At 43.4% G+C, this 72089-nt stretch overlaps 2 protein-coding genes across 4 annotated transcripts; one reads left to right on the top strand and one right to left on the bottom strand.

Annotated features, from left to right (window-relative positions):
* Nucleotides 1-11981: 11981 nt before the first annotated feature.
* On the top strand, nt 11982-35620 carry LOC144722372 (F-box only protein 32-like). The gene is made up of 9 exons (XM_078600577.1): nt 11982-12385; nt 18050-18147; nt 18327-18376; nt 19280-19372; nt 24204-24297; nt 25109-25293; nt 28801-28983; nt 31133-31276; nt 32593-35620. Exons 1-9 carry the CDS (start codon nt 12276-12278, stop codon nt 32680-32682), a joined length of 1047 nt encoding a protein of 348 aa, XP_078456703.1. The 5' UTR covers nt 11982-12275; the 3' UTR covers nt 32683-35620.
* Nucleotides 35621-49240: 13620 nt separating this feature from the next.
* LOC144722371 (scavenger receptor class A member 5-like) lies at nt 49241-61570 on the bottom strand. 3 transcript variants are annotated; one of them, XM_078600575.1, is made up of 9 exons: nt 61175-61570; nt 60710-60820; nt 59552-59689; nt 56623-57267; nt 55230-55319; nt 54453-54542; nt 52297-52368; nt 51237-51434; nt 49241-50223 (listed from the first exon to the last, which is right to left on the bottom strand). In XM_078600575.1, exons 2-9 carry the CDS (start codon nt 60813-60815, stop codon nt 50087-50089), a joined length of 1476 nt encoding a protein of 491 aa, XP_078456701.1. In that variant the 5' UTR covers nt 60816-60820; nt 61175-61570; the 3' UTR covers nt 49241-50086. The 3 variants fall into 3 exon arrangements, with proteins under 3 accessions (XP_078456701.1, XP_078456702.1, XP_078456700.1); XM_078600576.1 differs by lacking the exon at nt 61175-61570 and adding an exon at nt 60983-61156; XM_078600574.1 differs by lacking the exon at nt 61175-61570 and having other exon boundaries at nt 59552-60796.
* Nucleotides 61571-72089: the final 10519 nt, after the last annotated feature.

The raw sequence follows: 72089 nt of genomic DNA, 5'->3' as shown, positions 1-72089 counted from the left end.
AAAAAAATATTACGTTAATAAATGCATGTGATTGATCAAAATAAAGTAATTGTACTTACCTGTCTGTGCTTAATTTGTGTTTCGATTATTTACCTTCTAGAAAAATCTGGCCACGTCTCGCACCCTCAGAAAGGACATTTCGCACCCCCAGGTTAAGAAGAACCACTGCAGTCTAACACGACGAACAAACATTGGTTGTGCTTTGGCGCACTGCAGTAAGTGGCATCACGGATGACACCCTTATGCCCTATAACATCAAGTCACCATTATCCTCTTGAATTAATTTGTTGTCCACCAAAACTGCACGCAGCACAACAGGTGAAGGTGCTCGCGTGTATTGCGCATTTCAAGTCGCGACAAAATACTACACGCTTGAGTTAAAATACCCGCTGGTCATACTGTGCAGTGGTAATACACCACCCCTCGATATCTTTGACCACATTTTTGGCGAAGCGTACTTCATTTTGCATTGTTGTAAGAGAATGACATATACAAATAAAATCCAAACATGCCAAGAGGATAACACTTAAACTCCACACAGCCACAAACCTTAATAGAGTTTTTTTTTAGTTAGATCGCGTTGATAGAAATGTGTCGTTAAACCCACCATCACGCGACACGGCCAATCAGTAAGGTTTGTCATGATTACAAAACGTCCCACTTCGTTACGAGTACAGCACACCGGTGTGTCGGAGCTTAAACCCGCAACATTTACAATTCAAGTACCACGTTTCGCCGGTAATTACATCCAGCCCAATCGGGCGACAGCCAGAGTTGTAGACAAATCCTCCTGTTTTGATCTTAAATGGATAATTTTGGTCGCGAGAGCCTACGTGTCAAACAGCATCAACCCACTTGCTGTACTTCCCCCTTGGGGAACCTTTTAGCCGACGGCGGAGGCATTTTCATTCATCTGACACCTTCGCTTAGAGATGGCGACGGCTTGGAAAGGCCTTCATCCAACAATGGATTGACCCATGGCTGCTGACCAACCAATCGATCAATAAAAACTGCATATCTTTAAAGGTGCCGTTCTTACACCAAGCCCCCTGTACACGAATCGTTATTCTCCAATAAAACATTGAATTCGTGAAATTATATATTTTTTTAAACTAGGCTATGATTGTGCTGATGGTAATGACTTTCAGATATGATTTCAGCTCAATTCACCAACCCTGCCATCAAATTACCACCACCTACTGAGTATTTATTTCATATCTATAAGATCTTGCCTCTACACAGATATTGACAAATCCCTATTGGTATCTTCTTGGTTCTTTCGGTAAAGTCACGTAGAAGGGAAGTAATAAAATAATAATTCTCACATAATAAAATAATTAGTGAGAATTATTTTATTATGTTTTATTTTTATTATTTTATTACTTCCCTTCTACGTGACTTTACCGAAAGAACCAAGAAGATGAATCCCTGCAGTCACGAAAGCTTTAAACCCTATTGATATTTTCTGGATTTCGTCATTTTTACATGTTTATGAAAGTCATTTTGCGCACCGAGCAATATAAAACACATTCTGCAAAACTATGCGTGAGATTGAAGAAATCTGTAAAAAAAAAATTGGATAACATTTAATGTAATTGTTTCGATTCATTGGAAAGGTATGTTTGGCTCCAACGAACTAAGCGTTTGGCCTTTAAAATGCAATATGCAAAACTATTTTTGGCTTATTTTTTTTTTACTTTCTGATAATTTATCCAAGACTGGATTTTATTGCATTGAAGAAAAACATTGGCTGAACATAACATTCTCCAAAATTTCGAGTTCTTATATAACCTTGGGTGGCCTAGAGATATTTTTTTTTATGTTTCATGATATTTAGTTTACATGCACATCTCAGTACTCTGATGTGTAAAATATCATTTGCAGTCTTTTTCACGAGATGATCATTCTGTTCACGTTATCTCGAAGCAGAATAAAAACCAACAGCTCCTAGTGCCGATTACATTTGGGTTAGTTAATTGGCAATAAAATGCGATGGAGATGAAGGTGCATCACTACAACTAATGCTCATGCCACTGCTAGCAGAAGCGCCTCCAGTTGACAGAGCTCAAAAGATGCCCTCCGAACGGCTATTTTGGCCTACTATTGTATTACTATTTTTAAATCCTTTGTATTAAGTTCGCTTGCTTGCTTACGACCGTGCAAATCTTTCGGTCGTTTTTTAACCCACTTCCCGTGATCCAATCGAGCTGACATTTTCCACACAGACTCGTTGTGTGTGACAATTAATGTTCGTGAAAATTTTTTTCCAAAATTTTACACTTTTTAGGTAAAAAAGAAATTTCATATTTTATTTAAAATACCAATGTGATAAAAATGAAACTCTTACTCAAGAAAAACAGAAATGAATAATAAAATAAAACCGATGCCACGCATATAAAGGATTTATAGTGAAAAACTTTGTTTTTACGGGTTAATTTTTTACTATATTTATTTTACCAAGTAAGGCCCACTGAGCTATATCGATTTTTTTCAGAACTGACCTGGCCACAGATTATAGCTGAATGAAGTGGCCTTAACGCGTGGCAATGCATAACAGCCAAACACTTTAAGCGCATGTTTATAAATGTGGAAGGAACAACCGGATGACCCAGAAAGAAATCCACGCGACGACGGGGGAGAGAAACATGCAAACTCCAAATATACAGCCGGCGTCCGGGTCGAGATTGAACCCACGACATCTTGCATATAAAGCAAGGTAAATTTCGATTTAAAGCTTTCGTGACTGCAGGGATGCATCTCTATCTTCTCGACAGACCTGGTTTTCACCTGAGGACGGCTGCTTGCGTTGTGGCCGAAACGTCGTGAGAATTATTTTATTATGTTTTATTTTTATTATTTTATTACTTCCCTTCTACGTGACATTACCGAAAGAACCAAGAAGATAAAGCGAGGTAGTTAACATCTTGCCACAGTAGCACCCCCTGGGCACATTCTCGAAAAGGGAATCACAAATAGAATGACAGTGCTCGAATCAGCGCTGGGGGAGAAAAAACAACAACAACAAGCACTGAGATACAAGCACGAGTGCTGTAGATAATTATGTTTTAAGAATGTGACTACTTTGTGATAGATGCAAAGGTAAAGGTGCAGCCCTGCAATTGCTTGCCCAGGCCGCTGCTGGCGGAAGCGTTTCCAGTAAAGGGAGCTCAATGGAGCCTCTATGGATGGTCCACTCTTCCATACTAGGCAGATGACTTTGAAGAGATAGGGAGTACCCACACTTGACTCCACCATACACACCTTGACAATGAACTGTGGTCTACACGTGCTGCTGGATGGAAAGAGGATGATTTGAAAAAGCTTTCCCACTGCTGAAACTGCCACGTTGCCACATCGAACCCGATGCACTCTGGATTGAAAGTCCACTATGCTCACCAAAAAAATAAACCGCGGCAGCATCAACTAAATGTCCCGTGAACATTTAACATTTGCAAGAAATTAAATCCGTGTCGAAAAAAAAATTGCACTCCCAGAAGGCTGTGTAGCCGATAGGGTGTGTAAAACAATGCTTGCTTTTTATGTTGAGACAAAAATGTGAAGGGGGTGTATTGTTAGCTTATTGTTACAATATATTCTTCATAGTAATGCTGATTATGCATTGCTATTGTAGGTGATTTGCGTAGATGCTTCTTGCCAAAAATGAGCTTACACCATAAGGGTTGTAGTGCGCTGATGTAAGAACACTTATTTTATCCCCCTTGTAATAAACATAAATTAAATACGTGAATTGTAGCGTGTAGTGCATAATGTGTCCGTTATAGAGGACTCGTTGAAGTGTTTAACACATTCGGTTGGCCTTGGTTGATCAGTGGATTCCTAACATTATTTCAAACCTCATGACCATTAATTCTTGCAGATCGTGCTGCAAAGCTGGAAGATGTTATCAGCATGGAGCCAGCAATTGGCTGTCTCATCAGTGGCAGGCTTTGTGGAGAGATTTGGCAGCACATTAGATGAAAGCAATTGAAGAGCTTAATGGTTTCTGACTGTTGAAGCCAGCCTTTCTTTTAATTACTCTCACCCAGCACGCCAAAATACCATTTTCAATGTGTGTGTGTGCTCCTTTTTTAAAAGGTGGGTATAGCTTTACACACGCACATACCTTGGAACATCAGTCAGCTAACATACAGGCTGTACTTTACATTGAAAAGACCCAACAGCAACAATAAATACAGTTCTGGCTTTATACAACGTGAGATAAATGTTTGTTTTATTTCGCGGGATTACGCGACCTCTTTCAGAGAAGAATTTAACCAGTGGCTTGCGCGCGTGCGCATTTGTGCCGAGTCTGTAGCGAGCGGTAGTTGTGCAACGGTTAGTGGGCCTTGCTACAAACCCGGTGGCCTGAGTTAAATTCCTGCTCGTTCAAGTTCATTTATTAGGTATAGCCCTGTGAGCCATTCGGCTCTTGAATCGGGTGCAACCGCAACAAACAAAAAACATGAACAAGAAAACATCTTAAAGTGAATATGTGACTAAGTGAAAACAGAAAATCCAAGAAAAGACAGCTAAATATTGCAGAAAAAGCACGTACACCAACGATGTGTGCAAAAATCCCAGTGGGATGCAAGTCAAATAACAACAACAACAACCACAAGACAACTTAGAGTAAGGCCATCAGTCTAACTCCGTACTACAACAAACAAACATGGCTAAAGGAATACACTTTTCGAAATCACCAAAATAAAGCAAAGAAACAGTGATCATAGGAACTGTGACGGAATTTTCACAATAAATGACACAAACAACACCGGTGATGAACCCGGCCTGGGCCTCGCCTAGGTCGACTCAGCCTCCAATTAGTACCTAGGACGGTGTGTAAACATCGCCACCAAGGAAAACAAAGGCGGACGGGCGTGGCAATGGGCACCCACCCCCTCGAGCGCCGTGCCTTCATTCAATCTCTCCACTTGCACGAAACGTCCGTTAAGGCTGTACGGGGGGGGGGGTGGAGGGCGGTCTATGTCTTGACTTTGTACATGTAACGTGAAGCTATGCAGACGAAGCACATACACACACACTCTCGCAAGTCACGGTTAGCCTGCGTAACATGACACTATATATTCTTCACAGGTAAAATGAGGTTACACGTCTTTGACTTATTTTTTTCATTCTTCTTCTAAGGCTGATTTTTTTACTTGCATTGTGCTATTTTTACGCCATTATTCTGACAAGTGTAAGCGCGTGACGTGCTCGCGGAATGGCCATTGGTTGAGGTCGGTGCGTCTCCTTGTGACGTCACTAGAAAAAAAACTTGTTTTGATGGGGAATTAAAATCAGTTTTCCTGGAACAGAATTTCAAGTCACTGCTGCTGAAAATGGAGCCTCGTGCTCCGCAATTTTTAGACGCAGAGTTCTCTGAACGACACCACTGGCAGATCGGAATTCTAACACCGTCAAAAACATTTGCTATCTGTAAATATCATGACCACGTGTTTACAGTGATGTCTGGTGCCACGTGTTGTATCATTTTGTATAGATTACAACTTTCCCGCTGTAATAAGCACCTCGAGACCAAAGGGACACGATGTCTTATTCGTGAATGTATTTGCATGGTGCTGTAGGCTTTACAGCACCAACCATTAAAGATACCTTAGAAGCCCATCTAGCTAAACAGTTTTTAAAGTAAAAAAAATAATAGCATTCAGTAGAGGATTATATTTGCGTAATTACCCTGCTGTATTGAATTTGGGATTAATATGTCAACTTGACATCTTAAACATTTGTACATTTGTATTCACCGTTTAATCTGAAAACAAATTTGCGTGCTCCGATGTTGTTCGGTATGAGGTCCGATATTTTGCTATACGTACTGGGAGCTTCTTCAAGAACTGAATGCCAAAACAGGATCAGAATATTTATTTATACTGGAGGAATCCGATGAGCTATAAAGTTTTTTTTTCACAGATGTCCAGTCGACACATTGGCTAGATACACAACTGTGAACACCAACGCAGTGATAATGTCAACATGTATATACGAAAGTTGAAAGCGTGTTTGTACCGTCATGGACATGTTTCTGATTGATCGTATCCTTGTCAGCTGTTACCAGGCTGTGTTAGGTGGAATTGTCTTTCATAAATCCATGCCAAAGGTTTTAGTGTTCGAGTCTGGGTCACGACGTTGTCCGGTACATAGTTTAATAATTGAAATAGCTTTTGTTTACATGTATAATGTTTAAGCGCAATTTGCCATTAATGTATTGCGTGTTTTGTTTCAGTGTTTATAGTTTATGTGCCATTAAACATGTTGGGCTTATGATCTTTAGTTTATCGACTCACAAATGAGAGAGGAAAAAAATCCCCCAATAATAAAATAAATGCCATTATTGTTGCCGTAATACGTTTGCGATTCAATATAATTTCACGAAAAGAAATTCGTGAACTTCACCATCATTATTTGTTTTGAAGAGGGGCCAGATAGACTGCATACAGTGCGAGCAAGAGGAATGCTGTGTGAAAATGTGGCCACGGGCCTTGGATTAATAGGTTGTAAGTCAAAGGATTGGCAATTTCAATCTGCATCCACACACAGCCAAGAACACGACCTCGTAGAAGTAGCTGCTTGCGGCTTCGAGTAAGGTGGCTTGGTGATAGAAGCATTTGGTTACACATTTTCAGCACATGGGCTTTCTGGCAGTGCTCCAAATAATGTTAGATAACATTTTCTTTTATAAATTCATATCATGCAGCACATCACCTCATGTTTGGTTATTCAGTCAAAGAAATATGTATCTTCTTGGTTCTTTCGGTAAAGTCACGTAGAATGGAAATAATAAAAATAAAACATAGTAAAATTATTCTCACGACGTTTCGGCCACAACGCAAGCAGCCGTCCTCAGGTGAAGAACAGGTCTGTCGAGAAGACAGAGTCTGACTCTGAGACAGAGTCTAACGCTGCTTGCGTTGTGGCCGAAACGTCGTGAGAATAATTTTATTATGTTTTATTTTTATCATTTTATTATTTCCATTCTACGTGACTTTACCGAAAGAACCAAGAAGATGAATCCCCGCAGTCACGAAAGCTTTAAATCGAGAAATATGTATATTATCTCAAGGCACCACCAGTAAGGTGTTATTGGTGCGTGTATTTCACCAACATATTTTGAGATTGTGGCAAATGCTGGCCATCAATGATCTAGATTGTACAAGATCCAGCGGCATGCTGTGAAATTAAGTGAATTTGCCCATGTCCATCATTCTCCAAGATGGGCACACGGTTTGCAGATTGGAATGCAGCCCAGACTTTTCTACAATACAAGGCACATCTAATTCAACATGACCTACAGTAAAATTAAATAGCATACAGTTAAGGTCATCTCTAACTCAACGGGGCCACATTTTATTCCCCCTGTGAATGCTTTTAAGCTAATGAACGAAATGACATGCCTGTTCAATGCAAACTGCCTCCTGCTGTTTATCGAACAGATTTACGCAATTTTCCATTGACAACTCCTCCGAATAGTTTGGGATGTTGCCTCGGACTCCACCACGGGACTTAATCTGTAAACAAAATGTGCCCCTCAAATGTTCTGTACACAGGAGTGTCAGCTTAACAGACGCATGACGTGAAACACTATACCTCTTCTTGAACCATTTTTAGCTAAGGGGCGATTTCGTAACACACACATATAATAATAATAAAAATAATAGCCTGCCATAGAGTTATATACCGTACAGTGTATGGGGGTTTATAAACACAAAATAAATGATCAATAGCAATCAGATTGTGTAAATTGACAACTAAACAAGGGGCTGTAAACGATAAAATAATATATTTTAGCATGTTTACTTTAAGAAAGGGTTGGAGCTGCGATGCATGGGGTTCATGCACTGCGCTAAGCTCGATTCCTGACCATGACTAACACCGGTGGTCAGTGATATCTGATTTGGCCTAGGCTGCGCCCGCCTGACCAAAGGGCACTGACCAGTGTGGTGACGTATGGTTAAACACCTCTCATGATAACATGGGACAAGGGGATATGCAATATAATTGTCGAAAATAAATATATGGACTCTTGTAAATGTTTGACGATAAAAAAGTCCCTCCTGATAACATAATGGTGACTCATTGAGGCTTTGCGAGGGTGAAGAATTATTACTCGACTATGTTTTACAATTTCGCAGGTTGGTCTGTGGTTCTCGAAAATGCCTCACAGTTGGCAAGTTTAACTCCCAGTCACATGTCACTAGAATGAGTACCACTCAATACTGCTTGTCCGACTCAAGGGTAGCGAGTTGATGGACTTAGCATGGGTGCCAAATGACTACAACACATTGCATCAATAAATTAGTTCTCCTCGAACTTAATTTGGCTTATTTCAAGCTCGAAGAATTACAAATTTTGGTGGCATTGACATGCGACGAACACTGTTTGGTGGGCATAAAAAGACGTCAATAAAAAAGTCCTGCTCAAATGAGCCTAGAGGCAACCACTTATACTGGTAGGAACCTCCTGGTTCCACCAGCCCACAGGGGATTATTGTGTCCGTCCGTCGTGCATCCAAAAATTGGAGGGGTGGGGCTGGGTGTAGAGGGGCTGGGTGGGGAGGGGAGGGTTGGGATGGGTGAGGGGTGGGAGGGGTGGGGCTGGTTCGGGAGGGGCTGGTCACCCCGTGGTGCCCTTATAAAACTCAACGTTTAACCTGCTCACGCCGGCTTGTGCTCGCCCTCACAGTCGGCCATATTTGCGGAATACACCACGCCGCCGTTGACCCTGGCCATTGACCGAGCAACCCAACGTTCCTACCAGCTCCCTCCGCAGGAAAGTGTTTAAGGTGCAGAACAAAATAGTGGGATACATGTATCATGGGAGACAAGCAGGCGTATACAGTGTAGAGGTTTCTATATTAAAAAAAAATAAACTAAGCGATACATAATTGTTTTCATTTTACCAGGTAAGGCTCACTGAGCTATACAGCTCTTTTTCAGAAGCGACCTGGCCACAAATGATAGCTAAACGAAGTGGCTTATCACGTGGAAATGTAATAGCAGCCAAATACTCCAAACGCATGATTCTAAATGTGGAGGGAAATACCGGAGGACCCGGAGTAAAATCCATGCAAACTCCAATTACACAAGTGTAGTGACATAAATGGAGCCACTATGGCGTTTAGAAATGTATAACAGCCACATACTCAAAGCACATGGGCATTCTAGATGTGGAGGTAAAAACTAGAGGACCCAGAGAGAAATTCACGCGCGACAGGGAGAAGATGCAGACTCCAAATATACCCACAACCCTCCTGTATGCCAGGCGAGGCAGTTAACATCTCGCCAGCGCGGCTTCCCCTATAAAACCTTTGAAGAGACAGACGTAAGTGGAGGAGAAGGCCATGAGCAGGAAGTTGACAGCACGAATGATCAGAGGGAGAGGTTCCAAACTGCATTGGCAGCAGTAGAGGAGTGACCTCCTGCTAAGGGAATGCTGGCTGGGGGCTTCAATAGAAGGCGTTGTTTGCTGGAGCAGAGAGCACATTCATGGGAGGGATATGATGAGAAACGGGAAGGGTTATCGTGTAGTTAGTCCAAGGACCCGACAATTGAGGGAGCCAGCTGAAGCATCTGAGGATTTGGGTGTTGTGGTCGTGTTTACGTGCGTTGGTGGAAGAACGTGTAACAAGAGTAGTATTGCTTGCTGCCAACATTCCCAATAGAAATGCAATTCTCAAGGCACGATGCTGACATTACAACGTAAATGATGGGGGGGGGGGGGGTAACGAACAAATGGAAAAAGAGAACAAAAAACGGGATTGTCTCATGCACTAACTCATCCCTTTCACAGGAATGTCTAATTTCGTACACTGGCCCAGGGCTGTAAATAATGTTTGCATGCACGAGTGGAAAAAACACGCCTGCAAGAGCCTCCTCTGCTGATGAGACTTCCCATCAGTTATCATAACAAATAGAGTACATGTGGTAGCCAGAACGTTGTGTCGAGGAAGGGATGCGTGCAGAGGGAGGGATACGTGTACATTATATTTTAGGACAATAGATTGTCTAATTTCCAATTTTAAGATTACCCATGCTAGTTTAATTGGGACATTTTACACTCCATTCTTTCTAGTTTTTTTGTAGTATCATCTTCCCACAGGTAGCCACACACTTTACTCAATATTTCACTTTTCCATCCGCTTGTTATGCCTATTCTAACTAAAGCCAACTTCATGAACAATGTGGTTATTGTGGGTTATCCTATGTCTTCAGGGACATCCTTCGTATCGTCTAATTTTCCTCATGTTATATTTGTTATTAGTTATAAACTAGAACCCGTATCTGCGGCCTTAAGACCCATGCTTCCTCTTATCCACACATTTTTTTGTTCCATGAAGAGTTAATCATAAAATGTATCCTATCATTTGTTATTCTGGTGTTATCAGTGGGGTAAATTTGCGGATACCATTGCAGACAAGATGCGATGCCCATTCTCCATCACTGTCATTGGCAACTCAGTGATTGTTGTGGGTTTTTACCTTTGAGAGCTTGATGAAGGCTTGTTTCTGTAACCCTCAACACACTTCGCCGTTTAAAAATGTGTCGAATTAGTGGGAGCCGGTAAGTAACATTTGGCACATCTGTGGCAGCATGATCTTGTTTAAATGGGGAGGGGTTATAACTCAGAAACTCGGGGGGGGGGCACAACACAGTCAATGTTAAACAAACTTTAAACAAATGTTAGAATGAGTAGATTTTATTGTCCAATGCATTCTGCTCAAGCTCTCACCCATTGTGTACGAGGCAAGGATGTACCAACATCCCACCCCCCCACGGGGTTGATTTGACACGAGCAGTACACGAGTTTGTGTGGTATTGCTTTCTGTGTTGAACGAGGTCCCCCCATTTGAGGAGGAGTGTTCTCGCAAATGACATCTGGTAATACAGCAGCAGTAGCATGATGAGACCCAGAATGTCGAAAGCGGTCCACAATCTGCTTGCTTCAACGCATGCGTGCTGGTTATATTTCGATGTAAAGCTTTCGTGACTGCAGGGATTCATCTTCTTGGTTCTTTCGATAAAGTCACGTAGAAGGGAAGTAATAAAATAATAAAAATAAAACATAATAAAATAATTCTCACTTATGTTTTCTTTTTATTATTTTATTACTTCCCTTCTACGTGACTTTATCGAAAGAACCAAGAAGACGTGCTGGTAATGTTGGGTTTTCAAATATAGGCAGATTAAGAACCAGGCTACAGTCTACATTAGTTTTTATTTTAATTCACTTCATTTTTATATCTACGTGACTTTACCGAAAAAACCAAAGATTATAGGCAGATGTACTAAAACATTGCTTGTACATGTACAGGAACATGTGGATATAACACATTTTGTTTGTTTTGCCTTCATTTAAATGCAACCGTAAATTGTTCTTTCAAATTAACCGTTAACAGATACGAAAATCCTACCGCCGTCCCAACCACCATCACCTACCTCCACCATCACCTACCATCACCATCACTGCCACCATCCCTCACTACCACCACCAACAACAACAACCGCCGTTCACCACTAACTGGCGGCAACGTCATCAAGGCGCTTGTGCCATGCTAGGTGCACTTTGAGGCCAGGTGAAGTGTCGAAGGCTCCCTGGCAGGAGATCACGGGACAGAACCCCAGGTGCCGTGGGTTGACTCCTACCACCACCATTCCCACCATCACCCCCACCACCATCCACCCAGCTCCACTACCCCCCTCTCCCCCACACACCCACCACTCGCTCACCCAACCCCCAACAACCACCACTAATTCCCCCAGCAACTATCATCAACCACCTTCCGCTCCCCCCCACCACCACGTGCTGTAGAGAGAGAGAGAGCGGAGCGAGATCGGGCGCACGGTTGTATGGGGTTATGGTGTAGCATTGGAGGGGGGGGGGGTGGAAGGGGAGTAGGGGAGGAATGTGGTTGACCCAATGGCAAGGCGGCACCGAAACACTCATCACAACAAAGAGCGCGTCACCGCCACGTGTGTTATTCCGGCAACTGAGTGGCCCTCTCTCTCGCTCGCTCGCCTCCTTCAAAAGGCGCAGAGGAGCGAGCGTCAGCCCAGGGGGCACAACGCATTCAATTGTGACCGAGAGCGCCAACGAACGCGAACGATATTCCGCGTGTCACTTTTTGCGGTTCGGTTTAAACCGCCTTTATTTTTTTTTTGTTATTTCTCTCTCGCTATCTCTATCTCGCGCTCTCTCGCTGTTGCTGTTTGACTTGTGCGGGTGGTTTTGTTGAGTTTTTTTTTTTGAGAAAAGGGGAAAAGATGCCTTTCTTGGGTCAGGACTGGCGTTCTCCTGGCGGAAGCTGGGTCAAGACTGGCAGTGGATGGAAGAGGGGCAGCCACGACAAAGTCAACGACATCATTAAATTCATGTGAGTTTGGTTGTTATTTGTGTTGCTTAATAATGTAAAATTCATTCACAGCGCTTAACACTCTGTAGCCCCCCCCCCTATCCTGTGTGGTAGATGCGTCACGCCAGGCCCTGGATCATCGCCCCGGTACGCTGGTTTAAACTCGAGGCATGCAGCTTCGTGAATGAAGGACAACAACAGTCTATGAAGTAACGCCACTAAGAGCCATCTATTGTGTGTTTTTTTACCTTGTGTAGAATATCTGACAAGCTCACCTGCATAGGTCTTTGACCAGCTTTCGAGACGGGATTTGCGTGTGTTTGAACCAATCATAAATGAGTGCGCTTCTCGAAGGCCGTGTGGCTGACGGTATGTGTAAAACATACTTTTGGGGTGTGTGTGCGTGCGTGTGTCTGCGAAGGGACAAGATGTGTGTGCTTTTTTTCTTTCCGATTTTAGAATTGTGTTGAACCCAATGCGGGTGACGTCATAGTCGTACGAGCCCTCTAACGGTGACTTTAATGACTAATTTTTCTCCTGTTTCCGCCTGGTCATGGACGCGCGAAACTACAATGGACTTCAATTACGATATCATCAGTAATGATGGACAACTGATAAAGGCTCTCAATGTCCATTTAAATCCCTGTACATTTAACATTCTTCGCAAGTAAAAACTACTTTTGTCCGTTGAACAGCACGTGCTCGGCACCATTAAATACGGACAGTGTACTCTACATCACACACGTGCATCTGATGTAGATTACAGGTGGTAACCTCCAGCTAAAGCTTAGGTGCAGTATAGGTGGCGTGTTGCATTTGGAATCTTGTTGGTAAGTTAACCTACATGCAAACTACAGATCCAATATTAGTAGCATGGACGCGGGTAGCTTGTTCAGCTAACATGCACAAGTAATCTTGGGTGCAGGTAACATTCAGGTAAAGGCAACCTGCAAAGGTAACCTGTGGTATAGGGACATTGTATAGGTAACCTTGGGGGTATACGTTACCATTAGGAACTGTGTAACCTCTAACCAGGGTTAATTGGTAATCTATAGGTAAGCGTAACCTCCGAGTAGACTGGAGATCTAAATTACATGCAGGAAATGTCATTTGCAAAGATAACCTGTGGTGGTGTAAGTTGTATAAGTAATCTTGCATGTATAGGTAAGTGGCAGGTATTGTGCGGTTAACCTCTACGTAGCCTGGGGATTTAGATAACCTATCGGTAAAGGTAACCTCAAGTAGTTCGAGTTAAGTTTGTTAAACTCGGTGAGAACGAGGCAAAGTAGCCTTGGGTGATAGATAAACTGCCAATGTAGGTCATCAGTATAAGTAACCTGGAGTTATATGAGGGTATAAATAGCTTAAATGGACAATACAAGACAGTACAACAATTTCTAAGTTTAAAAAAAACGTGTTTACTATCATTGATAACACAAAATAAATTGTTTACAAATTTAATGGTTGTAATATGAGGGTATAATGGTTGTAATATGAGGGTTGTAATATGAGGGTATAAATAGCTTAAATGGACAATACAAGACAGTACAACAATTTCTAAGTTAAAAAAAAAGTGTTTACCATCATTGAGAACACAAAATAAATTGTTTACAAATTTAATGGAAAGTATGTGACACCAACACTGTACACTATAAACAGTATTCCACAAATGTGAACTACCAGTTCGTGGGAATGCCACAACTAGAGTTATATTAAGGTCTCCGAGACTAGGCATGCAGATGTAATCAGCATATGCCGTGCATTAATCAGTGTGTGCGTCATGAACTATAATATAGTAATTGGCCCACGATGTATTCATATTGTCTCATCGCATCAGTGTTGCTGTAAATCAACGGGTCGTTACTCTCAGTTTCGCCATTTGCCAGGTGTACGCAGTACAGTTAAATAGGAGCATGCTATTCTTCAACTTTGTTTATGAGCAAAAATGTCTAAGTGGCATGTACGATTTTAGACCACTGTGGAAAAATAACATGTTGTTGCCAATGCATGTGTGCTAAACATAAAATGGTGGTAATTTGATAGGTATTCCAGATTTAAGTCAACTGCTCTTTAGCCAATGTGCTTCTGGTTTGATCCCATCAACAAATGCAATTTTTGCGACTGTACTGTGTCTACGATTGCTTCACAACACGTAGCAAGTACTGTGTTATTTCCCAATCCAGAGGAGGCAATGTGGGCTAAGTAAATACTGTAGGAACTGCGAATGATTAATGAAACACTGACTATGCGTGTGTGAGGAACTGGTAGAATTACAGCTCAGCACAATGTTTGGTTTGTTATTAACCTGTTATAGTTCATTATGGGTTTAGCTGAAGAAAAATAACACACAATCCCACCCCACCTTCCCACACCTGTGTATATAGGGAATGTTGAGCAATACGCTGCATTTTAAATGTATACCACATTCCAGTACCATTCGATGATCAGCTAGCCTGAGGGCATAATACTGCCACATCAACTGCAGATGGTTCACGGATGGAATTCATGCTTTCAGACCGACTACAGGTCATTGTAAGAATGTGGCCACCAGGATAATGCCATTCAAATGACTTGCATTGAGTAAGATCCCACCTTTTAAAAAGACAACATGCCTGCAAGTCAATTTTATCCACACTCATTTTTTTCCTCGTCGAATAAATGTACCCCGATACGAATGCAAATATTTATTCAACGCGAAGACCCCCAATTGCCGCCTTGTAATTGCAAATGCAAAAAAGCCGTAACAATAACAAGCGGTGTTAACGTTTTAGAGTTACCTCTCATTGAACTCGGGAGGGGTTTTTTTTTTGTCCTTCGTATATATACGGGCAGGCCTGTGACAGGTCTGCCCTCCCCCCACCCCCACCACCACCAGTGATGGTATACAGATTGTGTGCGGCTTGCAGCCACTTCGCGACTAGGCGCCACGTGAGGATAGGCAGAGACGCCGGTGCAGCCACCAAAGCGAATCAGACGCTTGGTTTATTGGCGATGAGATTAGGCCTTTTGCTCTGGGTTCCATTGCGAGAGAATAACACTTGTCATTCGTCAGCATGAGGACGAGTCCCTCCTGAGTTGTGTTGAACGTCAGCAGAGTAAACTTTGTGTTCAGTTGAAATGGGAAAGTTTTTTTTTTGGGCCGGCATGATTAATGGCTTACAACGTATAAGTGTTTACTGTATGTGTGATGGACTGGAAAACACAATATTTCCCTCCCAAGGCAGCAATGCCAGGAGAATAAGAAAAATGATGAAGAAAACAAACGTAAAGCAGATCCAATGTGTTGGCAAAGAGAGTGTTAATAATGACAATTCGTTTGCATAAGGTTGTCCAATATTATATATTGAGCATCGATGGCACTGGCTTCCTGTTTACAGCCCTGAAACAGTCATGGAAATTCCACATTCCTGTGGCGGGGATGAGTCTTCAGGACGAGGTGCCTTTTATCGACCCATGACGGGCGAAGGGGCCTGAGTCGACTTCCAATGTGTGGATACGAACTCGCGAACCACCCCATTGAGAGCCATTGCATTTTTAAATCCTTTATATTAAGTTCACTTGCTTGCTTGCTTGCGCGCTTATGACCGTGCAAATCTTTCGGTCGTCTTTTTAACCCACTTCCCGTGATCCAATCGAGCTGACATTTTGCACACAGACTCGTTGTGCGTGACAATTTCTTTTCGTGAATTTTTTTTCCAAAATGTTACACTTTTTAGGTAAAAATTTTTTATATTAAATTACCAATTGCTTAATGGTGGCAGGCAATCATCTGACCCATAGGTGGCAGCCATCTCAAGCCAGAGGACGAGAGGACTCTTGCCGCTCGATTCAAAGACCAATGTGGGCTGGGTTGTGGCCCATTGAACACGCATATAAAGGATTTATAGTGAAGAACTTTGTTTTTACGGGTTAAATTTTTTACCGCTGAACCTTCCCATGGGTAGCAAGTTGCGTACAGCATTCAAAAAAACACACACACACAAGAGTTGAATACGGTGCTGTACGTTAGCTTCATCGGACCTGCATTTGCATGGTCACTCGTATCGATGTTCTTACCTTCACCTTTTTTTAGTGGATAAATTAAACGATGGTATAATTGATCACTCAAACATCTGGCCACGAATCCGAGGTAAGTTGGTGACAACTCCTTGTCCATCCACTGTCGGAGGATGACGCTGCGGGTTGAGGTTTCAAACTCTGTTCAAGTTCCTCGCAGCGGAAGTGCGCTAACCATTGCGCCACCGCTCCACCCCACAAACATTCAAAACTGCGGGGAAAATAGCGGAGTCATGATTCACCGTTTCACGAGTCTCAAATACGTAAATAACTTTGGACTGTAACTCGCCTTCAGTTTATCCTGACCACTTTGCTTGCCTTGAAATAGCCCCTGGTAACAAGCCTGAGGAGTGGTGGGTGGGGGGGGCGTGCCATTCATGCGATTGGTTTGACTTCTCCCCAAGGAGAGGGGTGGCCGGAGATAGAGCGGGGGGGGGCCTTGAATGTCCCGGTTTCATTGACCAATACGTGCTTAACCCTCGATTTAAAGCTTTCGTGACTGCAGGGATTCATCTTTTTGGTTCTTTCGGTAAAGTCACGTAGAATTATTATATTATTTGACTATGTTGAATTTTTATTATTTTATTATTTCCATTCTACGTGACTTTACCGAAAAATAATAAAAAGTAAAACATAGTAAAATAATATAATTATTTTATTATTTTGTATTTTTATTATTTTATTATTTCCATTCTACGTGACTTTACCAAAAAATAATAAAAATAAAACATAGAAAAATAATATAATTATTTTATTATGTTTTATTTTTATTATTTTATTATTTCCATTCTACATGACTTTACCGAAAGAACCAAGAAGAAGGTGCCTAACCCTGTTTCCTAGCGTTGAGGCGTGACGGTGAAAGTTTTTTGTTGTTGTGTGGCATCGTTGGGCGCTCAATGTTGAAATACATAAATGTTTTGGTTTAATGTTTTTTTTGCTTTCTGCCAAAGGCGTCTTAACAGCTTTTGAGGGATTTGCAATGTTACGATTTTATTTAGTCGCAATAAAAAAAACTAAAAAATCTCTGTTTAGCTAATTGATGAGGAATAACATGATGAAGGCAATAACGAATAGAGTCTTAAAACACTTAATTCCAAATACAGCACAGTATTTTAGAGTACTATGTATTCAGTGTGATTTGTTTTCGGTTATGGTTTTATAGTCGCAAATTCCTGGCTCCTCTTGAACAACAACAAAGTTAAGCCCTTTTTAAACAACGCAAATCATAAATGCACTAGTGTTTACAATTTGTACATGTAACAATGTATTCCCTCAATCCCAATTCCAACGATTGACCATTCAGTTTATTATAATATCGCATTCAATATTGCGACATCCATCATTGCACCGTTAATTATTGGATGGCTTTTAAATACGCTCACAACGAAAATGTAATTAATTCGAAAACCTTGTGGATGTATTGTATAAATATATAGTAAATAAAAGCATGGTTTCTGTTAAAAGTGGACAGTTTTTGGATCAAACAGCTGGTCGTAGTATAAATATTTAACACTCTTTAAGGTAATAAACGGTTCACGTCTGAATTTCCATGCATAAATACAAAGGGACATTGCCAAAAATGTCTGGCCTAACGTGATCACAGAATTGCTCTGCTTGTTTTGACAGGTCTCAAGAAAACAAGGAAAACTCTGGACAAGAACAGGACTTTGAAGTTGTCGTGAAAAAAAGGCGGAAGGACATGCTTAATACTGCCAAGACACAATGTACGGAATATTTGCCTGCTGCTATGAATGCATCGAATTGTAATGCATTTGATAGTGGAAGCGCTCTCGAATGTGTACACATTTCACGTGTTTTCATAATTCATAGATGTCCTCAATGTGTGCTTTCAACAATTGGTTGTTGAATACGTACGAATTTGCATTTTCTTCCCACCAAACAGATTTCCATAAGGATAAATGGATATACGTTCACAAGGGGAGCACTAAGGAGGTGAGCATTGTCTGCAAGATCTAAACACGTTTAAAACATTGGATCAACTTGTACTTAACTGTTATACAATAATGGTGGAGTGATTTCGATTTAAAGCTTTCGTGACTGCAGGGATTCATCTTCTTGGTTCTTTTGGTAAAGTCACGTAGAAGGGAAATAATAAAATAATAATAAATAAAACATGATAAAATAATTCGCACGACGTTTCGGCCACAACGCAAGCAGCCGTCTGAATGGGTTCAGACGCTGTCTTTCCGGCAGACCTGTTCTTCACCTGAGGACGGCTGCTTGCGTTGTGGCCGAAACGTCGTGAGAATAATTTTATTATGTTTTATTTTTTATTATTTTATTATTTCCCTTCTACGTGACTTTACCGAAATAACCAAAAAAATGGTGGAGTGGTTAGCGCATTTGCCACTTGTTAGAAAGGTCTATTCGTCTGGCTGCAGAGCAGGTTAATATTGCGGGTGTAGTAACCATGCCCCCTGCTGGTATACAGTATACATTAGTTCATCTGTCATAGCCGTGCACTATAAGCATTGCAATCATACCGAATTTACTAATTATAATAACACGTGTGGACCATTTAAATCCCTCCGTACATCCATTGCTAGATGACGGGCTCCGATGGCTCTTGGTCACGGGAGTTGTTTGACTGTGCTTGCCACGCAAGGCAGTGTGGGTTGTTGGAAGGGTGGGAGGGAGGGCCCACCAGGTCAGATATCGCTCGTCTGTGATGTTGTCTGTGGCCGGGAATCAAACTCGGGTTGCCAAGTGCACGAATCACTTCGCCACCACTCCGGCCACCCAACAGTTACATAAGCAATCATAATTGGGCTGTGAACGATGACCAAATAACCGACTTGTCAATTAATGTGACCGTGAAATCTGTTTACGTTTCAGCGTCACGGCTACTGCACCCTGGGAGAGGCGTTTAATCGACTCGACTTTTCTGCTGCAATCCATGACAGACGGCGCTTCACCTACGTTGTACGAGTAAGTGCAAAAACAAGCTGTCAATGATTCATCCAGTATGGAGATGGCCAATGTTCAGCTACAAATTTAGACGCAAAAAGTGGCCACGGCACTATGCATGAAAAAAATCCCAGTACATGTTCGCATAAACTGAGAACCTTCCAAAACATGAACATCGATGATTTTATGAATAGAGTATAGCCAGAAATGTCTATACTCTTTTCGATTTAAAGCTTTCGTGACTGCAGGGATTCATATTCTTGGTTTTTTCGGTAAAGTCACGTAGAAGGGAAGTAATAAAATAATAAAAATAAAACATAAAAATAAAACATAATAAAATAATTCTCACGACGTTTCGGCCACAACGCAAGCAGCCGTCCTCACCTGAGGACGGCCTCACCTGAGGACGGCTGCTCATCTGAGGACGGCTGCTTGCGTTGTGGCCGAAACGTCGTGATAATTATTTTTTTATTTTTTATTTTTCTTATTTTATTACTTCCCTTCTATGTGACTTTACCGAAAGAACCAAGAATATGTCCATACTCTTGTTTGACTTTGATATCGGCCTTCCAGCACTTGGGCTGTGGAAAAAAAAAAGTGGTCAAAACAGCTGTTGCTTTTGCTTGCTTGGATAGCAGTGTTGATTTCACAAGGTTCACCTTACCATCACGTGGAGTTGTGTAGCCTGTCACCCAAGGCCAACTCACTGCAGATGTAGGCGTTGTTGGTGATTTGCGGTCGCCCTGCCACATGCTCCACATGGCGTGTACATGGCTTTCAGGGCGATGGGGTTTTCTTTTGCTGGATATAAGCACACCTCGTACAAAGCGCAGTTCTAATATAAATAAGCACGTTCTTACTGGTTGGGCAAGTCGAAGGGCAACTTCTGATTTTGAAACTGCTTTGGTTGTAAGCAAGGGGTGAACGCACACGCAGCTTCTACTGTATTAGATGTTTTGAAACTTTGTGATGTTCATAAACCTCGCTACACATTTAATCACCTAGTTTTGCAAATAAGTATAACCCGTAAAAACAAAGTTTTTCACTATAAATCCTTTATATGCGTGGCAGCGAACTTAATATAAAGGATTTTCAAATATATTCGCCTGTGGAGGACGCGGGGATCGATCCCGCGACCTTTGGCATGGGAAGCGAGGACGCTACCAAATGCGCTACTCCGCCACGGCCTGTGGAGGGGTTACGCTCTGGGCTCCTACACTGTGACGTTCAGCCAAAGCCATGAATGCGTTCTATTTGAATATATGTAAAATATTTTTTTTTTGCCTAAAAAGTGTAAAATTTTGGGAATTTTTTTTTCACGAACATTAATTGTCTCGCACAACGAGTCTGTGTGGAAATTGTCAGCTCGATTGGATCACGGGAAGTGGGTTAAAAAACGACCGAAAGATTTGCACGCAAGCAAGCAAGCAAGCGAACTTAATATAAAGGATTTTAAAAAAACACGAGAGGCACATTACTTTTGGCAGAACATCACAATCCTGATTGGCTGAATTCGCACTGCATTAGCGAGTGGGCACAGTAATGTATCTGTTGCATATTTGTCGTGCTTACATTGCCACGCACACACTAATCTATTGGAATTCAGTAGGGGAACCGTCATACATATTGCAAGAGTCAGTATTAACGTCCTTGCATGAAACGTTACACAAGTGAATGTTTACATTGTAAACTTACTGTGATGTGCAAAAACAAAACTTGTCCGGTGGTATTTTGCAATTAGGAGATTACACACACACCGCTTCGGCCACCTGGAAACACTTTCATTGTCGGTGGTTAAAACGACACTTCGAGCTGGACAACGTTGAGTAAACGTCGAGTGGACGGCATGGCGAAAATCACACTGCTGTCCCCATGTCTTCCGTTGCATTACTCCTGGCAACAGCTGACAGACAGAGGGATATACCAGTCCAATTCTATTTTTGTGCTCCGCATGACTGTCTGTAATGACTCGAAATTGACCAGCAAGTAAACACTTTCAGAACCATGTGACTCACCCAGCAGTGCATGTTGCTACGTGCTCAACGAATTTATTCAATATACTCTTCGTTTTTTTTCGGTAAAGTCACGTAGGTAAAATAATAATAATAAAAATATAATAAATTAAAAATAACTACATTAAATCACGACGTTTCAGAGGCAACACAAGTCTTCTTCTTCAGATGGGACTGTCACAGCTAAATTTACTGTATCAACTGTGGCTGTGACGGTCCCACCTGAAGACGGAGACTTGTGTTTCCTCCGAAATGCCGTGATTTAATTTAGTTATTTTTCATTTATTATTATGTTACTTTATTATTATTATTTTTACCTACGTGACTTTACCGAAAAAAACCTAAGAGTATGAATCCTTGCAGTCACGAAAGCTTCAAATCTAGAATTATTCAATATATATGCGAGCAGGAGTATGCAATTTCTACATTTCACAACAGTCGAAAGCAATGTAGCTCTCGTGTAGTATGTAACATATTACAGAAGAACTATTGTCCGCAACCTTAATGCCCACGAGTTTACCCATGACTCTGCGGTTATATGAATAATTTTATCTGCCACACTTTCGCACAGATACAGTGGAGTGAATTCGCACGTAATAATGTGGTGGATAATGTGATGCATGAGGTTTGTCCCTCAGATCACCACAGAGGTTTTGGTCAAGGACCTCTTTCCACAAGGGGATGTGTTGATGTTGAACTTCTTCGTTCTTGGTTAGCATGTATAGGCTTAGTTGGAGAATTAACGTGTGGTCATTTCGCACGCTGAACAATTATAATATTTTCTAAAATTATTTATGTGCAGTACTTGTTTTTCCATTTCACGGCTATCTGCCTGTTGTCATGGAATGTTTTTTTATGGGCTCGTATTTTCCATCTAAAATCTAGGTGATTATTTTGAGGTTATGGTGGGCTGTAGGAAACCTAAGCCTCCCACCGATTAAAAAAAAAAGTGAGTGTCATATTCAGTGGTCTTATATATTATCACTCCCATGTGTCGTGCTATAGTAGGCCAAGATATTATAATGATAAGCTATACTGGAAAATAAAAACGTTATTATCAGAATTCTGCATTGGTATTTTTGGCCAAGTCCATGAATTAATGTTTGCCATGTGAGATGAAACCACATTACCAGAGAAACCCCATGCACAAGAGGGGCTACAACTTAAAGCTCTGTAAAGATAGAAAGAAGATGTTGTTGTCTTAATTATCAGTGCACTGCCATCTCCTGGCCAACTTTTATCCCTAATCCAAAGTAAGATTACATTATGCTGGAGGATTATATTTTGGTGATTGTACCAGTTTATTATTTATAGTGTATGATGCAAAATATAACTGTCAAACTTCAGGATGAACTTATATCACATGCGTAACTTAAAATAAAACCGTAGAACGGTTTCAAAAAAATTATTTAAATTGCCTAGTGACAAATGCGTCCCCCACTTAGTGTTTAATATATTTAACCGTGGCTTTAAGCTTGAACTATTCGTTCATAATTAACTGCATTTATAACAAGTGTTTACTGCTTAGGACGAGCCTACTCAACCTATTGCACGCTCTTTTATTCTTTGAACGCACTATGGCTTGTGAAATATATCAAGAACATTATTTTACCAAACACGCGAAATATCAACAATTATAACTGCAATTAAAAAGAAAGCTAGCTCCCTTTTAAAAAAAAAAGTATTTCTCACAATTGCCACTCAATCCTTACGGATATGTTTTCTCAATCGTTGAGCGATCGTAACAGCTGCAGAACCTACAGAGGTTGGTGGTGATGGTGGGGGCGTAGGAAAAGCCTTGAGTGTTGTTAAAGAAGGATACGGGAGACGCGGTCGGTGCTGTGTGTGTGTATATGTGTGCATTCACTGCTACGAGACCACCAGCGGTGGGCTGCAGTAGTGATTTTCCACGTGGCATCGTGGGGCTAATTTTGTCCTGGCAGGTGACCCGTTAGTTACTGCTGTTTGGCTTTCGCCATGTGATGCAGCGGGCGCGTGCCACACCAACACTCGTGGTCAGACGTGGGGGGGAGGGAGGTCGGACTGGGTGGGGGGAAGGGGGGGGATGCGAGGACTCTCTCTTGTCCAGGCTGAGGCTCTGTTGACATTTTCGTTTGGCCATGTGCAACTGGAATGACATCGTGCAGCAAACAGGGCTCGCAGCAATGCCATAAATATATCGCGTTTCAGTGCCAGTGGACCTGTGCAAAGTCGGGTTTTATAACCGATGTTTTGTCGTGGCAGAGGTGCTTAACACTTTTGTTTTTTTTGCCAGCGAACATGTTGATAATTTACGGGCTGATAAATTGCATACTTGGTACAAACATTTATACGGCGTACTTCCCTTGACACAGAAACATAAAATGCACTGTTTCACCAACACCGCATCGCATACACAACAGTAATGCGATTGTAAAAGCATGAAGTGACGTAACATATTCACTGCAGGAAACTTTCGCTGCGGTGTTTATACAGGATAGCAACTGCCTGCGGAATTCTCTTCTGCGTAGCTTGGTCACGTTGCTCGCGTAGAACGAATGCGCAACATATATGAGCGTACATTTTTAGATGTGCCATACATCTTCTTGGTTCTTTCGGTAAAGTCACGTAGAAGGGAAATAAAAAATAAAAAAAAATAATAAAACATTAAATAATATAGTAATATAATAATATGTAAAAAAAACTTTTACTATTTTATTATTTCCCTTCTACGTGACTTTACCGAAAGAACCAAGAAGGTGAATCCCTGCAGTCACGAAAGCTTTAAATCGAAATGTGCCATACAGTTGTTAAAAAAATAACCATCGCAACGGAGTGCCGCATTTCTTTTCTTTTCTCAGCTTCTGCAGCTCATCGCGCAGAGCCAACTGACCTCTTTAAGTGGGGCCGCGCAGAAAAACTATTTCAACATTCTGGAAAAGATTGTTAACAAAGGTGAGTGAGCGTGTGTGGCCTTTAACCCGTGAAGCGCACAGTTCGGGGGGCACATTGTTTAAAGGGTGACTTGGCAGATTGTTCTGATGAGGGGGGGTAGAGAGGGGGGAATGAGGCCATCGGTGCTTACCAGAATTCTTTGGCAGTCCACTGCAATCTGCATTTGGTCAACAAATGGTATCTGTTACCGTGGCTGTCCCTAATGTTTGGCCAATAAAAATTATATATATGCGGCCAATGTGAGAACAACAACTGGATTTCACTTTTTGAGAATTTAAAACACCCATTGCAGATTCATACGGCAGTTATATATATATATGTTATTTGCTGTATTGCAATTTGTACTGAGATATGTTATTGTACCTCTATTTTCAGGTTAGTTATAAGGCCATTGGTCAGTCATTCTCTTGGACTCACGTTGCTAGCGGTATTACCCTCCTCTTAATGTTCAGCTTAAAGTACGCTCCGGATTTGGCCAACTAACTTGGCCAACGAAAAAGATCGTGAAATACTCAAATCAAATATTTTTACAGATACAGCGCATGGATTTCAGTATCCTCTAAAGATCTAACGGCTACAGTTTTGAAAACATCAAATTTACCGCTCCGTTGGGTGCACAATAAAGTTTGTTTAAACTATCATTAAATTGTGCTTCGCCAAATAATCATGGCCATTCCTTGCCTAGGATTTTGTCCAAAGTATTCAACAAAGTTGTTTTAATAAAAACATAATATTGCGTTTTAGCCGCTGTCGGAGGACAAAGATGCAAGCGCTTGCCAACTGCCTGCGTGTTGCGTTCCGTGCGATGCAGTGCTCAAGGACCAGGAGAACATCCGCTTGATCAAAGAGCTCCTGCAGGGTCTGCACACGTCTCTGTGCCAGCTGGTGGAAGGCGTGGGGAAGTCTGTGCTTGTGGGCAATATTAACTTGTGGTACCTGCGCATGGAGAGCATCCTGCAGTGGCACTACCAGCTCAAGCATATTCAAATCACAGCCGTGAGTAATCCTCCCGTCTCAAAACGAGTGTTCCCTTATGAGTGCTTTGAACAGTGTAAACATATCCTTGGTTCTTTCGGTAAAGTCACGTGGAAGGGAAACCATGAAATAATAAAAATGTAAAACAATAGTGAGAATTTCTATTTAAAGCATTCGTGACTGCAGGGATTCATCTTCTTGGTTCTTTCGGTAAAGTCACGTAGAAGGGAAATAATAAAATAATAAAAATAAAACATAATAAAATATTTTATTATGTTTATTTTTATTATTAAGTTTTATTTTTATTATTTTAATAATAAAAATAAAACATTATAAAATATTTTATTATGTTTTATTTTTATTATTTCCCTTCTACGTGACTTTACCGAAAGAACCAAGAATAGTGAGAATTGTATTGTTTTATATTTGTATTATTTTATTGTTTCCCTTCTACGTGACTTTACCGAAAGAACCAAGAATATGAATCCCTGCAGTCACGAAAGCTTTAAATCAGAAGTGTAAATATAATCAGAATATTTATCAAAATATTTATGCTGGAGGAATCCGATGAGCTAAAATGCTCTTTCACAGATGTCCAGTAGTTTCACAGATGTCCAGGAGAACAATGCTGTGTGGGTATTAGAGCAACATTTACACTACTTCTCATGCCCATCAACCCTTCAGGGTCGAAAGAATAAGCATTAATTAGTCAGGAAGTCAACCGTTGTTTGCTTGTCAATAGACTCGCCCCATCATAGGATAGTGGAATTTCCACCACTGGCTCAGGGCTGTATCAGAATCTGTTTTTATAGTGGAGGAATCTGATGAGCTATAAAGCGGTTTTCAGACGTCCAGGAGGGGCGGATCAGAGAGCTACAATAACGAACTATTCGAAAACACGATAGAAGTGAAAAAATTAACCCGTAAAAACAAAGTTTTTCACTATAAATCCTTTATATGCGTGGCGGCTAGAGTCTTCTCGTCCTCTGGCTTGATATGGCTGCCACCTATGGGTCAGTTGATTGCCTGCCACCATTAAGCAATTGGTAATTAAATATAATTAATTTTTTCCTAAAAAGTGTAAAAAAATGTGAAGAAAAATTTCACGAAAATAAATTGTCACGCACAACGAGTTTGTGTGCAAAATGTCAGCTCGATTGGATCACGGGAAGTGGGTTTAAAAACGACCGAAAGATTTGCACGGTCGTAAGCGGTCAAGCAAGCAAGCAAGTGAACTTAATATAAAGGATTTAAAATTATAGGAAAGGTAAGTAAATCAATAATAATAATATATTCATGATTATTTTACCAGCTAAAGCCCACTGACCTATTTACTTCGTTTTTAGAAGCAGCCTGGCCACAAATGATAGCTCAACGGAGTACATTACGTGGAAGTTTACAGTAGCCAAATAAGTTAAACGCAATGCTGAGATTATCAGTGCTCATTTGAGCAGGAAATCACTGACACGTTGGCTTCACACTACTAACAGCTCTCTCTGATGGTGCATATACCGCATGTTGTCCGACTTCGTGTCCTGCATTCCGCTCCACGTTCTGGGAGCTTCTTCACGAACTTAATTGAAATGGCTCGCTTGATCCGCGCGCACGTCAGGACAGCTATATAAAGCACAGCCACGGAAGCCTACGCAATAGAATTAATCTCTCTGTGGAAGACAACATTGCACGGCCTTCTTAGTGCCCTCTTTACGTACATGGCCCAATTATTGATATGCTCGCGCTCCGCGATTGGTGTTTTATTATGCCGACATTCGTATGTTGGTAAATGTGGCCCGATTCAAGTACAAATGCACTTTTTTTTTTAAACAAATGCGAATAAATCAAGCACAGATTTTGACTTATTTAAAATAAATATCCACGACGGTTATGTTTTACAAAGCCACAATTCCTGGCAGTGAAAGAACATGGGAGTGGGGTGGCTTTTTTTTTCTTTCTTAAAGTGGAAACAGATTTTGTACAAAGGTAAGCAATTGAAAACATGCTAAAATAGCATTAATTAGAGATACCTTTCTTTATTCTTTTTTTCTGGAAGGGGATAAAGCGTACAATTGTTTAAATAGTTTTCATTAGTGAAAGTCTATCATCAATGAAAAATTATGCGGTTGAAACCAATATGGGCTGAAAATGAGAACAATCTGCAGGTTGATGTGCTGCCCAAATATAGTCATGCGGAGTTCAATGCAGAAGCATTGGCTATTACATTTGCAGGTTATAACAGCAAAGATTTTTTTCTTTTTTCAATACCCATTGAATGCAGAAACGTGAAATGCCAAATCTGCATTGTTTCCTCATGTCAGGTTTGGAACCCATTATCGTAAACCAAGACTGATCTCGCTCGTCCGAGCTGCCACGTGTATTACGATTCTAGATTTGAAGCTTTCGTGACTGCAAGGATTCATATTCTTAGGTTTTTTCGGTAAAGTCACGTAGGTAAAACATTAAAATTAATAAAAGTAAAATAAAAAAACACGACGTTTCGGAGGCAACACAAGCTTCCGTCTTCAGGTGGAACCGTCACAGCCACGACAGCTGTATCAAGTAAAGTTACTTGACGGTTCCACCTGAAGACGGAAGCTTGTGTTGCCTCCGAAACGTGCCTCCGAAACGTCGTGATTTTTATTTTATTTAACTTTTATTAATTTTAATGTTTTACCTACGTGACTTTACCGAAAAAACCTAAGAATATGTATTACGATTTCAGTAATTCGGGACAGCTTTTTTGCAAAACAATGTATATATGGGATATTCAGTGGTTTGCAAAGTGAATATATGAAATATTCCTGTGATGTGAGCAACACAAAATGAAAGCTTTATAAACAGTTGTCCAGAGATAATTTATTCCAGAAAATCGGCACGCTTATTTTTCCACATTGACTTGAACTGCGCATTTTTGCCATATTTTTTTCATTGAAGTAATTTCTTCCTTTTGCAATTGTTCGCTTCCAAGTGAGCACCAATTATTTAGCCTGGAACTCAATGTCAGGCTCGTGTTATTGCTACATTTTTTTCTTTCCACAAAAAGTCCTCTTCACCTCATATCTAGGTACAAATACTGCTTGACTTTTGAAGCATAGGGGCACTTTTGCACGTCTAGAATTTCAAGGGCAAGTTTCTCAAATCCTCGCACCTCTGCCCACCCATAAGTTTACATGGAACGACTCCAAGTTAGTCGATTGGCAGGTTGCGTCTAGTGGGTTAAAGTGTGGGTACCGCCACTTCTTCCAATATCTGGTCAGCATTTGAAGAATAGGCCAAACTACTCCCCAAAAACGGGGATTTCCAGAGCTTCCTCGAGTAGAAACCCTTCTGTTAGCTACGTGCCCATGAGCAAGGAATTGCAGGGCTGCACATTTACCCTTGTGCCTATCTCAAGGCAGTTAAAGACTGAACAATGCAACATGCAATATTTGTGCCTTGGTAAAACAATTCTCCTCGCAATGCTTGTCTGTTGCATATTTAGCCCCGACGCTGATCAGAGCACTGCCATTCTGTTTGTGTTCCCTGGACCAGAGAGAAGATGAAGGCCTGACTCTAGTTGACCTCCCGACGGACATGCAGCTCAACATTCTGCGGCGCCTGGCTGACGGGCGCGACATCCTGAGCGTGGGCCGCGTGTCGGCTCGCCTCAGCGGGCTCTGCGAGGACCGCCTGCTGTGGAAACGTCTCTGCCAGTACCACTTCACAGAACGCCAGGTACAGAAGCCACCTTCGAGAGGGGGTAGTTGTAACTGCACAAAATGGTGGTCCCGCGAGCTTGGTTTTAAGGGCCTAGTATAGTTCAGCGAGACGTTGTCATCCCCCGCAAGCGGCTTTTGGCTGCGAGCCATCGAACAAAGACGGGTCACCGCATCGCCCTGCGCTTTCAGATGCGCTTCTGCGGCCGTCTGGAACGCTCTTCCTTCCCAGAAGCATCCGTCACCCCTTTCCCACCTGATGACGGACGCTTGTGTTGCGCCCGAAGCGTCGTGATTTATTTTATTTTATACCCACGTGACTTTACCGAAAGAACCAAAGAGTATGGATTCCTGCAGTCACGAAAGCTTCAAATCAGTTTTTATCCAGTCTTGAAGTGTGGCCTGCAACACGTAGTCAGGGCAAGGTGTTTTATTAACCAGCACTCCATTGAAATCCACATTGGTTATAGCTTCCTTTAGAATGCTCGCAGAGGTCGGCCGTTGATTGTTTGGTTCATTAGTGTTTACTTTTGATGTAAACTCTACGTGAGCTTGGGGAGGGGGGGGGCTTTCAATTTGGACAAACAGGTGCGCAGTGGGTATTTTTTTTCGTCGTGTTTTCTGGAAGCCCGGTTAAATCGGTCCAAAAATAAAACAAAAGAATGTCCAATGAGCGTGCGTTGCTCAATGTAGTGGACTTCAGTGTTGTAGCTGGACACGATGTCCTTGTCATGCCAGTGAGGTTTTTTTTTCCTCCATTTTTTTTTCCACGGTTAAAATTACACAGCTGTATATGTCACTGCTAGTGCCTCGTGCGAATGTGCTGCTATTACCTTGTCTGCCACATGTGATGTTGTAAAGGTTAGCTGCGTTTGATTAGGACTGCATAATTGCATACATACTATACATAATGTCTATACTATATCGGTAGCTATCTGACAAGCATGGCAAGGATTTGTTAACGTCTGGAATCGAAGCCACATTAAAATACGTCTTAATGGGGTTGGATTTTTTTTTTTAAGACTGCTTTGCAACCCTTAAACTCAGAACATGTTTAGCTTGTTGCTTACTCGCATGTGATAATGATTAACTGGTCTGAGATAAAAGAAAATATACCTTTGGTAGCAGAAAACAATGAAGTACAGAATTCAAAGTATAAGGTCTTCAAGTGGGCATCTTCACAGAAATCATTCTAAAGTTCCCTAGCAGCGTCGCTGCTTTTATTCTAACGGTGGGTGAGCAGGTATCCGCATGGTTCATTACGCTTGTCATACAGCCAGTTTGCACAGTCGGTGATTTGAATTCTACAGGGAAATAATTAAGCATGGCATCTCTTGTATGAAGTAAAAAAAAACCTGAATAATTGTTCACACGTGTGGGTCATTGTATGTAAAGCCATACTTCACATCCCCACATTTAAAAATTACCTGCGATTAAATAACAATATGTTAATACATTTCAATGCATCACGGTAAGGGGATGGAGTGGTGGCGCAACGGTTAGTGCATTGTGCTGTGAACCCGGCAAGGCGAGTTCAAATCCCTGCCATGGCTAACGTCATTGGCAAGTGATGTCGAAACCGGTCGTGGGTGTTCCCCCTCTGAGTCATTCCGCACTGACCAGCGTAGTGAAGTATAGTCAAAACAACCCCATGAACAAAAACGTGCAAATTATTACATATCTTAACAGCAAAAAAGTTGTATTTTTACAAACTTTTTTAAAAACACGCTTTCATAAAATGTACCGTACTCGTAATGGCAGAACTCAACGACTCCAGGAAGTGGCCCCGTAGCTTGCCACAACGTAAGGGGCCGTGGTAATTTACAGCCAACGTCAGTTGAGCGTGGACAATTAGACCCAAGCCGAAAAATAAAATAAAAAATAATGTATAAAAATATAAAAATATATATTTTTTATTATAGAATATAGTATTGTCATCAGTATGACATAAATATACCAAGATTGCAGTCCATACCACATTGGGAAGTGAGTTAAAATTGAGTTACAAGATTTAAGGATACGACAACGACAGACAGTGAGTTAATAAAAAGCGTGTATTAGAAAAGGCAGCTCCCCCATTGCCAGAGGCGCGGTGAACCTCAAAATCCCAGCTCACGCTTCGCGTAATCGAGATCAAATTGCCGTGTTGTGTCCGTCTGTGTTTGCAGTTCCGCAGGCGCCTGATGTTGAACGACAAAGGGCAGATTGATTGGCAGAGAATGTACTTCAAGATGCAGCGCTGCTACCCACGCAAGGAAGAGTATGGCGACACCCCGCAATTCTGCCGTCACTGCCACGTGCTCTTCTGGAAGGTGAGAGAGGTCACCACTGGGGTGCAGATACCTATTCTCAGGTTTTTTCGGTAAAGTCACGTAGGTAAAAAAATTTTGATTAAAATTAATAAAAGTAAAATAAAATAAAAATCACGACGTTTCGGAGGCAACACAAGCTTCCGTCTGCAGGTTGATGTGCTGCCCAAATATAGTCATGCGGAGTTCAATGCAGAAGCATTGGCTATTACTCTTGCAGGTTATAACAGCAAAGATTTTTTTCTTTTTTCAATACCCATTGAATGCAGAAACGTGAAATGCCAAATCTGCATTGTTTCCTCATGTCAGGTTTGGAACCCATTATCGTAAACCAAGACTGATCTCGCTCGTCTGAGTTGCCACGTGTATTACGATTCTAGATTTGAAGCTTTCGTGACTGCAAGGATTCCTATTCTTAGGTTTTTTCGGTAAAGTCACGTAGGTAAAACATTAAAATTAATAAAAGTAAAATAAAATAAAAATCACGACGTTTCGGAGGCAACACAAGCTTCCGTCTTCAGGTGGAACCGTCACAGCACGATAGCTGTATCAAGTAAATGAGAAATTCCAAGAGATACTACCCCGTATATATACTGGTTGAGGGGGGGGATGGGCCAGGACCGGCCCCCTTTTTATTATTATGGTAAGGTTGGTGCGTCGTGATTTTTATTTTATTTTTATTTTACTTTTATTAATTTTAATTTTTTACCTACGTGACTTTACCGAAAAAACCTTAAAATATGAATCCCTGCAGTCACGAAAGCTTCAAATCTAGTGCGGATACCTGTTGACCTCGTTAGCAAGGCATTGTGGACAATCTGCGCTCCTAGCCTTGCCAGTTCATTCTGTACGAGTGGTATGGGGCGGTATGATGCTACAAAATAGAATGAATGATTGCGTGTACGTTTTTGTGGTTATTCTGTGGAGCACTCTCGTGTGGTTTGAGGGTTGTGCCACGTGTTGTCGGCATGATGTCTGGGAGCTTCTTTTGGAGATGGATATTAATTCAGTTCACGAAGAACGGAATTCAGTTCCTGAAGAAGCTCCAGCACGTCCGAGTGAAACGTCAGACATTGTGCCGAACTAAGTGAGAAACGACTCCCAAAAACACATCAGAGAGCTTGAACAAGATAATTTCAGACAGATGTTCTCTGTTTTTTTTCTTTTTTAATGCAACGTTATTGGCCAAACTATAAAACGAACCTGATTGCAGTTCACTTCGGTGATTAAATGGACACACATTAACTGTGAAAAGAAACGAAATTCCCAAACCCAGTGTTTTGATGTGTGTTGCTGTGTGTGTGCGTGTTCTTTTTCAGGACACTGGCCACCCTTGCACAGCTAATAATCCTGAGTGTGCCTACATTCCGCTCTCCCCACAAGCCTTCATCAATCTGTTCAAATTCTGATGAAACTGAGGACCGCTGCCCTGGAACGATGTGCTCCCAATGCCCGCGTAAACAGTGCCAAGTTATACAAACGAAACTTTTTTTTTTTCAAGAGGACGATTTTCTCAGGGACTAGTAAGGAATGAACAGAAAGCAAGCGCATACGATAAAATCAATGTTGTGTGAAGGATTTATAAGCGGGGTTGTAATGAACTGCAAACAACTATTCGGTATGCATGCTCTAACACTTCACATCAACGAACACTCTTCATTGAGTGTTCGTTTATACCACTTAGGATTTGACGAAACTCATGATTTCATTGAACCGTGTTTTGCGCGTGATCTTGGTTTCAGTTGCACAGATTGATGTGCTCCGTGCTAATAACAGAACCACTCTTGCTTATTAAAAGTTAAACATAGCTGTTGAGTAGCAATTCATTCATAATAAAGGTTTTTGGGTTAGATCGCGTTATTGTAAATGTGCGATCCAACCCAAAAACCTTTATTATGAATGATACTGTTCGCGAAAGCCTACGTGTTAAACTGAGTAGCAATCCAAACGTTTTAGTCATTCAGGTACGGCTTGACCTGGTAAAGGAAACGTATAATTGGGTCACGGTGTCTTGAACATGTAGAATCATAAATTAAAGGAATGGCAAAGACTATAAATTTACCACAACAACGAGAACACATTTTCACATATTTCTAGTTTCGTGACGCATCTCCCAATTAACCGTGATAAAATAAGCATTGAATTGTGTCACCCTAACCTTTTGGCTGCAAGCAACTCCCATAAGTCGACACGACATTGTTTTTGTTTACTGTATTTTACATCAAAGAGTATTTTTCATGCTCTAGATTGTATTCCCCTAAGGAAGAACACAACTCTAGATAATCGTCATTTTCGAGGAACACCATATTGCTCTTCATCAAGGTAGTTTTGTTTTCTTAAACCCCGCATTAACGTGGCCATATGTACGAATCTATCCCATCAGGTTGCCTAGATTGAGCCGAATCTAAGTGCTTCCATGCATCATAATCGCAGCTCGGCTCGTGCTACCCACGTGACAGGAAAGCGTCTGTCCAATACTCTTAGTTATTTCGGTAAAGTCACGTGAAATGAAATTAAAATTAATAAAAATAAAAAAAAATCACGACGTTTCGGAGGCAACACAAGTCTCCGTCATCAGGTGGGACTCACTTGATACAGCAAATCTGGCTGTGACGGTCCCACCTGATGACGGAGACTTGTGTTGCCTCCGAAACGTCGTGATTTATTATTATTATTTTATTTTTATTAAATTTTATTTCATTTTTTACCTACATGGTGACTTTACCGAAAAAACTAACAGTATGAATCCTTGCAGTCACGAAAGCTTCAAATCTAGAATCGTCTGACCAATCTTAGATGAGGCGACATGGCACGGGTCACTGCTGTTTACCGCTACTCAAGCGCTGGGGTGAGGAGCAGAGGTCGCAAACGGATTTTGATTCCTTACCCGTACCCGGCCGCACCAGGGTTGCAAACGGGTACCCGTACCCGGCCGTACCCGTACCCTACCCGTATCCGGCCGGGTTACGGGTAGGGTACGGGTATCGGGTACCTGATTGCGACCTCTGGGATGAAGCCATGTTGCAGGCGCGGGTGGGTTGATTCTAGGAACTTGAATTGTGAGAAGAGACAAGACGTTGGGAAATGAGTGACAAACAGTTACTCACCAGTGACTCACGGTCTATCCATACCCGTACCCGGCCGCACCAGGGTCGCAAACGGCCGGGTAGCCGGGTATCGGGTAGGGTACGGGTATCGGGTACCCGGTTGCGACCTCTGGTGAGGAGGGCTGCGGGCTTGCGTGACGAGCCAAGATCGCTGGCCCAAGTGCGAACAGGGCTGCCCAAGGTCGACAGTGAGTCGTCTTGTGAAATGCTATCAGACCTTTGCGTCCCTGAGTTGTGGTGTTAAGTACATACCAAGGCCTCTCGTGAATTGCCGTCTTTGTAAATACCTAGCACGTATTCATAATAATAAGTCGGTACATTATAGAGGTCAATGTAGCGGGATTTTTTGCTTTTATATATATATTTTTAGCACCATACGTACAACAGTGAGAGCGTGGATTTTTTGTCATTTTTTTACGGATTTTCTTTTTTATGATTGTACATTAGCAGTAATAATACTGTGTATGCTTTTGTATAAAACAATGCCACAAGTGTAACTTATTCTAAATACTTCACAATGCCAGGGCACTTTAAGTAATCTAGAGTAGTTCACCAGGTAGTACAATCATTGAACTTATAAAGTAGCAGCAGTGTCCAGAGCTCATAATTACAGTAGAATCGGGGTTTTTTTTCACTCGTAAGTATGGTATTGCCCATCGCCAAGGCTCTTAAACTTTTCCTTGCGTTGCCAAAAAGATAAAAGACAAGTGTTGGAAGTCGTTTGGTTTGAGGAAGGAAGCACATCGCATATGGTTACAGAAACGGTGTGTGAATCGTACAAAGTGAATTGGCGTCATCCATGTTAATTGCGAAAAACTATATTTGCAATTGTTATTTGAGTGATGGGGCTAAAACCTGCATTCACATGTAGAGGTTAGTCAATGTTGTTTTGAGCAGGAGATAAAATATATCGTTACGGCGTTATTGGAAGAAAAATATGATCTACAAGTTTGTGTGTATTGCAACATGTATTGAAAATGTGTATATTGCATCGTTAGAAACGTCCTAAGCGTAAAAAAATATTTTTGTTGTCGACCATTTCCTCACCGCATTATTAAACGCTGAAATAACAGTTACGTGCTTAGTTTCTGAACGTAAATAAGCATGTTTCTGAAAATATGGGGGGTTTGTTTTTGTACCACAATGCAAGGTGTAGCAATATTTGAGTGCTTTTTAATTTTATACGATTTCAAATTTGTACTTCCATTACAGCAATAAAGTTCTGTAACGTCAAAACAAATACCCGACATAAATGTTCGTGTTCTTTTTGTGTGCACAGTTTGCTCGCACTAGCAAAAAGTGTTTTTGTATTCTAGATTGTCTTCGTACGGTGCGAAACAAATTCAACATATACATACACCCACCACCAGAGGTGGGACAAAGTCATTGTTATGCAAGTCCAAGTCGAGTCGCAAGTCATCAAATTCATGACTCGAGTCTGACTCGAGTCCAAGTCACATGACTCGAGTCCACACCTCTGCCCACCACCAGATTTAGCAGATCTTACGATATCACCGTTCACCTACACGTGCATTGTCATTGCACTGTTAATCTTTTGGTGTTCTCTGGTGTGACACTGGTGATGAGACGCGGCCATAAAGAAAGCTCATAATCAACGTTTTTGGGTTTAGATCGCGTTATTTATAAATGTGTCGTAACCCTCCACCACCCGACACGGCCAATCAGTAAAAAAGTGTCACGTTGACAAAAGACAAATTCTGGCGAATTGCCCGATGATGCTGGATGCAATTGCCAGCGAAACGTCGTACTCAAATTGTAAATGTTGTGGTTTCGCGCTTCAACACACCGGTGGGCTAAAGCAGTGAACTAATTTGTCTTTTGTCAACGTGACACTTTTTTACTGATTGGCCGTATCGGGTGGTGGAGGGTTACGACACATTTATAAATAACGCGATCTAAACCCAAAAACGTTGATTATGAATAATATTGGTCGCGAAAGCCTCACACGTGTTATAAAGAAAGCTGCTATCTCTGGTGTAGGCCAATCAGTGTCAAAGACAGTGCATACAACATTATCATTATTATCAAATCATGTTTGTTTGCATGTTTACCACAAAGTACGTGTGGTTAATGCAGACTTTAATTCTAGATTTGAAGCTTTCGTGACTGCAAGGATTCATACTCTTTGTTTGTTTTCGGTAAAGTCACGTAGGTTAAACAATTAATAAAATTAATGAAAACAATTAAATCACGACGTTTCGGAGGCAACACAAGCCTCCCTCAAAGAGTATAATGCAGACTTTGTTCCTTGCAAAAATGTTTCTATTTGGTGTTTGAACATCTTAACACCTCCTGTTTTGTTGCCAGAAATGGTAAAAGTTATTCTAATTTTTCATACTTTTGATACTGGCAGAAAGGCCCCATGATATAAACAAGCGTGCTATTGGGAAACAACAAAAAAAACGAATAATATTTACGTCTTAAAAAAAACTCCACATTCGTCAATAAACTATTAAACTAAAACTATATTTTTTATCTTGCCATGTAAGGACCACTGAGCTGTATAGCTCATTTTCAGAAGCAAATTATAGCTGAACGAAGTGGCTTATCGAGTGCAAATGTATAGCAGCTAAATACTCTAAACGCGTGTTTTAAATGGGCAAAACCGAAGGACCCGGATAAAAATCCAAATATACAGCAGGCGTAAAGGGTCAGGGATTGAACCCACGACCTCCTGTATACCAGGCGAGGTGGTTAACATCTCGCCACCGCGGCAAATCATTCTGTCCTGTTCAAGAAACCTGGATTAATTTTGGTGCCCTGCCATCTGCTGCTTAACTGCTTAACTGCAGGTTAGCAACGCCTTGGCAATACATCCAATTGTACATACACATGTCAAACTGCTGTTCCAGAAAACACATTCCCCAATCATAACAAAGGTAGCCGGCCTGTGACTGCCTGCTAATACAACTGCCGACCAAAGAGTCTGTGTCTGTCTGTGCAACCAAATCGCCCAATATTTAACCATGCAGGTGTGTGGTTACCTTTCAATGTGTGTGTGTGTGATTAATGTATCTTCTCCCTTGCTATTGGAAATGATATATTGTTATCACGAGCATTGGTGAAACTGGTTGGCATGCTGGGCTATGGGCCTGCAACGTGACCTTGTTAAAAGGGGGGTGGGTGACATAGACGAATCATCTCCTGTCTGTTGTGCAGTCTGGCCTTTGTACTCGATGAAATGCTGCGCCAACATTTTTGTGGCTAGACTCTAAGACGCTCGAAGGAGGCGGGTGACATGATCCTCAGCACCCTTCTCTTGCCCCTCCACCACCACGTAGCTGCTGCGCTAGGAACCTGACAAAACTGAATTTAATTCCTGCCAGAGGTCGCAACCGGGTACCCGATACCCGTACCCTACCCGATACCCGGCTACCCGTACCCGGCCGGGTACGGGTACCCGTTTGCGACCCTGGTGCGGCCGGGTACGGGTACGGGTAGAACGCGAGTCACTGGTGAGTCGCCGTTTGTCACTCATTTCCCAACGTCTTGTCTCTTCTCACAATTCAAGTTCCTAGAATCAACCCACCCGCGCCTGCAACATGGCTTTGCCCCAGAGGTCGCAATCAGGTACCCGGCCAGGTAACGGGCACCCGTTTGCGACCCTGGTGCGGCCGGGTACGGGTATGGGTAAGGAATCAAAACCCGTTTGCGACCTCTGATTCCTGCCCACGGCTAATATTAGTGGCGATTAATATCTGAACCGGTCCTTCACCACGATTCCGCACTGAGCAGCGTGGTGAGCTATGCTCGAACAACCCTTGTGATTGACACAACTTCGGGGAGGTCTTCGTCTTAACAGCGTGTTTACAAAAGAGTTGCACGCTACGGAAAGCATACAATGCTCCAGAGGCCTATGTGGTTACAATATGACCACACGGTAAGCTGGGAACAACAACCTCACGTGCCAATTTTAAACGCATCTGGTTGCCATACATTACGAACGTGGAGCATTCACCAATTCTGACCTATTTGGGCGCCACGGTGGCGAGATGTTAACTACCTCGCCTGGTATACAAGAGGTTGTAGGTTCGATCCCCGACACCTGCATATTTGGAGTTTGCATGTTCTCCCCGTGGTAGCGTGGATTTTTTTTCTCGGGGTCCTCCGGTTGTTCCCTCCACATTTAGGATCAACATGCGTTAATAATATTTGGCTGCTATAAATTCCCACATAATTGGCCGCTGCGTTGAGCTATCATTTGTTATAGCCAAGTCACTTCTGAATAATAGCTGTATAGTGTTAGGTTTTTTCGGTAAAGTCACGTAGGTAAAAAATAAAATTGAAAGTTAATAAAAGTAATAATGGAAATCAATTTTATTTGATCAATTTTATTTGATTTCCATTATTACTTTTATTAACTTTTAATTTTATTTTTTACCTACGTGACTTTACCGAAAAAACCTAACAGTATGAATCCTTGCAGTCACGAAAGCTTCAAATCTAGAAATAGCTGTGTAGCTCAGTGGGCCTTCCTTGGTAAACATACAACATGTACATTTAATTATTCGATTCGTGAAACAGACGTTTAAGCCTTTTTACACTCAGCTTTCATTGTAAAAAAATGCAAATGTTACATTGACCGCCGTTTGACCACCACACCCTCTTGAATGGATGCTGCCATGGTATTATGGACGGCACGCCAAAGAGGGCGGGGCAGTTAGTTTACCTGGAGCGACAGGTGAAACAAATGGGCACATTTTTAAATGCCCCCGCTTCCAGGAATATAAACGGGTACACAACAAGACAGCTCGCGTGTGGAGGAAGACCCAGAGGGCATGCGCCTACACGCACGGACATGCTCGTGCTATTTACTTCAAATCTTCGTGAACAAATCCCCTAAAGTACGATGTCCCTCTTCTTGGTTCTTTCGGTAAAGTCACGTAGAAGGGAAATATTAAAATAATAAAATGCAATCATTTATTATGTTTTATTTTTATCATTATTTTATTATTTCCCATATAAGGGAAATAATAAAATAATAATAAATATTTTAAAAAAATACAAAATTCAAACATGTATTATGTTTTCTTTTTATAATTTTATTATTTCCCTTCTACGTGACTTTACCGAAAGAACCAAGAAGATGAATCCCTGCAGTCACGAAAGCTTTAAATCGAAATACGATGTCCCTTTTTATTAAAATTTTACCTCCATGTATATCGATGTTTTTACACGCAAACGTACACACACTAAGTCCTGTGCAACGTCGTCATCATCATCACGATCCAGGAGTAGATAGCCCCCGTAGGTGTGCACTGCAGATGTCGTAGTTCGTTTTCACTTTCCTCTGTCTTGTGACAGTATGCTCAAGTAGTGCCACGTCTTTCTGGCACCAATATCTTGTGTTGTCGTCGTCAAGCCTTTTCAACACACGTATTATTATTATTTCATTACTTTATTTTATTATGTTTTATTTTTATTAATTTATTATTTCCATTCTACGTGACTTTACCGAAAGAACCAAGAAGACACGTATTTGTGTTCAACACTCTATTGCGTTACTTTTTGTTTTTCTGACGATGCTGTGCCTGTGCCTTGTGGATTCTTTGTTTTATTGGGCGCAGCGGGGTGAAGTGTGGGTACTCGAACCTCTTCCGAGACGTTTGGTCAGCATGGATTGGAGGCCAAATGCCCTCCCGAGGGGCTCTAGTGAACGCCTTTCTGCCAGCAGTGATATGAGCAATTGCATAGTTGCACTTTTACCTTTTACTTGATTATGTTATCATGAGAAAAAAAAACAATGTTGTTAATGTAGTGGCCTGTAATGCATTGAGGGTCGTGTTGGCCCATTACATATCTATGAAATAAAAAACAAATATATCGATTCCTCGTCTTGGTTCTTTCGGTAAAGTCACGTAGAAGGGAAATAATAAAATAATAAAAATAAAACATAATAAAATAATTCTCACGACGTTTCGGCCACAACGCAAGCAGCCGTCTTCAGGTGAAGACCAGGTCTGTCGGGGAGACAGCGTCTGAATGACGTCTGAATGACGCTGTCTCCCCGACAGACCTGGTCTTCACCTGAGGACGGCTGCTTGCGTTGTGGCCGAAACGTCGTGAGAATTATTTTATTATGTTTTATTTTTATTATTTTATTATTTCCCTTCTACGTGACTTTACCGAAAGAACCAAGAAGATTAATCATCACTGCAGTCACGAAAGCTTTAAATCGAAAAATATCGATTCCTATACGCATACAATGCAATATATGCGTCATGAGCTTAAGCATCAATATAAATAAATGCATTCTTAGACCCTTTAGCTATGCTGTGTATCTCAGGGTCTATCTGGACAGTAAAATTGTACAATTCTCATTTCAAATATAACTATGACATTATCACCATCAACCTTTCCCTATACAATGCTGGATAAAAGCCTCGCCAAGCCATCGCCCAATCGGCACGGCCTCGTCATGCAACGGTCCATGTGGCTGCTTGCACGCTAAGATGATGCATTATCGCTCCATCTCCACGGTCGCGAAAACATCCGCTCTCACACGCGCGTTCACCTTCTCCGGCGGTCACACCGTTGTCGGCCTTGACCACCAGCCCACCATCTCTTCCCATAATCAGACTTACATTTTCTCGCCCAACTGCATTGCACTTCCAGTTCTCGCCACAAATGAACCGCAGCACCGCGCCGATGTCGTCGCTGATTTCGTCAAAGAACCATCACAACTGACTCCGCTCATCCTCGCAGTAGCGGCGGCGGCGGCTTTTGGCGAGCCACCGAACAAAGGCGGTGGTCGCCGCGTCGAGCGATTTTCAGGTTCGCTTTTGTGGCCGTCTGGAACGCTCTTCCTTCCGATATTAATAAGCCGCTAGAGCCATGCACTTTTACATCTGAATTAAAAACTCACTTCTTTAGAACTGCTTTTTGTGTTTAGATTGTTGTCCTTCCCCCGCACCTCCGATTAACACGGTTGGCGACGTACAGTGTGAAAGAAGTTTAACATGCATGCATACGGTCAATCCACACACACACACTCAGCACATACACACACAAATTCACACAGTCAGCACATCTGCACATTCACAATCAGCATACACACACACACACAAATTCACACAGGCAGCCCACGTGGAAATTCACAGTCAGCACATCGGCATGCTCATAAGACACCACCAACTTCCAAAATATACCTGCGCCCCTACTTAAAAGTAATTCCTATTAGCTCATCCCTTCGTGGCCATGCTTTAAACATAGTACTATTGCGTTTTTCCCCCACAAATGTTAAGCTTCCTGTAATAACTGTGTTGGGTGACTGGTTCCGTAGTGGTGAATATAATGCACTGTGAACCTGGTGACCTCAGTTCGACTCCCAACCACGGCTACCATCAGTGGCTTTTGATGTCTGAACTGGTCTTTGATCCAGACCCCCACCCCTCCCCCCGATTCTCCAACCCGTATTGACAAGCATGATGAAGTATGGTCAAACAATCCCAATGCCCTAAAGGCATCGTGAGGCCCTTCATTCAGCAGTGGCTTGCCAAAGGCATGTAAATGATCACTATTACGTTAGACATCAGAGGCAAAAGGAAATGACATTAGCGTAAAGACACAGGGATGGATCTTGGCATGTAATCACATGAATGCTATACTGCCTGAAGGCACTTTTCCCATTGAAGATAATAAATAAATATAATTAAATGCCATGTTTGTGTGCATATATATCCACGCAATACGTTGCATTAAGCTATGCATATCCGGTTGACATTAAATATTAATTGATTATTTTCATGCTATGAAAACTACAGATATTCGATGTGTAACTTTTTGTAATTTTTTCATGAATGTCATCCCTTTGTTAATCCACTGCTGGATGAAGTCCTCTGTACGCTATGCCAGTCATGATGGTGAGTTCATGTTGGTAAAGGGAGGGGTGAGGAGCCAGGGGTGAGGAGGACAGAATCAGTTGATATATCACTCACCGCTGATGTTTGATGCAGTAGGGAATTGAACTCGGGTCACGGGGTTCATAGCGTAGTGCGCTAACCACTGTGCCACTGCTCAAACCCCTGTTTTGGCAAACATATATGAATCTACATTTTTAAACTTGTATGAGCATGCTCGAGCCAACGAAAGGCTCCGCCATTGAATACTGTTGAGAAACTCAGACGTCACTTTCCCACTGTGTCAAAAAGGCGCCAAGATGAATGTGACCACAATTGCTCAAAATACACGAAAGCCACGACCTAAAGTTCCTTGCAAACATGTCTTTGTGAGTTGTCAGTCCCAATGCAGGTTTTAAAACTCTTTAATGTCACCAAGTTGAAAGAATACATCAAGCGAAAACTGGCACCATCTCAAAATCCCAGAACCCACAAATCGAGAAGACATCCAACACCTCCAAGCGTTAACGTGCCTGAAGCGTTATCGAGGCACACAGGATACCAAAGAGGCAGAGGTGTGGACTCGAGTCATGTGACTTGGACTCGAGTCAGACTCGAGTCATGAATTTGATGACTTGCGACTCGACTTGGACTTGCATAACAATGACTTTGTCCCACCTCTGCAAAGAGGTGAATATTACATGCTCCGTCAGCCGCAGGGTTAGCACTCTCTTCTCTATAACACAGGATTTATTTGGGTTAGATCGCGTAAATATACAAATGTGTCGTTAAACTCGCCACCACCCGACACAGCCAATAAGGAACGAAACAGGAAGATTTCTCCACAAGTCTGGCTGTCCGCCTGATTAAGCTAGTTGTAATTACTGGCGAAACGTCGTACTCAGATTGTAAATGTTGTGGCTTGGGTCTCCAACACACCGGTGTGCTGTACTAGTAACGAATTGGCACGTTCTGTTTATGTGACAAACCTTACTAATTGGCTGTGTCGGGTGGTGGAGGGTTTACCGACACATTTATATATTTACACGATCTCACCAAAAAATAACCTATATTATTGGGGGGGGGGGAGGGGAGGTCCGCGCATAGAATCATTGGGTCCTTGTGAAATTGTACCCGAGTTCATGCCTTCCCAGGTTAGAGATGAAATTATTATTTTAGCCAGAATAATGCCAACCACAACCAACAACTGGGCAATGAATAGCCATCGCTGTTGTGATCGGATTGTCAGTATGTTGTGCACGAACAGCAGCTCATTTAACTGTTAAGCCATCATCATCAGCCATCGTCTCAACTCCTGCTGGAGGAAGGCCTCACCATGCTATTGCAACTCATCCGCACGCCACAATCCATTTCACTCCTGCACGTGAACTGATCGCATCGTTACATCGTGGTGATGGGCGTCCCATCAGCGCCCATTCCAGAGCTAGCAGTGAATTGAGCATGGCTGGTAATAACGACGATGATGATGACGACGACGGTGCCAATGTTACATTTTGACTTAAAACTTTCGTGACTGCAGGAATTCAGATTATATTTGTTTCTTTCGGTAAAGTCACGTAGATAGAAAAAAATAATCATATAAATTAAGTGAATAAAAATACCCTACGACGTTTCGATCGCAACACAAGCGGTCGTCATCAGGAAGAGGGGTTAGCCTCTAAGGGAAAACTATTTGTAAAGGTTTGAAGATGGGCGTAGCCCAAGTGTATCAGCATCACCAGCAGCATGTGTGGGGCAGCAATACCAATGCAGCAGCAATACCAATGCAGCAGCAATGCCAATGCCGCAGCAATGCCAATGCAGCAGCAATGCCAATGCAGCAGCAATGCCAATGCAGCAGCAATGCCAATGCAGCAGCAATGCCAATGCAGCAGCTATGCCAATGCAGCAGCAATGCCAATGCAGCAGCAATGCCAATGCAGCAGCAATGCCAATGCAGCAGCAATGCCAATGCAGCAGCAATGCCAATGCAGCGGAAATGCCAGTGCAGCGGCAATGGCAATTCAGCAGCAATGCCAATGCAGCAGCAATGCCAATGCAGCAGCAATGCCAATGCAGCAGCAATGCCAATGCAGCAGCAATGCCAATGCAGCAGCAATGCCAATGCAGCAGCAATGCCAATGCAGCAGCAATGCCAATGTAGCGGCAATGCCAATTCAGCAGCTATGCCAATGCAGCAGCAATGCCAATGCAGCAGCAATGCCAATGCAGCAGCAATGCCAATGTAGCAGCAATGCCAATGCAGCAGCAATGCCAATGCAGCAGCAATGCCAATGCAGCAGCTATGCCAATGCAGCAGCAATGCCAATGCAGCAGCAATGCCAATGCAGCAGCAATGCCAATGCAGCAGCAATGCCAATGCAGCAGCTATGCCAATGCAGCAGCAATGCCAATGCAGCAGCAATGCCAATGCAGCAGCAATGCCAATGCAGCAGCAATGCCAATGCAGCAGCAATGCCAATGCAGCAGCAATGCCAATGCAGCGGAAATGCCAGTGCAGCGGCAATGGCAATTCAGCAGCAATGCCAATGCAGCAGCAATGCCAATGCAGCAGCAATGCCAATGCAGCAGCAATGCCAATGCAGCAGCAATGCCAATGCAGCAGCAATGCCAATGCAGCAGCAATGCCAATGCAGCAGCAATGCCAATGTAGCGGCAATGCCAATTCAGCAGCTATGCCAATGCAGCAGCAATGCCAATGCAGCAGCAATGCCAATGCAGCAGCAATGCCAATGTAGCAGCAATGCCAATGCAGCAGCAATGCCAATGCAGCAGCAATGCCAATGCAGCAGCTATGCCAATGCAGCAGCAATGCCAATGCAGCAGCAATGCCAATGCAGCAGCAATGCCAATGCAGTAGCAATGCCAATGCAGCAGCAATGCCAATGCAGCAGCAATGCCAATGCAGCAGCTATGCCAGTGCAGCAGCTATGCCAATGCAGCAGCAATGCCAATTCAGCAGCTATGACAATGCAGCAGCAATGCCAATGCAGCAGCAATGCCAATGCAGCAGCTATGCCAATGCAGCAGCAATGCCAATGCAGCAGCAATGCCAATGCAGCAGCAATGCCAATGCAGCAGCAATGCCAATGCAGCAGCTATGCCAATGCAGCAGCTATGCCAGTGCAGCAGCAATGCCAATGCAGTAGCAATGCCAATGCAGCAGCTATGCCAATGCAGCAGCAATGCCAATGCAGCAGCAATGCCAATGCAGCAGCAATGCCAATGCAGCAGCTATGCCAATGCAGCAGCAATGCCAATGCAGCAGCAATGCCAATGCAGCAGCAATGCCAATACAGCAGCAATGCCAATGCAGCAGCAATGCCAATGCAGCAGCTATGCCAATGCAGCAGCTATGCCAGTGCAGCAGCAATGCCAATGCAGTAGCAATGCCAATGCAGCAGCTATGCCAATGCAGCAGCAATGCCAATGCAGCAGCAATGCCAATGCAGCAGCAATGCCAATGCAGCAGCAATGCCAATGCAGCAGCAATGCCAATGCAGCAGCAATGCCAATGCAGCAGCTATGCCAATGCAGCAGCAATGCCAATGCAGCAGCAATGCCAATGCAGTAGCAATGCCAATTCAGCAGCTATGCCAATGCAGCAACAATGCCAATGCAGCAGCAATGCCAGTGCAGCAACAATGCCAATTCAGCAGCAATTCCAATGCAGCAGCAATGCCAATGCAGCAGCAACGCCAGTGCAGCAGCTATGCCAATGTAGCAGCAATGCCAATGCAGCAGCAATGCCAATGCAGCAGCAATGCCAATGCAGCAGCAATGCCAATGCAGCAGCAATGCCAATGCAGCAGCAATGTCAATGCAGCAGCAATGCCAATGCAGCAAAGGGCCGCCAAGAAATCCCTGCACCCCGCTCCACACACCACACTGCTGACGGTGGAGGTTGATTGACAAGGAAACACAAGTCAAGGCATGACCCAAAGTGGTTGAAGACATCTTTCCAATGATTGCTGAGTCTATAACCTTCCGCTCGGTTGAAATTGTGTCTGTGTCTCTATATATGGATGGCTTCATGAACGAATCTTTGTTGATAGCCAGTAGGCTTGGTTTCTCTAAGACGATGGTACTTTGCAAGCTTACTGACGTCACTCCACGTGGAGCACCCTCCCCCCTCATTAAGAATCATTAGCAGGTGACGTCCTCCAAATGGACCCCCCCCCCATTTATAATAATTAGCGGGTGACGTCACTCCACATGGGGGGGCGAGGCGCCTCCTCCCCCCTCCTCCGCGTCAACTTACAACCCTCACTATTCCAATGCAGAACCCTCACGTCATCACGTGATCTCCGTGACGCTGTTGAGACATCAAAGTAAAAAGGACGTCATGATGAACAAGGGATTATAACCTTAAGATGAAATAGGTCTGTGTCACCGCGCCCTTACAAATTGCACACGAATTGATGCAATGAATATATCACGTCGCGGTCTGCTTTTCGCTTGCAAGTTTCAGATTTACTGCAATACACCCGTCCTTGGACGGGCAAAAGGCTCGTAGATTATACTTGCATATGTTTTACTAAGCTCACCAGCGTGAAGAAAAGTGCTTCTGAAAAGTGTAAAGACAACAATCCCAAGCATTGCTCAAACCATTTTCTTGAAACTTAATATTTGAATAAAATGTTTATGAATCTTACTGTAGAAAGCAGGCTTTCAAAAAAAATGTATAGTCACAATACGTAAATAACATTGCTTCCTGCTAGAAATGTGCAATTCAAAGTACCAATTTACCATACTTTATCTCCATGTGATGGTAGCCATGATGCGTATTTGGTTCATGAAAATTATACTTAGTAAAAAGTAAATGTACTTAAAAATGTATAAACACTTATTTTGTATTGTTATTTTAAGTCGTTGTGCTCTTCTACATTGTCTATGACATTTTGGTATTTTTATTGAAATACAACTCTGCAGTGATTTCAGGTTGACAATAATAGTGCTTTCAGTAAACAACGACAAATACATTTTGCCCTGAAATGACAATTGTGTATTTCGTTACGTTTTCGTGTATATCTAATTATTATTTTATTTGACTCTCATTGTTATAATATTGTTATTGGATATGACCAAATCTCCCTGTAAGCGTCCAATCTCGTCAGCTCCTGGATGTTACTCGGATTTAAGCCGGTTAATACTCGGCTTTGAGATTACCATGGCTTTCCGCCTGTTATGGGCACGGTGCTATTCATTGATAACAGCGTTGAGAATAACCCCTTCATGCGCAGTAGGTTTTCTCCAGGTACTCGCATTTCCTTCCCCGTGAACCCACTCACTCGTTAGTGTCATTGTCCAATTGTCATCATGCAGAACTCTCCTAAAAATAGAGTCTTGAGAGAGAGTACATCTTTCCTGGGTAAGTTATTGACGTAAAACAAGTAAACCCGTAAAAACAAAGTTTTTCACTATAAATCCTTTATATGCGTGGCGGCTAGAGGCCTCTCGTCCTCTGGATTGAGATGGCTGCCACCTATGTGTCAGATGATTGTCTGCCACCATTAAGCAATTGGTAATTAAATATTTAATTTGTTTTCCCTAAACAGTGTAAAATTTTGGAATTTATTTTTCACGAAAATTATTTGTCACACACAACGAGTCTGTGTGGAAAATGTCAGCTCGATTGGATCACGGGAAGTGGGTTAAAAACGAGCGAAAGGTTTGCACGGTCCTAAGCAAGCAAGCGAACTTAATATAAAGGATTTAAAATATATTCGCCTGTGGAGGACGCAGGGATCGATCCCGCGACCTTTGGCATGGGAAGCGAGGGCGCTACCAACTGCGCTACTCCGCCATGGCCTGTGGAGGGGTTACGCTCTGGGCTCTTACACTGTGAGGTTCAGCCAAAGCCATGAATGAGTTCTATTTGAATATATGTAAAATAAAAAAATTTTGCCTAAAAAGTGTAAAATTTTGGGAATTTATTTTCACGAACATTAATTGCCTGGCACAACGAGTCTGTGTGGAAAATGTCAGCTCGATTGGATCACGGGAAGTGGGTTAAAAAACGACCGAAAGATTTGCACGGTCCTAAGCAAGCAAGCAAGCACGCAAGCAAGCACGCAAGCAAGCAAGCAAGCGAACTTAATATAAAGGATTTAAAAAGAATATGAATGTCAGCGCACCTTATACGCTTTGATATAAGTAACACATGCTAACTCAATATTTGTGGAGGAAGGCAAAAAAGGCCACTTCTGATACTTCAGGATATATAATACGTATTCAGAATCAGAATATGTATTATATTCTCGAGGAATCCGATGAGCTATAAAGCTCTTTATCACAGATGTCCAGAACGTTGAAATAAAAAAGTCTTGCTCCAAAGGTGTGAGCATCATATTGAATATGATGCGTGCTAAAAAAGGAAAGGATATGTATGTGGTTGGCTGGCTCACAGGTCTGAACGCTGAGCTGGCGCTGCTAAGATCCTGAGTTTGGGGCGAGATGTTAACTACCTCGCCTGGTATACAGGATGTCGTTGAATCGATCGAGACCCTGACGCTTATATGCTTGGAGTTTGCGTGTTCTCGCGTGGATTTTCCCCTCCACGTTTAGAGTATTTTGGTTATATACATTTCCACGTGATAAGCCACTTCGTTGAGCTATCATTTGTTGCCAGGTCGCTTCTGCAAAATAGCTATATAGCTCAGTGGGCCTTACCTGGTAAAATAAAAAAGGTTAGTTTTTCACGTCTTCACGATTCCACCTCTTGAAGATACCTGCAAGTCTTGTGTGTGGCAAAAGCTTGAGAGGAAAAATTATGAACACAGCCCAACCTGGACAACCGGCAGAAATCAAAGGAGGGTGTAGAAGATCACAGCCAAGGACCTGCGGTTCAGAATGAGCACTGGCAGTGTAACTTGCGTGGGGCAGGAGGTGCCTTGGCACCAGGGCCAAAGCTACAAGTTGGGACCCCCTTGACAACTACCACGGGATTATGTTTTCAACAACAGTGTAAATGAACAAAATTGATTTAAAACGCGGTTTTTAATTTATTTTGATGAAAATGCTTTCATTTTCGTTCCACGTTTCATTTCAATTCAATAAGAGCGCCAATGTTTGACTTCTGCAAATTGCGCATCACCCGTTTGTTTCTATGTCGTTGTCATCTTAGTGTAACCGAGTAGACAAGCAGAGCTGTAGTGGCTGTATTTTGCGAAGACGGAGTGCCCCTGCAGCATTAAATGTTCGAGACCGTGAGCGTAATGATGTGATTAGACAAGAGGAGCCGCGATAGGTGTGACCGTGCGAGACAAATCTAAGGTTGGGGCCCCACCAGACCAATTCCCGTACCCCTGAGCTGATAATGTAGTAACTACGCCACTGATAATATAGTAATTACGCCACTGCTAATGTAGTTACTACGCCACTGATGATGTCGTTACTACGTCATTGATAACGCAGTTACTACGCCACTGATGATGTCGTTACTACGTCACTAATAATGTAGTTACTACGCCACTGATAATGTAGTTATTACACCACTGCTAATGTAGTTACTACCCCACTGATAATGTAGTTACTACGCCACTGATGATGTAGTTACTACGCCACTGATGATGTCGTTACTACGTCATTGATAACGCAGTTACTACGCCACTGATGATGTCGTTACTACGTCACTAATAATGTAGTTACTACGCCACTGATAATGTAGTTATTACGCCACTGCGAATGTAGTTACTACCCCACTGATAATGTAGTTACTACGCCACTGATAATGTAGTTACTACGCCACTGATGATGTCGTTACTACGTCACTGATGACGTAGTTACGCCATTGCTGAGCACCAAAGTAGAAGTTGTGAATTGCATCACAATGGAACACAAGCGACACCAACATCTTCGCTATGGTTGCAGTTGTGGATTCCCCAACCGATAAACTTGCACTTCCTGATGTCAGTGTCAGTGGAGCTGCAATCAACCTCATCCATCCAGATGGGGCCACTCCCTGGACAAAGAAAGCAACAGTGATTGGTGTCTTCTTTCAAACATTATATCCACGATTTGACTTTTTAAACAGCAGTTATTGTAATGAGTAATATCTGCGGTTTATAAGCACACATACTTTCAAACTTGCAAACGAAACATGTTGGGGCAAGCGCTGTTCGTGAGCAAATATTCAGGATGGAATGGTACACGATGGAGTGGTGTGGCTAGCACCACGACTTTTGTCTCCCTAGTACCAATGTTAACACCAAGGCCGTAGGCATGGAGTCAACATTGGGGGGGACCAAATCCTCCAGTGTGTCTGGGGGTCCCAACCTATAAAAAGTTCTAAATTTGAAAATTAATTACCTGCCTAATATATTTATTTGTTACAATAATGTCTAATAGTGTATTGTATTTACATTGCTTATTTACCATTTTTGTTTCATTGTTTGCAATGGCAGAGATTAGGGATTGATAAAGTACAACCATAACCACAATCATATGAACATACATCTATGCATTGATCTATATGAAGACAAGTCCAGATATTGTGGCCAAGGTTTAGCAAATTGTTATTTTTTATTTACATAGCAAAACAATTATTTTTTATAGCAATATATTGGGGGGGACATTTTGTGCATATTTGAATATTGGGGGGGGGGGGATGTGTCCCCCCCCCCCAATATATATGCAAATTACGGCCTTGGTTTACACAGCACCAAGTAATAATTTAGAGCAGTGGTTCTTAACCTTTAAAGCAGCCTGCACCCCTTCAATTCTCAATCGTTAGAAAATGTATAACCTTAATAAATACGTAGGTTTGATTGAACAAACTAGTTGTGCCTCCGTGCCCGTGCTTGATTTGGGGTTTCTGGCCATGTCTGACACTCCCAAAAAGGGCATCTCCCACCCCCAGGTCGTGCGTGCACACCAGGTTAAGAACCACTGATTTCGAGGCTTCCCACCGCGGCACACAAAAACACACGCGCGCCTGCGTGCCCTATAATTGCGCAACTATTGCACTGAACGTACCTTGGCCATATGGGCTCGCAATGGTAGGTGATGCAGAGGCACTTTTGTAGCCCAACATTTTGCAAACAACATTCGCATTCTGCACATTCCAATTGTCGTTACAGATGGTGCCCCACTGCCCATCGTGCAACACCTCCACTCGCCCTTCGTTGGACCTTCTTCCACCAACAAGCCTCACCAAGGGCACTCTGACGTTGTCTGCGGGCACAGAAAAAACCGTCGCAAGCATTTCAACTTGAGCCGGGGACAATAAGTCCATGAAGTCAAATTGATCCACAACACATTTTAATCGGCTACATTTTGTTGGATCGATTACTTGTGCCCCTTTAAACAATGGGGGGCTTAGCCAACATCCAGAAGGGAGGAACCCCCAACAAACCATGCCCAGTGGGATATGGCAGCGGTGTTATCCAAGTCATCAAATAATCCAATCGATCATCAGAAGAGTTCTGAAATCCGCGTGTCTCTCCATACAACTCTAAACACGCATCTCTCCACCCATTTGTTTGCTGTTGATGGATGTGTAGTGACATAAAATTAGCTATGTAGCAGCATAGCGCTGGCTGCTGGCGGGGAAGGGGATCTGCAGCTTACAGCAGCCCTGACAGCAGCAGGCCACGTGATACACCAGAGGGGGGTCTAGGGGAAAGGTCACGGAAGAGACACACCCGGAACCCGCGGGTAGGTTCTAGAAAGGGGGCGTGGCCGGGGGCGGAGCCAATATTAGAGGGGCCCCGAGAGGGGACCTCGGGGCTGTCGTTTGGAGTGGGATTCCCATCATGCTGCTGGAGTCTTCACCGCTGTCTCTTCGTCACCAGTCAGGCAGTCTACCCACTGTCCTGACTGGGAACCGTAGTCGACTATAGACGGATTATTTGGAAGTGTTAACCCGTTGGTGCGTGTGTTAATAAACAGAGTGCCTCCACCTCTTAGTGTCTCCGATTGAGTCACTACAGATGTATGTAAATCCATGAATAGCAACAACAAAACATGGCAAATGTAAATCAATGGTCAATTACTGAATGCAATATTTGTAAACAGTGATAGTAATTAAAATTACCTGGATCACCTTTGTCACCTTTGTCACCTTTGTCTCCTTTCTCTCCACTCATGCCCTTTTCTGCACGGACACCTAGAGTGCAGACACACTTCAGAACTGCCTCTCACCATCTCACGAGATCAGGACATTGGATTTGCAATCCAGATGTCGACAGCTGAATCGCCCGCAGTGGCAGTTGCATGCAACCTGATCGTTTTCTTAAATACCCTCGCCACTGTCCACCCAGTTGATTGGAAGGTTGCGTGTGGTGGGGTAAAATGTGAGTACTTCCACCTATTCGAGATGTTTGGACCAGTGTGAACTCTGCAAGACTGTTTTTTGCTTTTTAGCTTTTCCTTGAGTATGTCCTCTCATGTTGATATATGTGTCTTGATTAGTGGGGGCGAGTTTTTACTCAAAATATTAATTGAATGAATGAAAGAGTAAGCTAAATACTCTCTGGAGAGGCCCATAAGAACTCCCACGAGTGGAGACCCTTTCACTGGCAGTGGCATGATCAAGCAATTTGAGGGCTGCATCCACACCTTTTATCTGGTTAAGTAATAGACTATTCTTGATTTGAAGCTTTCGTGACTGCAAGGATTCATATTCTTAGGTTTTTTTCCGGTAAAGTCACGTAGCAAAAATTTTTAAATTAATAAAAGTAAAATAAAAATCAAATAAAAATCACGACGTTTCGGAGGCAACACAAGCTTCCGTCTTCAGGTGGAACCGTGACAGCACGACAGCTGTATCACTCAATCAATCACTTGATACAGCTATCATGCTGTGACGGTTCCACCTGAAGACGGAAGCTTGTATTGCCTCCGAAACGTCGTGATTTTTATTTTATTTTTATTTTATTAATTTAATTTTTTTACCTACGTAACTTTACCGAAAAAAACTAAGAATAAGTAATAGACGTTATTTTGGTTCGACAAATGGCTCTTTCCTGGTACAGTATGTATGTTGAACTTCTCTCACACCATACATAGCCAACCGTGCTCATCGGATGTGCGGGGGAAAGGAGAACAAATTAAACACGAAACAGCAGGTCTAAAGAAATAAGTTTACAATCTAGACGATTTTAAAGTGCCTAGCTGCAGTGGCTTCCTAATATCGGAAGAGCGTTCCAGACGGCCACAGAAGCAAGTTTTAAAGCGTGCGGTGCAGTGGCCGTCTTTGTTTGGTTAGCCAAAATCCGCTGGTAAGTAACATAAACATTCTTATGGCTGTTAGCTAAGTCCAGGAGGAAATTGGCCAATTGTTGCAGTAATTACATGTGATGCACATGGCAACTCTATGCGAACTATTTTTGGTAACTGATTGCGAAATGGTCTGCTGTGCATACCACACATTTCATACTTTACATTCAATCCGGGTCAATTGCAGGAACATGCAACAACCTATTAAGTGCTAAGAAGTTGACCAGACTTTTAAATATTTCCAGACGATATGACTAAGGGATGTGATAGTTATAGTTGACGAGGGGGTGGGTGACAGCACCACGCCCGGCCGCCTTTGTCTCCCCAGTGGCGATGTTCACACACCACAATAGTTACTTGTTTGAGGCTGAGACGACCTAGGGGAGACCCAGGACCGGTTCAAAAAATCGTCACCGGTGGTGTCCGTGAGCGGGAATCGAACTCGGGTCGCCGGGTTCGTAGCGCAGCGCGCTAACCACTACAATGCGTTACGCTTCCACAAACGCGGGTCACGTGACAGATTTGACGTCACAGCTCACTTGCATTATTGAGCTCCCCCCCCCCGCCCCCCCCCCAAAAATGTGTATTTTTATAATGTTTGCATGGTGTACAGTCTGGAAAGTACCCACATGGAAAATTTCCAGTTTGTTGCATGTCGGGAAGTACGCTAAACATTTTGAACAGACACACATATTCACAATTTTGCCTTTTATATATATGGAGATCAAAACCAGTGGTTACCAGCCATTGTAGAACTCTGGTCCACCGTAAACTCTCAAATGTATTTTGTGGATCACCGAGCAATAGAGCGTCGAGTGTTTGGTGAAAGAAAAAAAACATTGTATCTGCAAGCGTTTTGTGGCACACTTCCCATGACCTTGCAGACCACCAAGCGGGTAGCAGATCACAGGTTGGGAACCACTGCTCTGCACTATTTGAGTTCGTTGCATAAATACATAACAAGTGACCAACCGGGAGTTCCTGGAAGTCCCGACGGCCCTCTCGGTCCAATGTCCCCCTTTTCTCCTGGATATCCCTTCTGTCCAGCAAGACCAAGGAAACCTTGACATAGAGGGGTGGCAGGGAAGGAGAGAGAAAGAGAGAGAGAGATAGGAAAGTAGATGCATTGACAGGCAGGGTGCACAGAAAACACACAACAACATCGGTGGAAGTGAGAAACAATTTCATTTTCATCCTCTGAACCGGTTGCAGAAGTAAACGTATTGGCGTTTGTACCGAGGCAAGGTTGTAGTTACATCATTTGCATCGTAAGCCATAGAAATGGGCTAAGGTAGTAATATTTAAACACACTGGCATGTATTATTCCTCCAATCAATGTACCATCCGCAATGATTACTTTTTTACTGTTTTTAAATTGTTGCTATCACTGTCTCTACATGCGAATACCTCATATATTATACGAGAGTGAATAAGATGAGCTCATGTTAAAGACATCAACTTAATTTTGATTTGTGCATAATCGTAATTACTTCTTTACCCAGGAAAGCCCAACTCAGTCTGAATAAACCTTTTCAGGAGGGTTCCATATTGAGATGTTTGACCAAATGTGTTTTTTTTTTACTTTGGGAGGAAACCAAATAATCCGGAAGAAACCCATGCAGAACAGGAATTTAACCCAGGTACCACTTCACCACCCTGTAGCATGGCAACAAACACACACGCACACACAGTCTCTCCTGTGGGTGTAAAGTTCAGTGTAAGTGGCAATGTGCGTGCAATTAACAACACCTGTAAATCCTCTTTCACCCTTTGAGCCAGGCATGCCAGGTACACCTGCGTGCCCCATGTCGCCTTGGTTCCCCTTTGGCCCAGGAGGACCTTGGAAAGGAGAAGAAAACATTTGTAATCCGGCAGATACTCTTGAAAAAATAGAAACAATTATTCTCCCACGTAAAAAAAGGCTAAACAAGTAAACCCGTAAATACAAAGTTTTTCACTATAAATCCTTTATATGCGTGGCATCGGGGCGGCTCGAGTCCTCTCGTCCTCTGGCTTGAGATGGCTGCCACCTATGGGTCAGATGATTGTCTGGCAGCATTAAACAATTGGTAATTAAATATTTAAAAAAAAATCCCTAAACAGTGTAACAAATTTTAATTTTTTTTCACGAAATGCATTGTCACGCACAACGAGTCTGTGTGCAAAATGTCAGCTCGATTGGATCACGGGAAGTGGGTTAAAAAACGACCGAAAGATTTGCACGGTCCTAAGCAAGCAAGCGAACTTAACATAAAGGATTTAAAAAAAGTATTTTTTTTGTCTTTTTTTTTTACGAATGTATTCTACATTTTTCTAATGGCATCGGATCATGGGGCAAATCATTCATTTAGGATATCTTGCATTAAAAAATCCCACGTGTGTGGTAGAATGGCTGCGCAGGAGATTGTTCACAAGGACTTCTCCAGAAAAACATCCTTTAAGCAGCCATTTTAAAACTTACACACAAACATTTCTGATACAATCTAAGAATAGATTGCCGCATGACAACACAACTAATTATGTTAATTTTCATAGCAGGTACCAAATCGAAAGCAAATTTTAATTTAGTATGATTATTTTTTGTAAAGGTATTGGCGACTGGGTTGCAACCATCAACTCAGTAGCCTTGAGAATCTGGTTTAATCACTCGCGACTGCACAGATTCGATTGTTTACGAAACAAAAACATTTCTTTATTTTACCAGGTAAGGCGCACTGAGCTATATAGCTCTTTTTCAGAAGCGACCTGACCACAAACGATAACTCTACCAAAGTTGCTTTACATGTGGAAATGTATAGCGGCCAAATGCTCTTGCACATGTTTATAAATGTGGAGGCAAAACAATCCAAGCGACCTTATGTGGAAATGTATGGCAGCTAAACACTCTAAATGCATGTTTTGCAAACGTCGAGGGAAAACTCCACGCGAGAACATTCAAACTCCAAATATACAGCAGCAGGCATCAGGGTCGAGATCGAACCCACGACCATCCTGTATACCAGGCGAGGTAGTTAACATCTCATAGCCACCGTGGCACCCCCAAACTCAGGATCTTAGCAGAGCCAGCTCAACGCTCCTTTTTTAATACGCATCATACGTGTACATACATCTATCTGTGGATGCTTTGCATTCTTTGCCCCACCTGTCAATATGGTAATGTTCTGCAGTTTGATGCTGTGCTCCCAGTTATTCAGTCGCACGTCCTCCGTCACTTTCTTGAGAATTTCCATCTCATTCTTCAGCTGCCTCTGCATGTCCCTTTGGGTCTGCTTCATCTCCATGGATTGGTAGGTCACGTTAGCCACCATAGAGTTCAAAGTGAGCATGTCATTCCCGTAGGAGGCAATATCCGCTTGATAAGACTGGTTCAGTCGCTGGACAGCACTCATCAACTGTTGCAGGAGCATCTCCACCCCCTCAAGCCTATCCTGCAATTGATGGATGTGCATCTTACTCTGTTCTGTTATGACAGTGTTCGTGTTCATTTGAACTGTGGTAATGTCTGATAAGTTCTCCGTTTTATCATTCAGGGTTTTGAGCTGAGATTGCAAGAGCAGAACCGTTGAATTCAACTCTTCGGTGGAAGAGAAGAGGCTTTTGACATCTGAGTGTTGATGATAAACATTCTGGCTACGTGACTCAAATGTAGCAGCTTCAGTGTCATCAATCACTCCTGCAGGCAACTGTTGGTATTTTTCAGACGGCAATGTCATGTTTTTTTGAAGATCATTGACATCAGTTTCAACTGTTTTGGCTTCATTGCCTTGCCTCATACTCTGGGACACTGCTGTTTTGGTGGAAACAAAGAAAATCGTATACATCATTGTGGTATTGATAAGCATTTATTTAATTTCTCTCTTTTGTTTTAATTTCCTAAACAAGGCTAATAGAGTGGCCCAAAAGTGAGGGCAATTAGGGTTATTATATTTATTTTAACAAGTCACAAAGGGTTATTTCATTTATTTTAACCAATATTCAAACTGACGTCCATGAATATGAATGCATGGATACATCCTCTTGAAATTAATTTAGGACTTCTTTAAAAATTACAGGTGTCATATTTTAACATTTATACTTTATATTTTTTCTGAAGTCACCTAAGATGGATTTGAGGTGACTCCACAGGAAAAATAAAAAATATATATTAATCATGATAAAAGATACAATTTTTGCCTAAAGAATAAACAATGAAAATAGCGTAATGGTAGTGTTAAAATTAAATTACTCTGTGTCTCCTGTCTTTTGGGCCACCCTGTATAAAAAATAATAATGCAAAAAAATAGATACTTTTCAATTGCATCAAGCTCAGCAGAGAGATGTTTAGTTCCATTGAAGCACAAAGTGCTGTGATTGAAATCAAATAATGGGAAACACAAAACAACACAAAACAACAAAAACTCACATTCATCAATAACTCTGCCATAAATAAAAACAAATTGCTAAAATGAAATTTATGTCGCTCATATTGTATCCTAACTTTTGAGAATGTCCGTACATTGGCTCTTAAGAAAATCAAATAATTTAGAAACAAATAACTACTCTAAAGTTGTGTTGCTCATGAGAAGCTGTCTCATGGACATGATTGATATCAGATCCCCACAAAATCAAAGTCAAGGTGCAGAGTAACCGAAGCAACACCCCATACCCCAAATTTCCACTCAAGGGCATTAACATTTGTGATGTAATAAAATAATAAAAATAAAACATAATAAAACAATTCTCACGACGTTTCGGCCACAACGCAAGCAGCCGTCCTCAGGCGTTGTGGCCGAAACGTCGTGAGAATTGTTTTATTATGTTTTATTTTTATTATTTTATTACTTCCCTTCTACGTGACTTTACCGAAAGAACCAAGAAGATGAATCCCTGCAGTCACGAAAGCTTTAAATCGAAATTTGTGATGTATTCCTGGAAAAAGACTACATTCTGCCAACACATGGTTTCATGGAAATACTTAAGTCTACTTTGAATAATTTTTTTTGAATCACCTCCCCACAAATGGCCACAAAATTAATGTATTATTTAACCCATCCACTTAATTCATATGCTGTCAACAAAACTGGATACATATAAAGAGTTTGTGCGAGCTCTCATGTGTTTTCAGGATACCCCTAATTGATCAAAGCAGTCTATGCCCATTGTGCATCTGTATCTCAAATTGGCATTTCGAGGAAGGCAAACAATTCTGGCTATTACCTGATTAAGCTGGTTGTAATCACCAGCGAAATGTCGTACTCGAATATTGTAAATGTTGTGGGATTACTCTCCAACACACCGGTGTGAACGATTATCTGATGGGCACGTTTTTGTTTACGTGACAAACCCTTACTAATTAGCCGTGTCGAGTGGTGGTGCATTTAACGACCCATTTTTTATTCACATGATTTCACTCAAATAAACCTCGATTAAGGCAAACGTGGCGCTGCTCTGCCATTGCTTGCCCACACCACTTCTGGCAGAAGGGCCTCTACTCAAGGATGTTCCTAGCGAGCGGCTACAGAGATAAATATTCTTAGGTTTTGTTTTTTTCGGTAAAGTCACGTAGGTAAAAAAAAAAGTTAAAAACCCTAAGAATATGAATCCTTGCAGTCACGAAAGCTTCAAATCTAGAATACAGAGATAAATTTTGGCCTACTCTTCCCACGCTTGCCAGACAATTTGGACCTGTTGATCAACTAACTGCGGTGTGCCAAGTCTGATTGCTGGGTGGGTCGAGGCGGGGGATTTAAGAATCAGCTTCAACTGCTGTGCAAGGCAATGAAAACTGGCGACCTCTGGATTGCTAGTCCAGTGGCTTCACCGTAAAATCAGTGTCAGCGTTCACAGGGTGTAAAGTCCAAATGAAATTCAAGAGAAAGAGTAATCTAAGTCTGTTGGGGCTCATATCTGGCTACATGACAGGATTTTGATGATAAAGCCATTCAAAGCAAAACAGTGCAAAACAACCGACGCTATTAAGTTTATGACAACGAATACACATTTTAACCACGCTCTTGATTCACCTGCAAAGTCATGTAGATCGTCTACAATACTATTCAGTGATGGTTCAATAGGGATAACAAAATGCCTACCTGTCATTGCCCACAGTATAAAATGTACGGCGAAGAGAATGTACAGCACAACGATCGCTCTCTTCATTGCATTTGGGCTGGAGAGGAATCGTGGCCAAGATCCACGTTTTGGAGTCGGACTCATTCTCATGCTGGAGCCTTTGAAAACAGTGCGAGCAAAAAAAACAACTTGTACACAACAAAAACAACAACAAAGATTCGTCGAGCATTGCACATTTCTCGGGGGATTGATACCCGTGGCAGTAAACGACCGCATATCTGACTCGACGGGAGATGAATTCCAGGTAGATCAATGAGAAAAGTTCGGATATCTGAAAATTAATATGAAATGAAAGTTACAGCCAATGCACAAATTAGGTTGCTCTATAACGCAAAGAAGAAACTGCTTTCAACATTGGAAAATGCTTTGCTGTACCCTAGAATTAAGCGAATTTATGCAAGAGAAAAAAACACTACTGTATTTAAAATGTCTAATTTGTGAACACGTCTAAAATAAATATTGCCAGTTACACCATACACACATATCACTCTGGGTGTGAGGATATGTTAAGTTTTACTGTATTTAAGGCCACGATAATAGAACGTTTCACAAATATTTACTATATTGTACTATCTAGCATAAAACACTAGCATTGTAAGGTTGAATACATGTTATGGTAGTGTTTACACATTCACAAATGTTGTGTGAGTCTAAATTCGGCAGTTATGTTCCTAAGGCACACGACTTTTGTTATTGTATAGCCACTAAAAAAACAAAACCTTTGGCATTTAGTGACAGGGCCACATTTTACGTGAGAAAACAATTGTGACAATTGGGCATACGCACTGAGGCTTGTGAAACATCTTTGAAATGTTTACTTGCAAACAGTATTAGGTTGTTGTTAATTTATACAACACAATCAGGAGACAATTAAAGAACATGTCCACGTTTGCTGGCATGATAGGATCGCACACTAAATTAATGTTCGTATGAATCAACAGCTCTCCGATTTGGTGCATGGTTTGTACCGCATGTTGTACCGCATGCTGTACAACTTACGGCATAACCCGAAAACACACCGGTTAAAGACATAACGCAGCAGAATTTACGAGTGTGACATTGAACATCGCTCGTTCCTATACGGAAAATGAAGGATGGCAAAGTGTCGTGCCCTTTACCAAGCACCAAACCAGCGGTTGTTTCTGAAATGTGGCCATTGGATGCACTTGTGTCTTCTTCAAGGGGCTCAGATGTCCTCCTCTCAAGTTTCTGCCAGGTAGCCATGGGTCCTGTAACGAGACGGTAATGAGACATTACTGCTGCTGCTCTTTACAAGCAAGTAACATCAGACGCATTTAACTTTTGACGTAAGCAACAGCAATTAATAATATTTTCCCTTGACAGACAAAACTGTTGAAACATTAAACATATATATTTACAGAAACATTTACCTTTACTCGTAGTCGTATTGTTACTACTACTACGACGATATTATTACTACGACTGCTACCATTATTTGAAACTTTGTTAAAAATAAAACAATACAGTAATTAAACGTGTTTTTATCATTAGATTATTCATAGAACAAACGTCCTTAAGGTGTCCTGTTACGAACACTAATACTAATGATGATGCATGCCTACCTGCGCGGGTGGAGGTGTCGTCGGAGTGTGAGATGCGAGAGCTGACAGTGACACACCTTCTCGTTAAAACACCTCTGAACAAAACCACAGGAATTGCTTGGAGTGATGAAAACGTAATTTATATCACGGGCGAAAAAAAACACACACCGCTTTTAATTTGTACGTGGCTGTTGATCATCACAAAAATCACTGGCATCGATTGTGCCTAGACCTTCGACATTATTACATATGATGATGGGGGGGGGGGGCGGAAAGTATTCTCTAAATGATTTTTTTAAACAAAAATGTCCTGCCTACCTCGGTGTACAAGCACACTACTGTAATGCGAAACAAAAAACGTAGCAACACATGCGATGTAAGCCAATGCCTAAAAATTTTTTATCTTCACTCAAAGTGTGTAAATGAAAGGTTGGCGAGTGTTCACGGTTCAAAGTGCAGGTGTAAAGGCAGCATTTGCGTAGCTCGAATCTCGCTCAAGAAATCCTTTTCACAAAGTCAGGTGAACTGAAAGGTTGACAGCCAGCACACACGAAGCTATTACTCCGTACTTTTTTGTCGGGATTCTACCTCGGGCGACGTATCAACGATTTTTAGTTTTTCACACTCCAAACTGGTTATAACTTGAACTACATTTCTTTCCTCCAACTATCTTGGGAGTGGTGGTGTGAATTACAAATTGCAATTTGATGTATAAGCACATCATCAGCCCGTTTCTCTCCAACGGTGAAGGCCTCCCCATGCTGTTGTCATAAACAACAAAGACCCACCTCGCTCCTTGACACCTCCACGTTAGAAATCTTCTCTAGTGTATGATCTCCTTTAGCTGGTATTCTGATTAGTAGGGTTCGATACGTACGGTGCGAAAGCAGTTCAACATACATACATAGATTGGGTGGGTGTGTGTGAGTTTGTGGGTGAGCGAGTGGGTGAGTGGATGAGTAAGTGATTGGGTGAGTGGGTGAGCGAGTGGGTGAGTAGGTGAGTGAGTGAGCGGGTGAGTGGGTGAGCGAGTGGGTGAGTGGGGGAGTGAGTGAGCGGGTGAGTGGGTGAGCGAGTGGGTGAGTGGGGGAGTGGGTGAGCGGGTGAGTGGGTGAGCGAGTGGGTGAGTAGGTGAGTGAGTGAGTGGGTGAGTGGGTGAGCGAGTGGGTGAGTGGGGGAGTGGGTGAGCGGGTGAGTGGGGGAGTGGGTGAGCGGGTGAGTGGGTGAGCGAGTGGGTGAGTGGGGGAGTGAGTGAGCGGGTGAGTGGGGTGAGCGAGTGGGTGAGTGGGGGAGTGGGTGAGCGGGTGAGTGGGTGAGCGAGTGGGTGAGTAGGTGAGTGAGTGAGTGGGTGAGTGGGTGAGCGAGTGGGGGAGTGGGTGAGCGGGTGAGTGGGTGAGCGAGTGGGTGAGTGGGGGAGTGGGTGAGCGGGTGAGTGGGGTGAGCGAGTGGGTGAGTAGGTGAGTGAGTGAGTGGGTGAGTGGGTGAGCGAGTGGGGGAGTGGGTGAGCGGGTGAGTGGGTGAGTGGGTGAGTGAGCAGGTGAGTGGGTGAGCGGGTGGGTGAGTGGGTGAGTGAGCAGGTGAGTGGGTGAGCGAGTGGGTGAGTGGGGGAGTGGGTGAGCGGGTGAGTGGGTGAGTGGGGGAGTGGGTGAGCGGGTGAGCGGGTGGGTGAGTGGGTGAGTGAGCAGGTGAGTGGGTGAGCGAGTGGGTGAGTGGGGGAGTGGGTGAGCGGGTGAGTGGGTGAGTGGGGGAGTGGGTGAGCTGGTGAGCGGGTGGGTGAGTGGGTGAGTGAGCAGGTGAGTGGGTGAGCGAGTGGGTGAGTGGGTGAGTGGGGGAGTGGGTGAGCAAGTGAGCGGGTGGGTGAGTGGGTGAGTGAGCAGGTGAGTGGGTGAGCGAGCGGGTGAGTGGGTGAGTGGGGGAGTGGGTGAGTGGGTGAGCGAGTGGGTGAGTAGGTGAGTGAGTGAGTGGGTGAGTGGGTGAGCGAGTGGGGGAGTGGGTGAGCGGGTGAGTGGGTGAGTGGGTGAGTGAGCAGGTGAGTGGGTGAGCGGGTGGGTGAGTGGGTGAGTGAGCAGGTGAGTGGGTGAGCGAGTGGGTGAGTGGGTGAGTGGGTGAGTGGGGGAGTGGGTGAGCGGGTGAGTGGGTGAGTGGGTGAGTGAGCAGGTGAGTGGGTGAGCGGGTGGGTGAGTGGGTGAGTGGGTGAGTGGGGGAGTGGGTGAGCGGGTGAGTGGGTGAGTGAGCAGGTGAGTGGGTGAGCGAGTGGGTGAGTGGGTGAGTGGGGGAGTGGGTGAGCGGGTGAGTGGGTGAGTGGGTGAGTGAGCAGGTGAGTGGGTGAGCGGGTGGGTGAGTGGGTGAGTGAGCAGGTGAGTGGGTGAGCGAGTGGGTGAGTGGGTGAGTGGGGGAGTGGGTGAGCGAGTGGGTGAGTGGGTGAGTGAGTGAGTGAGCGGGTGAGTGGGTGAGTGGGTGAGTGAGCAGGTGAGTGGGTGAGCGAGTGGGTGAGTGGGTGAGTGGGGGAGTGGGTGAGCAGGTGAGCGGGTGGGTGAGTGGGTGAGTGGGGGAGTGGGTGAGCGAGTGGGTGAGTGAGCGGGTGAGTGAGCAGGTGAGTTGGTGAGTGAGCAGGTGAGTGGGTGAGCGAGTGGGTGAGTGGGTGAGTGAGCAGGTGAGTGGGTGAGCGAGTGGGTGAGTGGGTGAGTGGATGAGTGAGTGAGCGGGTGGGTGAGTGAGCAGGTGAGTGAGTGGGTGAGTGGGTGAGTGAGCAGGTGAGTGGGTGAGTGAGCAGGTGAGTGGGTGAGCGGGTGGGTGAGTGGGTGAGTGGGTGAGTGGGGGAGTGGGTGAGCGGGTGAGTGGGTGAGTGGGTGAGTGAGCAGGTGAGTGGGTGAGCGAGTGGGTGAGTGGGTGAGTGGGGGAGTGGGTGAGCGGGTGAGTGGGTGAGTGGGTGAGTGAGCAGGTGAGTGGGTGAGCGAGTGGGTGAGTGGGGGAGTGGGTGAGCGGGTGAGTGGGTGAGCGAGTGGGTGAGTAGGTGAGTGAGTGAGTGGGTGAGTGGGTGAGCGAGTGGGTGAGTGGGGGAGTGGGTGAGCGAGTGGGTGAGTAGGTGAGTGAGTGAGTGGGTGAGTGGGTGAGCGAGTGGGTGAGTGGGGGAGTGAGTGAGTGGGTGAGTGGGTGAGCGAGTGGGGGAGTGGGTGAGCGGGTGAGTGGGTGAGTGGGTGAGTGAGCAGGTGAGTGGGTGAGCGGGTGAGTGGGTGAGTGAGCAGGTGAGTGGGTGAGCGGGTGGGTGAGTGGGTGAGTGGGGGAGTGGGTGAGCGAGTGGGTGAGTGGGTGAGTGAGTGAGTGAGCGGGTGAGTGGGTGAGTGGGTGAGTGAGCAGGTGAGTGGGTGAGCGAGTGGGTGAGTGGGTGAGTGGGGGAGTGGGTGAGCAGGTGAGCGGGTGGGTGAGTGGGTGAGTGGGGGAGTGGGTGAGCGAGTGGGTGAGTGAGCGGGTGAGTGAGCAGGTGAGTTGGTGAGTGAGCAGGTGAGTGGGTGAGCGAGTGGGTGAGTGGGTGAGTGAGCAGGTGAGTGGGTGAGCGAGTGGGTGAGTGGGTGAGTGGATGAGTGAGTGAGCGGGTGGGTGAGTGAGCAGGTGAGTGAGTGGGTGAGTGGGTGAGTGAGCAGGTGAGTGGGTGAGTGAGCAGGTGAGTGGGTGAGCGGGTGGGTGAGTGGGTGAGTGGGTGAGTGGGGGAGTGGGTGAGCGGGTGAGTGGGTGAGTGGGTGAGTGAGCAGGTGAGTGGGTGAGCGAGTGGGTGAGTGGGTGAGTGGGGGAGTGGGTGAGCGGGTGAGTGGGTGAGTGGGTGAGTGAGCAGGTGAGTGGGTGAGCGAGTGGGTGAGTGGGGGAGTGGGTGAGCGGGTGAGTGGGTGAGCGAGTGGGTGAGTAGGTGAGTGAGTGAGTGGGTGAGTGGGTGAGCGAGTGGGTGAGTGGGGGAGTGGGTGAGCGAGTGGGTGAGTAGGTGAGTGAGTGAGTGGGTGAGTGGGTGAGCGAGTGGGTGAGTGGGGGAGTGAGTGAGTGGGTGAGTGGGTGAGCGAGTGGGGGAGTGGGTGAGCGGGTGAGTGGGTGAGTGGGTGAGTGAGCAGGTGAGTGGGTGAGCGGGTGAGTGGGTGAGTGAGCAGGTGAGTGGGTGAGCGGGTGGGTGAGTGAGTGAGTGAGCAGGTGAGTGGGTGAGCGAGTGGGTGAGTGGATGAGTGAGTGATTGCTTTCATTTTTCTTCCACAGCCCCTCCGATTAGTACGGTTGGATACATACGTATGTTGAACTTCTTTTGCACCGTACGTAGCCAACCACGCTAATGCAACCGTCGCAACAGTCTCATCAATAAATCTTCCATTAAAGAAATGTGTCCTGCCCAAACCCACTTACTTTCATAGCAGTTGAAAAGATATCTCTCATTTCCATGATTCCTCCGATCCATTAATTGCTCTTTATATGTATTTATGCTCTTTGGTTCGTTCGGTAAAGTCACGTAGGTATAAAATAAGATAAATCACGACGTTTCGGGCGCGACACAAGCGTCCGTCATCAGGTGGGAAAGCATGGTCTGCTGCTGAGGCAGACTGTTTTAAAGAACCAAAGCGTATGGATTCCTGCAGTCACGAAAGCTTCAAATCAAGATTATATGTATTTATGTTTAACTTATTTCGCACCGTGAGTAGCCAACCTTGATAATCGGAGGTGCGGGGGAAGGACAACAAACTAAACAACAAAAAAAACATTCTTAAGAAATAAATTTTCAATCTACATTTAAAAGTGCATTGCTCCAATGGCTTCCTAATATGGAAAGGAAGAGCGTTCCAGACGTCCGCAGAAGCGCGTCTGGAAGAACACAATGCAGTGGTCGTCTTTGTTCGATGGCCAGCCATAAAGCCGCAGCGAGGATGAATATCATTCCTCGAGAACAAATAACATGAGCACCACTGTGGGGAAATCAACACTCGCACTCACCCTAGGTAATTAGGAATTCCCACCACTGCAAAACATGACATGACCACCCTTTAAATGCTCATTTGACAAATACATCTTTAGACTTTTTTCAAAAAATTAAGAGTCCCAAACTTATTAACTCCATCGCGATGTCGTGAAATGTGAAGTTGTGACCCAGCACAGGTTGTCTCCAAAGCAGTTAACTTGTGTACACAGGTAGACCTCCTGGCATGTGGCCCTGTCTTGAGGCGCTAGTTCCTTGCGTCTGTCACTGGAAATGTGCCAGTAGACAAATCTCTCCACACGGCACCATTGATGACACATTGGGTGCGTCAGTAGCCCACTTCAATGACAGGAGCCCACACCCAGATTCTCCAAAGAAAATGTATTGCGCTCCTCAGCAGTTCCTGTCAAGTCGCCATGCCGTATCACATCACTGCGCTCTCTTCTGCCTGCTACTTTGCCTCACTGAGGGATGCCACCGTTCTGCAACGGCAAAGCTAACCGAACTTGCAATCCAGAACTGAACTTGCCATCTTGGTTCAATTCGATTTCCCGCCGCGGCAGTTGAAAGAGTGGCCAAAATGTCGCAAAGTGTATCCACCTCTTTTCAGCCAGCAGCATGAACGGGTACGTCACAGTCAGAAGATCGAGTGTGGTTGGGTAAAGTGGTGTGCTCCCACCCTCTTCCAAGAAGGTCGGCTGCACAGCGAGCAACAGTCGACGAACAAAAACACCCCCTCACGTCTCCGAGACACCTGACCAGCACATTCCTTTCAGAGGGACTCTTTGGAGGTCCCCATAGTAAAGTCCCTTCTGCCAGCAGTGGCATGAGAAAGCACTTACTGGTCTGCGCATTTATATTAACTCGTGCTGGGAATTAATGTGTGGCCCTTTAATGCCCAATGAACATGCACGCACGTGCAGATTCATCATCATCATCATCAGCCCTTGTCTGGTCACGATTCAGTGAAGGCCTCCCGTCATGCCATCACCATCCCTCACTGTCCTGCAATGCCATCATCTATGTCACGCATGCATACGAGCTGAGATCATTGCTGCATCTCCGTATGGTGGGATCTCTCCTATGGTCGCCATTCCATCACCAGTCTTATTCGTCAGAAAGCCATATTCCCCCGTCAAGCAAATGTCTTGCTAATCCCACGACAAATATTGATATAATGCGATGATAAAAAGCACGTGTGGTTTCCAATTATTTACAGCCATTATTAATCACCATGCTCAGCCGTGGCCTAAGTACTGCTGGATAAGAGCCTCCCTTTTTAAATCCTTTATATTAAGTTCACTTGCTTGCTTGCTTGCGTGCTTACGACCGTGCAAATCTTTCGGTCGTTTTTTAACCCACTTCCCGTGATCCAATCGAGCTGACATTTTGCACACAGACTCGTTGTGCGTGACAATTTATTTTCGTGAAAAAATTTTTCCAAAATTTTCCACTTTTTAGGAAAAAAAAATTCATATTTAATTTAAAATACCAATGTGATAAAAATGAAACTCTTACTCAAGAAAAACAGAAATGAATAATAAAATAAAACCGATGCCACGCATATAAAGGATTTATAGTGAAAAACTTAGTTTTTACGGGTAAATTTTTTTAATTGATGGCCTTGCGATGCAACACCCCACCCAATTCGTTCCCGAATATGATCTCAATTCATTACTTCACCTATGGCTGCTTTCCTTTTTACACGTTTAACTCACTCTGTTGTATCCTCAAATATTGTAACTCAATTTAACCCACTTCCCAATGTCGTATCGACTGCAAACTTGGTATACTTATGTCATACTGATGACAATACTATATTCTATCATTAAAAATAAAATATATTTTTTAAGCAATCTTTTTTATCTGTTATGTTTTGGCTTGGGTATAACTGTCCACGGTCAACTCACGTTGGCTGTAATTGACCACTGTCCCTTACCTTGTGTCAAGCTTCGGGGCCACTTCCTGGAGTCGTGGAGTTCTTCAATTACTAGTACGGTACATTTCATTAAAGCGTGTTTAAAAAAGGGTTTTTTTAAAGATTACTTATTAAGCTGACATTCCACTGTCAGCCATCACCTATTATCTCTAGCAATCTGCCCTGTCCGAGCCCGCTGACTTTAACAGTCAATTTGATGGCTACGAGTCTGATCCATACGTTCCTCTTCCCGTCTCTTGGCATAATTCTCGATAATTTCTTCCCTGCAAAACTTGTCAGCTTTCTTTCATCAGTCTTTTGTTCATGTCCACGTGTTCGTTCCATGTAATTAAACAGTGATATCCACGAACAGGAGAACGTTTTCCTTAAGGCGCATTGGTGCGCTGCTTTTAATTATCGAGATTGATTTTGCAGAAGTACTACATTTTTTGTGTGTCTGGAAAAAAAAAGTTTTCACAAGGAGCATGTTTGTCAAAACCAATACGCTCCAAGCTAGGCAGCCAAATCGTTTGTTGATCATTCACCGTTTACAACTGTCTAAAACACGTGTTTGATTAATATTTTTTACAATGTGGCTTCACCATTGGAACCTCATTTGCCAGTAAAAAATATGATAATTGGTTTTTTACCCTTCTATCTGGCAACAAAACTGACACCTTTTTTTACAAGGAGTCATGTTTGCATGAACCACAATACGTGCAGTCATAATGCAAACAAAAAACATAACTCTGATAATGTATGCACTGTCCTTGAAGTTGATTGGTCCACACCCGAGACAGCTTTCCTTAGAGCCTAGTCTCACATGGGTTGGACCAGATGACGCCAAAAGGCGCACAACTCAAAGACAATGCACCATCAGAGTATGAGAGCTCGAGTTAAGCATTTACACCATTGGAACCTCATTTGCCAGTAAAAAATATGATAATTGTTTTTTTACCCTTCTATCTGACAACAGATAAATATTCATCAAAGTGCTTAATCACTATCATTTCATGAAAAAACACCGAAGTTCTGATATTAATCATTATCGGTGTAATAAACATCGACGTCAATACATTTATTTATCGAAAGCGAAACGGCGTCGTTGCCGATGTGTCGCTGGATTTTGCTCATCCCCAGTGTTGAACGTTGTGCAGGGTGCATCGTGTAACTATTCCTACTGCGAATCTTGTACCCCCGGGCCAGTTATAGTTGCGTGCGCTGCATATGAAACATTGTGTAGTGTGTTTTATGCATTATGCAGTGCGCATCATATCCATAGGCTGTTACGTGCATGCCGTTGGCTTGTGAGGTATGTTGGCTCATGACACTCCAGTAAACATGCAGCGTTGAACCAATGCCAACGTTGGCTAAACGTTAACTGGGATGTTGCTTTTGGTGGCATTGTGATGCCCCTTACGATAAATATAACAGGATCATTAAAAAAAACATGTAACAATACAGTAAAGCCCCTCTTAACGATGGTAATTGGTTCTACCGGTCGTTACGTGATCTGGTCGTTAAGCGAGTATAGGAAATACATGTTATAAACTTAATTCGTTCCGATAGCATCGAAAGTTTCCCTTTTGCACCCTAAATATTTAAACGATGGATAATAATGCATAAAGATACTAACAAACATGAAAATACATATTAAAATATATTTTTTTAATATATGCATTAATTTATATTTACTGTACCTACAACAGCCCGCCGTTAACAGGGGAATGGTCGGTAAGGGAACACATTGGGCTCTATGAAGGCACTATACTACTATACACGACACTATACACTACACTATACACTACACATTGGGCTCTATGGAGGCCCGTCCTTATGCAGTTAGTCGTTAACAGGGTCGTTCAGAGGGGTTCTAATGTAAAGGACTTACCTGTGTAATGGCAGTAGAGTCAACCTATGGTGTGAATGGACTAGTGGCCACGGGAGTTAATGACAAAGGAGTCAGCCTAGAGTGTGAATGGACTAGTGGCCACGGGAGGTAATGAGAGGGGAGTCAGCCTAGAGTGTGAATGGACTAGTGACCACGGGATGTAATGACAGGGGAGTCAGCCTGCAGTGCGAATAGACTCGTGGCCACGGGAGGTAATGACAGGGGAGTCAGCCTGCAGTGCGAATGGACTAGTGGCCACGGGAGGTAATGACAGGGGAGTCAGCCTGCAGTGCGAATGGACTCGTGGCCACGGGAGGTAATTACAGGGGAGTCAGCCTGCAGTGCGAATGGACTCGTGGCCACGGGAGGTAATGACAGGAGAGTCAGCCTGCAGTGCGAATGGACTCGTGGCCACGGGAGGTAATGACAGGGGAGTCAGCCTGCAGTGCGAATGGACTCGTGGCCACGGGAGGTAATGACAGGGGAGTCAGCCTGCAGTGCGAATGGACTCGTGGCCACGGGAGGTAATGACAGGGGAGTCAGCCTGCAGTGCGAATGGACTCGTGGCCACGGGAGGTAATGACAGGGGAGTCAGCCTGCAGTGCGAATGGACTAGTGGCCACGGGAGGTAATGACAGGGGAGTCAGCCTGCAGTGCGAATGGACTCGTGGCCACGGGAGGTAATTACAGGGGAGTCAGCCTGCAGTGCGAATGGACTCGTGGCCACGGGAGGTAATGACAGGAGAGTCAGCCTGCAGTGCGAATGGACTCGTGGCCACGGGAGGTAATGACAGGGGAGTCAGCCTGCAGTGCGAATGGACTCGTGGCCACGGGAGGTAATGACAGGGGAGTCAGCCTGCAGTGCGAATGGACTCGTGGCCACGGGAGGTAATGACAGGGGAGTCAGCCTGCAGTGCGAATGGACTCGTGGCCACGGGAGGTAATTACAGGGGAGTCAGCCTGCAGTGCGAATGGACTAGTGGCCACGGGAGGTAATGACAGGGGAGTCAGCCTGCAGTGCGAATGGACTAGTGGCCATGGGAGGTAATTACAGGGGAGTCAGCCTGCATTGCGAATGGACTAGTGGCCACGGGAGGTAATGACAGGAGAGTCAGCCTGCAGTGCGAATGGACTAGTGGCCACGGGAGATAATGATAGAGGAGTCAGCCTGCAGTGCGATCATGCATTCTGGTCTAGCGCTCAGTCAGTATGTGTACGGGGAAAGGGGCCATCCATTGAGTAGATACGCTAAAATCTGCCAAAACTCGACCCCTCCACCCCTCCCTGCACGCACGTCTACTTTTTACACCCCCCCCCCACCTGCGTACATACCCCTGACACACCCCCCCCCCCCCCGACCGATATTTAATCCACGTTTATTTTAAGCAAACAGATAGTCCACCGCCGGACTATCGAACTCATTTGAAGGCCAATGTAGACACATTATTATCGAGGCTTCACACCCCCCCCCGGTGTCGTATGCGTACGTACATTGTCAGTATACCCCCATACGCAGGCTACGCGTTTGGGTTAACCTCCCCTCCTCCCCCCTCCACGCGTATGTACTAAATGGATGGCCCCAAAGGCTGCGGACGCCACTGGTTTTAGATATTCTACGAACAATTTTTTTTATACTTTAAACATATTTAATTTAGAATGGGGGCGCCGCAGCCTTCTGTGAGAGTCCTGGTTGGGTATACTTTGACTGAACACCAAGAGCACAATTTTAATGAAATTAGGGTAGGGGTTGGGGAAATAAAAAATATATTCCAACTTCAAATATAACTGAACACGCATAACAATTTGCAACCTGTCTAACACGTATTGAATAGATGGTCAAGATCAGTTTTTAAATCAAGTGGTCAGTAGGAATGAGCATTACGACACGGTATACACTGAACTTTTAATAAACCCATGTTTATTCTTAGTTTCTTATGAAAATGCTAATATCCTACAGCTAATGCTTTACAGCGGAAGATTTTTTTTGTTTGTTCCCTCTTCATAAATATGAAAAATGCTGTGGCTTGTTCCGTTGAAAGTAGTCCATATTATTACACCTGTCTGGAATAGACTGTATAATTTTTCATTTCCTTTGGGTAGGTTTCAAATAAATCTGTTTTGACTCAGCAAGTAAGTAATATGCAATAAAAAGGAATTGTGCCATGCATTACACAACACGCTT

This window comes from Lampetra planeri, chromosome 14 (assembly GCF_965212315.1).
Source record: "Lampetra planeri chromosome 14, kcLamPlan1.2.h2, whole genome shotgun sequence".
In the NCBI taxonomy this organism is placed as follows: Eukaryota; Metazoa; Chordata; class Hyperoartia; order Petromyzontiformes; family Petromyzontidae; genus Lampetra; species Lampetra planeri.
This window is presented reverse-complemented; position numbering and strand designations above follow the sequence as displayed.

Bases quoted from the DNA above. Each gene is read 5' to 3' on its own strand.
- LOC144722372 (XM_078600577.1), top strand. From the start codon at position 12,276: ATGCCTTTCTTGGGTCAGGACTGGCGTTCTCCTGGCGGAAGCTGGGTC. The intron at 18,148-18,326 runs GTACGGAATATT...CCCACCAAACAG, and splicing joins TAATACTGCCAAGACACAAT to ATTTCCATAAGGATAAATGG. The intron at 19,373-24,203 runs GTAAGTGCAAAA...TTCTTTTCTCAG, and splicing joins GCTTCACCTACGTTGTACGA to CTTCTGCAGCTCATCGCGCA.
- LOC144722371 (XM_078600574.1), bottom strand. From the start codon at position 59,807: ATGCGGTCGTTTACTGCCACGGGTATCAATCCCCCGAGAAATGTGCAA. The intron at 54,543-55,229 runs GTGTTGTTAATT...CTCTATGTCAAG, and splicing joins GGGTGAAAGAGGATTTACAG to GTTTCCTTGGTCTTGCTGGA. The intron at 50,224-51,236 runs GTACGTTCAGTG...TTCTTTGTCCAG, and splicing joins TGCGAGCCCATATGGCCAAG to GGAGTGGCCCCATCTGGATG.